The 64,537-nt window shown below is 50.0% G+C and overlaps 5 protein-coding genes across 16 annotated transcripts in view; 2 read left to right on the forward strand and 3 right to left on the reverse strand.

Annotated features, from left to right (window-relative positions):
- Positions 1-30,353: 30,353 nt before the first annotated feature.
- On the forward strand, positions 30,354-41,884 carry PRSS36 (serine protease 36; the record flags this gene model as incomplete). Of its 3 annotated transcripts, none has more annotated exons than XM_080680686.1 (15): positions 30,354-30,390; positions 30,674-30,709; positions 30,914-30,949; positions 31,185-31,347; positions 31,650-31,930; positions 34,058-34,224; positions 38,208-38,457; positions 38,564-38,693; positions 39,045-39,301; positions 39,378-39,541; positions 39,896-40,133; positions 40,236-40,377; positions 40,644-40,909; positions 40,987-41,108; positions 41,374-41,884. In XM_080680686.1, the coding sequence occupies 15 exons, from the start codon at positions 30,354-30,356 to the stop codon at positions 41,650-41,652; spliced, it is 2,568 nt and encodes an 855-aa protein (XP_080536812.1). In that variant the 3' UTR covers positions 41,653-41,884. The 3 variants fall into 3 exon arrangements, with proteins under 3 accessions (XP_080536812.1, XP_080536813.1, XP_080536814.1); XM_080680687.1 differs by having other exon boundaries at positions 39,378-39,526; XM_080680688.1 differs by lacking the exon at positions 40,987-41,108 and having other exon boundaries at positions 40,644-40,722; positions 41,374-41,798.
- Positions 37,658-38,197, reverse strand: LOC308254460 (non-histone chromosomal protein HMG-17-like; the record flags this gene model as incomplete). The annotated part of the gene is made up of 2 exons (XM_080680567.1): positions 37,658-37,953; positions 38,188-38,197. 2 exons carry the CDS (start codon positions 38,195-38,197, stop codon positions 37,661-37,663), a joined length of 303 nt encoding a protein of 100 aa, XP_080536693.1. The 3' UTR covers positions 37,658-37,660.
- Positions 41,885-43,613: 1,729 nt separating the features above from the next.
- Positions 43,614-48,010, forward strand: PRSS8 (serine protease 8). The gene is made up of 5 exons (XM_080680700.1): positions 43,614-44,378; positions 45,961-46,123; positions 46,413-46,684; positions 46,770-46,936; positions 47,050-48,010. Exons 1-5 carry the CDS (start codon positions 44,294-44,296, stop codon positions 47,353-47,355), a joined length of 993 nt encoding a protein of 330 aa, XP_080536826.1. The 5' UTR covers positions 43,614-44,293; the 3' UTR covers positions 47,356-48,010.
- A 75-nt stretch (positions 48,011-48,085) lies between these two features.
- KAT8 (lysine acetyltransferase 8) lies at positions 48,086-57,849 on the reverse strand. 3 transcript variants are annotated; one of them, XR_013961232.1, is made up of 11 exons: positions 57,439-57,704; positions 56,072-56,146; positions 55,818-55,993; positions 52,045-52,098; positions 51,794-51,958; positions 50,964-51,053; positions 49,279-49,419; positions 49,091-49,184; positions 48,842-48,992; positions 48,511-48,717; positions 48,086-48,255 (listed from the first exon to the last, which is right to left on the reverse strand). XR_013961232.1 is itself a non-coding variant. In XM_080680691.1 (11 exons), exons 1-11 carry the CDS (start codon positions 57,647-57,649, stop codon positions 48,191-48,193), a joined length of 1,377 nt encoding a protein of 458 aa, XP_080536817.1. In that variant the 5' UTR covers positions 57,650-57,849; the 3' UTR covers positions 48,086-48,190. The 3 variants fall into 3 exon arrangements, 2 of the variants coding, with proteins under 2 accessions (XP_080536817.1, XP_080536816.1); XM_080680691.1 differs by having other exon boundaries at positions 48,511-48,665; positions 57,439-57,849; XM_080680690.1 differs by having other exon boundaries at positions 48,511-48,713; positions 57,439-57,793.
- A 2,649-nt stretch (positions 57,850-60,498) lies between these two features.
- BCKDK (branched chain keto acid dehydrogenase kinase) overlaps positions 60,499-64,537 on the reverse strand; it is a 4,834-nt gene continuing 795 nt past the window's right edge. For 3 of the 8 annotated variants that reach the window (XM_080680697.1, XM_080680695.1, XM_080680698.1), the window contains exons 2-12: positions 64,004-64,370; positions 63,810-63,878; positions 63,604-63,714; positions 63,255-63,302; positions 63,055-63,174; positions 62,880-62,978; positions 62,607-62,680; positions 62,148-62,276; positions 61,967-62,056; positions 61,259-61,417; positions 60,499-61,165 (exon numbers count right to left, since the gene is read on the reverse strand). In XM_080680697.1, the coding sequence (XP_080536823.1) occupies positions 61,021-61,165; positions 61,259-61,417; positions 61,967-62,056; positions 62,148-62,276; positions 62,607-62,680; positions 62,880-62,978; positions 63,055-63,174; positions 63,255-63,302; positions 63,604-63,714; positions 63,810-63,878; positions 64,004-64,198 (1,239 nt within the window). In that variant the 5' untranslated portion in view covers positions 64,199-64,370 and the 3' untranslated portion in view covers positions 60,499-61,020. Of the gene's footprint in view, positions 61,166-61,258; positions 61,418-61,966; positions 62,057-62,147; positions 62,277-62,606; positions 62,681-62,879; positions 62,979-63,054; positions 63,175-63,254; positions 63,303-63,603; positions 63,715-63,809; positions 63,879-64,003; positions 64,371-64,526 lie in introns of all 8 variants that reach the window. The other 5 variants (XM_080680693.1, XM_080680699.1, XM_080680694.1 and 2 more) reach the window with 4 other exon arrangements.

The raw sequence follows: 64,537 nt of genomic DNA on the forward strand, positions 1-64,537 counted from the left end.
ATAAACATTTTTAAAAAAAATGAAAATAAAGAAAAATGAACCCAAACATAGACTTGCAAGACATGGCCTGTATGAGATGAAAAAGACCTCAAGAAAAGAGTCTAAAAGTAAAGACACAGGCATGGTGTATTTTAGTCCACTGGGAAAAAAATACCATAGCAGCTCTGTTCAACATAATTGTTATTTGCTACTTTTTCTATGCCAATGTAACAGTGGGGAATTATAACCCACCACCACCACCATTCTTTTGACCTTGTTTCTGTAAATGCTGACTTTGACTGATATGTAGCTTATAGATAATCAGCATGTTTGTATAAGAATCCTAGGAATGAACTTCAGAAGATACAGATTCCGACCCCCAGTCATCCCAGTGCCAGGAGATTTGCTGAATTTTAACCATAGAACCCAGATGATGTAGAACCAAGATGACTCACACCAGACCATCACTTGACCAGTTTCAACATCCTTATCAGAATAGACTGTGCTGGCCAGCAGGTAGAGAACTTTTCAACCCCCTCCTCTTGATTTCTTTGTTCTGCTTTGCTTCTCCCTACTTATAAAAACCTCTACCTGCACTAAGATGTGGAGATGGGCTTTGTGACAAGAGTCCCCCATCTCCTCAGGTGCCTGGCACTCAAATAAACCTCTTTCCTTTTTCTCTAGCATCTGTCTCACAAGTTTAGTTTTCGTGGCGGCAGGCAGCCGAATTTGGGTTCCAGTTACAACAATAGAGAAAACCTTCTAGACCAAGACCAAAATTGTATAAAAATTTGCTGATAATTATATCAAAATATATTTTTTATAATATATTTTTTATTGATTTTTTACAGAGAGGAAGGGAGAGGGATAGAGAGTTAGAAACATCAATGGGAGAGAAACATCGATCAGCTGCCTCCTGCACACCTCCTACTGGGGATGTGCCCGCAACCAAGGTACATGCCCTTGACCGGAATCAAACCTGGGACCTTTCAGTCCGCAGGCCGACGCTCTATCCACTGAGCCAAACCAGTTAGGGCTATCAAAATATATTTAAATTTAATAGAATTACAGGGTCACAATTCACAAGGGTTTGCGTATTTCAGAACTTTCTTTTACTGGTGCAAGACAACAAGTAGTATTTACACTGAAATGGTTAAAATAATCTCTCTTGATGAGCTTTCCTGAATCTTCAAATTCATTTCTGAAACTCTTATTCAGTGGTGTTCTCTAAGGAACATAAGTATTTACTATGTAATAAGCATCTACACCCAAGAACCACAGAGTAATTGGAATTGATCAGAAAAACCTCAGGATAATTTAGGATACCTTTGTTCCAGCTTGGTCTAAGCAATTATTACCAAAATCAAATAGATGTGCAGTACCTGCTTTACCTAGTAATTCTCAATCGTATAGACTTTTATTTTAACCTCTAAAATTTCTGAGGAATAAAATCTTTAACTTTCTTTAAATACATTTTTATTGATTTCAGAGAGGAAGGGAGAGGGAGAAAAAGATAGAAACATCAATGATGAGAGAGAATCATTGATCGGCTGCCTCCTGCAGGCCCCCCACTGGGGATCGAGCCCACAACCTGGGCATGTGCCCTTGACCAGAATCAAACCCGGGACCCTTCAGTCCACAGGCCAATGCTCTATCCACTGAGCCAAACCAGCTAGGGCAAAATCTTTAACTTTTAACCTCCGTACCCTGAAAACATAACTCTCAAAAAGAGACCAGAGGGAGCCCTGGCCGGGTAGCTCAGTTGGTTAGAGCATTGTCCAATACCCCAAGGTTGTGGAGTTCGATCCGGTCTGGACACATACAAGAATCAATCAATGAATGCATAAATAAATGGAACAGCAAATCAACCTCCCTCTTTCTCTCTCTAAAATAAAAATTTAAAAAGAGAGAGAGAGACCAGATGGAAAATAGATGCAAGCCTAAAGACAAAACATATTCTGACCAGACAGTGTTGCTCAGTGGTTGAGCACTGACCTATGAACCAGGAGGTCACAGTTCCATTCCTGTCAGGGCACATGCCCGGTTTCCGGGCTCAATTCCCAATCGGGGTCAGGAGGCAACTAATCAATGATTCAATCTCATCATTGATATTTCTATCTCTCTCTTCCTCTCTGAAGTCAATAAAAACATATTTTTAAAAATATATAAAGATTGCCAAAACCGGTTTGGCTCAGTGGATAGAGTGTCAGCCTGTGGACTGAGGGGTCCCAGGTTCGATTCCGGTCGGCGGCACGTAACTTGGTTGCGGGCACATCCCCAGTAGGAGGTGTGCAAGAGGCAGCTGATCGATGTTTCTCTCTCATCCATGTTTCTAGCTCTCTATCCCTCTTCCTTCCTCTCTGTAAAAAATCAATAAAATATTAAAAAATATATATATACATATATAAAGATAAAACATGTTCTGATGTCAAAAAGTGGATGAAACCGGCATGCTCTTCCTCTTTCTTGAGCACCCCTCACCTTTCCCAGCTCTTCTTCCGCGGGGTGTGTTTCTTTGCCTTTCTTTCTCCTAAGCTCCAAGGGCCCTCCTTTTGCCTCTGTAACTTGTTTCCTGCGCCCACACAGCCCAGCTGGCTCACGTCTTCCAGGGATCACTTCTTCTACCTCTGCGCCTTTCTAAACTTTTGCCTATAAAAAAAAAAAAAGTGGATGAAACCTAGAAAATCTTTACATAAAGATGGTAAAATAAAATAATATACATTTCCCTCCACCAACAAAAGGAAATGAACAACAAAGAAACTTCCAATAACAGGGAGCCTATGATTTTATAAATGGGATCATAGAAAAATAGGTCCCAACAGCAGTAAGTGTCTGGTGTGCTGGGAGAACCCCTGGGAACTGCACACCTGGAGTCTGGTTAGGATACATGGACTTCAGGATGAGGTAAAGAGTAGAAGAGCAAGAAGGGAATGGCAGGAAGGAACTGCTGTGCTGTTTCAATAGAGGCACTGGCTGTCTACTCTGCTTATAAACTACTAGAGGCCCAGCGCATGAAATCATGCACTAGTAGGGTCCCTATGCCTAGCCTGCGATCAAGGCCATTTTCCGCCACTCGCTAGTCCCCGGTCCTGCCCCGCCGCCACCCACCCCAGTTCCCCATTTGCCATCCAGCAATTGGAGCCTGCAGGCGGGGGCGGGAGGGAGGGACCGAGAGGTGGTCAATGCACCTCATAGTGACTGGTCGAGCAGTTGTTCTGGTCATTACGCCGTTATGGTTGCTGGACTTTTATTATATGGGATATTAGTGTTCTTGAGGCCCAAAATGGGGTGGGCAAAGATGCTCTTCAATGTCTGAACAGAGTGGCTCAGTTGGTTGAACATCGTTCTGTGCACCTAAAGGTTGCTGGTTCGAGTCCTGGTCAGGGCACATAGCTGGGTTTTGGATTCGATCCCTGATTGGGGCACATACAAAAGGTAACCAATCAATGTTTCTCTCTCACATCTCTCTCTCTTCCTCTCTCCCTTCCTCTCTCTAAGCATGTCCTTGCGTAAAGATTTTTTAAAAATGCTTCCCAATGAGTAAAATATAAAGCTCTGGATATTACTGTAATTCAAAAAGATACTTTAGTAGGAGGAATCACAGTACCTGATATCAAATTACATTACAAGGTCATAGTAATCAAGACATCATGGCCCTAGCTGGTTTGGCTCAGTGGATAGAGCATTGGCCTGCGGAATGAAGAGTTCCGAGTTTGATTCCAGCCAAGGGCACATCCTGAGTTGCGGACTTGATCCCCAGTAAGGGACGTGCAAGAAACAGCTCAATGATTCTCTCTCATCATTGATGTTTCTATCTCTCTCTCCCTCTTCCTTCCTCTCTGAAATCAATAAAAATATATATTTTTTAAAAACAGTGACTTAAAAAAAAAGAAGACAGCATGGTATTGGCATACAGATCAATGGGATAAAACAGAGAGCCCAGAAATAAACCCACACCTTCATAGTCAATTAATATTTGACAAAAGAGGCAAAAACATACAATGGAGTAAAGACAGACTATTCAATAGATAGTGATGGGAAAATTGGACAGATACGTGCAAAAAAAATGAAACTAGACCACCTTCTTATACAATACTCAAGAATAAACTCAAAATGAATTAAAGATTTCAATGTAAGACTCAAAACTATAAAAATACTAGAAGAAATCATTGGCAGTAAAACCTCTGACATTTCTCATAGCAATATTTTTTTCTGATATATCATCTCAGGCAAGGGAAACAAAATAAAAATATAAACAAATGGAACTACATCAAACTAAAAAGTTTTTGTACAGCAAAGAAAACCATCGACAAAATGAAAAGACAATCCACTGAATGGGAGAACACATTTGCCAATGATACATCTGATAAGGGGTTAATATTCAAAATTTATAAAGAACTCATACAGCTCAACACCAAAAAGACAACTGAATTACAAAATGAGCAAAGGACCTGAATAGACACTTCTCCAAAGAGGACATACAGATGACCAATTGCATCAAAGAAATGCAAATTAAAACCACAATGAGATATCACTTCCCTCCTGCCAGAATGGCTGTCATCAATAAACCAACAACCAAGTGTTTATGAGGATGAGGAGAAAAGGGAACCCCTGTGCACGCAGACTGTGCAGCCACTGTGGAAAACAGTATGGAGTTATCTCAAAAATGAAACTGTCTTATGATCCAGGGACTCCACTTCTGGGAATGTATCTGAAGAAACCCAAAACACTAATTAGAAAGAATATATGCACCTCTATGTTCAATGAAGTGTTATTTACAATAGCCAAGATTTGGAAGCAGCCCAAGTGTCCATCAGTAGATAAAAAAAAGTGTGGCCCAGTGTTTAGAGTGTCAACCTTTGAACCAGAGGGTCTTGGGTTTGAGTCCCCGCCAAGGGCACGTACCTAGGTTGCAGGTTCCACCTATGTGTTTCTCTCACATCAATGTTTCTCCTCTCTCTCTCTCTCTCTCTCTCTCTCTCTCTCTCCCCCCTCCCTCCCTTCCTCCCCCTTCCCTTCCCTTCCACTCTCTCTAAAAATCAATGGGAAAAATATCCTCACTCCTTGGGTGAGGATTTAAAACAAATTTTTTTAAAAGCTGTGGTACATTTACACAATGGAATACTACTCAGGAGGAGGAGGAGGAGGAGGAGGAGGAGGAGGAGGAGGAGGAGGAGGAGAAGGGGGGAGGAGGAGGAGGAGGAGGAGGAGGAGGAGGAGGAGGAGGAGGAGGAGGAAGGAGAAGGAGAAGAAGAAAGAAGAAGAAGAAGAAGAAGAAGAAGAAGAAGAAGAAGAAGAAGAAGAAGAAGAAGAAGAAGAAGAAGAAGAGGAAGAAGAGGAAGAAGAGGAAGAAGAGGAAGAAGAGGAAGAAGAGGAAGAAGAGGAAGAAGAGGAAGAAGAGGAGGAGGAGGAGAGATGGAAGAAAGGGAGGAAGGGAGGGAGGGAGGGAGGAAGGGAGGGAGGGAGAGGGAGGGAGGGAGGAAGAAGAAAAAGACAATCTTACCCTTTGTGACAGCATGGATGGACCTGGAGAGTATTATGCTCAGTAAAATAAGCCAGACAGAGAAAGATAAATACCATATGATTTCACTTATATGTGGAATCTAATGAACAAACAACATAAAAACAGACTCATAGATAAAGAACAGATTGACAGGGGTCAGATGGGAGGGAGGTTGCAGGGCTGGTGAAAAAGGAGAAGGGAATAAGAAGAAAAACAACTCATAGACACAACAGTATGGCGATTGCCAGAGGGAAAGGGGGGAGGTAGAAGAGAGTAGAGGGGAGATAAATAGTGATAGAAAAAGACTTGACTTGGAGTGGTGAGCACACAATACAATACACAGATGACATATCATAGAATTGTACACCCGAAACCCATATAACTTTATTAACCAATGTTACCCCAATAAATTCAATAAAAAGGAAAAAATAAAATAATATACTTTTTATACAGTCATCCCCTCCCCCTTTTTTTTAATCCTCACCAGAGGATATTTTTTCCATTGATCCGTGGAGAGAGCAGAAGGGATCCCTGAATGGAGCTGGGGATCAAACCTGCAACCCAGGTACGTGCCCTTGACCAGGAATCAAACTGGAGACCCTTCGGTGCTCTGGCCCACTCTCTAACCACTGAGCAACCGGCCAGGGCAGTCATCCCTTCTTATCCACAGTTTTGTTTTTCACAGTTTGTTACTGCAATCAACTGTAGTCTGAAAATGTTAGCTAGAAAATTCCAGAAATAAACAATTCATAAGTTTTTTTATTTTTTAATTGATTTCAGAGAGGGAGAGAGAGAGAAAAACATCAATGATGAGAGCAAATCATTGATCAACTGCCGCCTTCACCCCCCACACTGGAGATCGAGCTCACAACCAGGGTGTGTGCCCTGACAAGGAATCAAACCTCGACCTCCTAGTTCATAGGTCAATGCTCAATCACTGAGCCACACCAGGCAGCCGAATTCACAAGTTTTAAGTTGCGCACGGCTCTGAGCAGCATGATGAAATCTCACGACGTCTCCAGCCCTCCGGCTCTGTCCTGCGCAGGCGGTGAGTCACCCTCTGTCCAGCCTACCTGAGCTACATGCGCTCCTCGCCCTTTAGTCACTTGGTAGCTGTCTGTTATCAAAGACGCCACATCCACATGACCTTTGTCACAGTGTATTGTTATTAGTGTTCTATTTCATTATTATTGTTGTCCATCTCTTACTGTGCTGATTTATAATTTAAGCTTTACCACAAATATGCATGTATAGGAAAACACATAGTACATTCAGGATTCGATATCACCTGAGGTTTCAGGCATCCACTGGGGGTCTTGGAATGTATCCCCACAGATAAGGAAGGACAATGTACATGTCATAAAAAAAAATATTTGGGGAAAACATGTATATGTATGAAAAGAAAGGAAAGGAAGGAAGGAAGAAGAAAAAGCTTTCATTTAGGTAAGTTACATCTATGTATAGTTATCATATTACAATTAAAACTAGTAATTTTTTTAAAATATATTTTATTGATATTTCACAGAGAGGAAGGGAGAGGGATAGAGAGCCAGAAACATCGATGAGAGAGAAACATTGATCAGCTGCCTCCTGCACACCTCCCACTGAGGATGTGCCCGCAACCAAGGTACATGCCCCTGACCGGAATCGAACCCGGGACCCCTCAGTCCGCAGGCCGACGCTCTATCCACTGAGCCAAACCGGTTTCGGCAAAACTAGTAATTTTTTAAAAAATATATTTTATTGATTTTTTACAGAGAGGAAGGGAGAGAGAGAGAGAGTTAGAAACATCGATGAGAGAGAAACATCAATCAGCTGCCTCCTGCACACCCCCTACTGGGGATGTGCCTACAACCAAGGTATGTGCCTTTGACCGGAATCTAACCTGGGACCTTTCAGTCTGGAGGCTGACGCTCTATCCACTGAGCCAAACCGGTTTTGGCAAAACTAGTAATTTTTTGCTTTCCTCCATTTCTGTCATTTGTGACCTGTTTCTTTGTCTCAATAAATCTTTATTGTTCAGATTATTACAGTTGTTCCTCTTTTTCCCCCCATAGCTCCCCTCCACCTGGTTCCCACCCCACCCTCTGCCCTTATCCCCGCCCCACTGTCCTCATGCATAGGTGTACGATTTTTGTCCAGTCTCTTCCCGCACCCCCCACACCCCTTCCCACCTGAGAATTGTCAGTCCACTCCCTTTCTATGCCCCTGATTCTATTATATTCACCAGATTATTCTGTTCATCAGATTTTTTATTCACTTGATTTTTAGATTCACTTGTTGATAGATATGTATTTGTTGTTCATAATTTTTATCTTTACCTTTTTCTTCTTCTTCTTCTTCTTAAAGAATACCTTTCAGCATTTCATATAATACTGGTTTGGTGGTGATGAACTCTTTTAGCTTTTTCTTATCTGTGAAGCTCTTTATGTGACCTTCAATTCTGAATGATAGCTTTGCTGGGTAGAGTAATCTTGGTTGTAGGTTCTTGCTGTTCATCACTTTAAATATTTCTTGCCACTCCCGTCTGGCCTGCATAGTTTCTGCTGAGAAATCAGCTGACAATCCTATGGGTACTCCCTTGTAGGTAACTAACTGTATTTCTCTTTTTTTTTTTATATATATTATTGATTTTTTACAGAGAGGAAGGAAGAGGAACAGATAGTCAGAAACATCGATCAGCTGCCTCTTGCACACCTCCCACTGGGGATGTGCCCGCAACCAAGTCACATGCCCTTGACCGGAATCGAACCCGGGACCCCCCAGTCCACAGGCCGACGCTCCATCCACTGAGCCAAACCGGTTTTGGCCTAACTGTATTTCTCTTGCTGCTTTTAATATTCTCTCTTTGTCTTTTGCTCTTGGCATTTTATTTTATTTTATTTTATTTTATTTTATTTTATTTTATTTTATTTTAAAGATTTATTTTAGAGAGAGAGTAAGGGAGAGAGAGAGAAATATCAATTAGTTGCATCCTGATCAGGGACCAAACCCACAACCTGGGTATTTGTTCTGACAGGGAATTGAACCTGCAACCTTTTTTTTTTTTTAAATATATTTTATTGATATTTTATAGAGAGGAAGGGAGAGGGATAGAGAGTTAGAAACATCGATGAGAGAGAAACATCGATCAGTTGCCTCTTGCACACCTCCTACTGGGGATGTGCCCGCAACCAAGTTACATGCCCTTGACCGGAATCGAACCCGGGACCTTTCAGTCTGCAGGCTGACGCTCTATCCACTGAGCCAAACTGGTTTTGGCTGCTCTTGGCATTTTAATTATGATGTGTCTTGGTGTGGTCCTCTTTGGATTCCTCTTGTTTGGGGTTCTGTGGGCTTCCTGGACTTGTAAGTCTATTTCTTTCACCAGGTGGGGGAAGTTTTCTGTCATTATTTCTTCAAATAGGTTTTCAGTATCTTGCTCTCTCTCTTCTTCTGGCACCCCCATAATTCGGATGTTGGTACACTTGAAGTTGTCCCAGAGGCTTCTTACACTATCTTCATATTTTGGGATTCTTTTTTCTTTTTGCTTTTCCGGTTGGGTGTTTTTTGCTTCTTTGTATTTCAAATCTTTGACTTAATTCTTGTGATCCTCTAGTCTGCTGTTGGATCTCTGTATATTATTCTTTATTTCAGTCAGTGTATGCTTAATTTCTAGTTGGTCCTTTTTGATATCTTCGAGGGTCTCGCTAAATTTATTGGCCTTTTCTAGAAAATTCTTGAAAAACCTTATAACCGTGGTTTTGAACTCTATATCCAGTCATTTGCTTTCCTCCATTTCTGTCATTTGTGACCTGTTTCTTTGTCTCCACATTTTGGCTGCTTCCCTGTGTTGATAGAGTGGCTTTGTGTGCTAGGTGTCCTATAGGGCCCAGTGGCTCAGCCTCCCCAGTTACCTGAGGTGGACACTCTTGGTGCACCCCTTTGTGGGCTATGTGCACAGTCTTGTTGTAGTTAAGCCTTGATTGTTGTTGGTATCACTGGGAGGCATTGACCTCCAGGCCAATTGGTTGTGAGGATCAGCTGTGTCTACGCTGGGAGAACTTCTGTGCTGGAGACACCCTTATGGGGCAAGACTTGCTTCAGTGGGGCTTTGGTGCTCACTGAGTCTGCCCCCTGAGTGTGTCCCTTATGAATCTGAGGAGTTATAATCTGGATGGTCCCACTCTGACCCCTGGGTACACTTGCTCTTGGATCTCCAAGGAGGTGCAAATTTAGCCTCCACCTGAGGCCACCCAGCAGGAGCTATGGAGAGATCTGCAGATTCCTCTTCTTTGTTTGAGGTTTGGAGGTGTCCAGATGAGGCCCAGCTGTGAAGCAATGCAAGCTGCTCTGGGGCCTTGGGCCTTCTTTTGGCAGTTCTGGGGCTCTCTGACCCAGCTGCAGTTTGTTAAGTAATTTTAGATTGTAAAGGGCCAGGCCATTCATATGCAAAAGCCTCTGCGCACAGCTTGGGTAGGGCGGGGTTTCAGGGAATCAACAGGGTGGAGCAAACAGCTATAGCTGATCCTCAGCCCTGCCCTAAGAGGCTCTCCGGTCTCAGTGTCCCTCAGTAATTGATGCAAGCACCTCTGAGAGAAAGCCGCCCTTGAGTTCCGCCCAATGCCAGACAGTCCAGTTTCTCCCCGTATGAGTCTGGGTCCCCAGGGTCTCGCCCAGAACTGGAGTTCAGAGCATTCAGGAGCTTGTGTCTCCCTCCCGACTGAAAAAGACAACTGCATACTCAGTTGCCAGCCCTTTCTGCTCCATACCTCTGCACTTTACTTCCGCACCTCCTCTGAGTCTCAGTGTGCTTTTCTCTTTCCTTCTAGTTGTAGAATTTCCACTCAGCCAGCCTTCCTGTGGTTCTGGATGATGTCCATTTTGTCTTTTAGTTGTAGTTTTGAAGTGGTTGTGTGAGGCAGCAATTTCAGGTGTTTACCTATGCCGCCATCTTGGTTTCTCCCAAAACTAGTAATTTTTTTAAAGCACACAAGCACAGCCCAGCCAGTGTGGCTCAATGGTTGAGTGTCAACCTATGAAACAGAAGGTCAGGGTTCGATTCCCCAGTCAGGGCACATGCCTGGGTTGCAGGCTCAGTCCCCAGCAGGGGGCATGCAGGAGGCAGCCAATCAATGATTCTCTCCCAACATTGATGTTTCTATCTCTCTTCCTCTCTCTTCCTCTCTAAAATCAATAAAAATATATTTTAAAAATAAATAAATAAGACACACAAGCACACATTTCATTAGCCATCGGAGCAATAACATCAGCACATGCTATGTAGTCTCTGGAAAACTCCAGAGAATGAAAAAGGCAAATGACCTCTTAATATCCTATCTAATAAAAGAGTAATATGCAAATTAACCATCACTCCGCTACACCCACAAGCCATGCCCACCAGCCACGCCCACAAGCCAATCAGGAGTGAATATGCAAATAAACCCAACCAAGATGGCTACAGCCACAGAGAGCAGGAGGGAGGCTTGGGTTTCCCTGGCAATGGAGGAAGCCAAGCTTTCCACCTGCCCTTGCCGGCCTAGGCCTCCACTCAAGGCTACAAAGTTTCAATGATAGAAGATACATAAACCCAAACAGAAATGGCGGCAGCCACGGAGCTGGAAAGAGCAGGAGGCTAGGGTTGCCCCGGGCGATAGAGGAAGCCAAACTTTCCACACACCCTGGCCAGCCCAGGCCTTGCTTAAGGCTACAAAGTTTCAATTATAGAAGATACATAAATCCCCCCAAAAATGGCTGCCACCACGGAGCAAGCAGAAGGCTTGGCTCCGCTCCAGGCTACAAAGTTTCAATTGTAGAAGATAAATAAACCCCAGATACCAGGACCTCTGCTTGGGTCACCAGGGGGCATGGCCGGCCTGAAAACCACCACAGGCCCCTTGCCCAGGCCGCCTCACATGCCAAGGGAACCCCCACCCTGATCTGGGACACCCTTCAGGGCAAACCAACTGGCCCCCACCCATGCACCAGACCTCTATCCTATCTAATAAAAGAGTAATATGCAGATTGACCATCACTCCAACACACAAGATGGCTACCCCCATGTGGTCAAAGATCCTGCCCCCATTGGACACAAGATGGCCACCACAAGATGACCAGCAGGGGAGGGTAGTTGGGAGGGACCAGGCCTGCAAGGGAGGGCAGTTGGGGGCGATCAAGCCTGCAGGGGAGGGCAGTTAGGGGTGGCCAAGCCAGCAGAGGAGGGAAGTTGGGGGCAACCAGGCCTGCAGGGAAAGACAGTTGGGAGGGACCCAGGCCTGCAGGGGAGTGCAGTTAGGGGTGACCAGGCCTGCAGCGGAGGGCAGTTTGGGGGGACCCAGGCCTGCAAGGGAGAGCAGTTGGGGGGGACCAGGCCTGCAGGGGAGGGCAGTTAGGGGTGACCAGGCCTGCAGGGGAGGGCAGTTAGGGGCAAACAGGCTGGCAGAGGAGCAGTTAGGCATCAATCAGGCTGGCAGGGGAGTGGTTAGGGGGTGATCAGGCTGGCAGGCAGAAATGGTTAGGGGCAATCAGGAAGGCAGGCAGGCGAGCAGTTGGGAGCCAGCAGTCCTGGATTGTGAGAGGGATGTCCGACTGCTTGTTTAAAGCAGTAGGGCGGGGTTTCAGGGAATCAACAGGGTGGAGCAAACAGCTATAGCTGATCCCCTTGAGGGGTCCCAGATTGGAGAGGGTGCAGGCTGGGCTGAGGGACACCCCTCCCCCCCATGCATGAATTTTGTGCACCGGGCCTCTAGTTATTATGAAAACTAGAGGCCCGGTGCATGAAATTCATGCATGTGGGGGTCCCTCAACCCACCCTGCACCCTCTCCAATCTGGGACCCCTCAGGGATTGGACCTAAACTGGCAGTTGGACATCCCTCTCACAATCCGGGACCTCTGGCTCCTAACTGCTCACCTGCCTGCCTGCCCTAACCACTCTGCCTGCCGGCCTTATCCCCCTAACTGCTCTCCCCTGCTGGCCTGAAACCCCTAACTGCCCTCCCCTGCAGGCCAAGTCACCCTTAACGGCCCTCCCCTGTTGGCCTGGTCACCCCTAACTGCCCTCCCCTGCAAGCCTGATCCCCCTAACTGCCCTCCCCTGCTGGCCAAGTCACCCCTAACTGCCCTCCCCTGCAGGCCTGATCCCCCTAACTGCCCTCCCCTGCCAGCCTGGTCGCCCCTAACTGCCTCTGCCTCGGCCCCCGCCACCATGGTTTTGTCCAGAAGGACGTCTGGATGGTTATCCAGAAGACATCTGGTCTAATTAGCATATTAGCCTTTTATTAGTATAGATAGTTTTAATATTGCAGATCCTCTAAATGAGTTTGGGAACCCACCGAGGTCCCCAGGCCTCACTTTGAGAACTGCTGAGTGAGATTGTTATGCTGTGGTAATAAACAACCCAAAATCTCAGTAGCTTAGTACCATGGTCGGCAAACTGCGGCCCGTGAGCCACATGCGGCTCTTTGGCCCCTTGAGTGTGGCTCTTCCACAAAATACCATGGCCTAGGCGAGTCTATTTTGAAGAAGTGGCGTTAGAAGAAGTTTAAGTTTAAAAAATTTGGCTCTCAAAAGAAATTTCAATCATTGTACTGTAGATATTTGGCTCTGTTGACTAATGAGTTTGCCGACCACTGGCCTAGCACATGGGTTTACTTCTTACTTGGACTTCATGTCCCCTGAGGGCTGACTGAGGGGTGGCTCTGCATCACTTATTCTCGGGCCAGGCTGGAACACGGCTGGTTCTTAAGTCAAGGGGAAAAGCAAGTGCGAGAATGTCTCAGAATGAAAGCTGCAGCCTACTAGCTGTACATGTTGCTGCACTCACAGCTCTTGGCTGGAACTGGTCAGATGGCTCTTCCTTACCACCAGGGGGCCGGGAAGTACCATCCTGCCTACAGTATGTGAAAATGAGCCTTTCTCCTTGAAGAGATTTTTCTTCCTGATATGGGAAAAATGCCTTTCTTAGAAGCCCCAGCAGACTTTCCCTGGATCAGAATTTGACCAATTGCTGCTAAAGAGAAGTAGTGTTAACCCAAGAGGCTCAGACCCATACCACACACCCCCTGGGCAGGGGTTGGGGGCCCTTCATCCATCAACATATTGCTGCCCACCCAATGGCTGAAGAAAATTGGGGCCTAGTTAGCAAGAAAGAAGGAAAGAAATGGCTTCACAACTTTTCCCTCTTGCTTTTGGTTTGGTCTGCTCTCACACCAGTAATCACAAATAGTTTATTTAAAAAAGCAAAAAACATATTTAGGGCGTATCTCTTAAAAGGGAGATTTCCTTTAAAGCAACACTTGCCTAAGAGATATCAAGACTAAATATTGTGAGAAACCAAGATGGCGGCATAGGTAAACACCTAAACTGCTGCCTCGCACAACAATTTCAAAACTACAACTAAAAGACAGAACGAACACCATCCAGAACCACAGGAAAGCTGGCTGAGTGGAAATTCTACAACTAGAAGGAAAGAGAAAAGCTCACAGAGAATTGGAGGTACGGCAAAGAGGCTTTGTGCGCGCAGAGAGGAAGGGCGGCTGAGAGCCTGGCTGACTTTCTCTGGCGGAAGGGGGAAGGAAGCCTCCGACCGCACTGAACCCCAGTTCTGACTGCACTGAACCCCAGTTCCGGGCGAAGCCCTGGGGACCCACGCTCTTACGGGGGGAGTCTGGACTCTCGGGCGGAGACTCGAGCTGGGAAAGGCAGAAGTCTGAAGGCGCACGCGGGCCAGTGCGCACAAAGGCTGCGGAGGTTGCCACAGGCTTTCCCTAGTGGAAGGGAGTCAGAGGATCCTGACTGCACTGAGCCCCAGTTCTGACTGCAGTGAACCCCAGTTCCAGGCGAGCCCCTGGGGACCCACGCTCTTGTGGGGGGAGTCTGGACTCTTGGGCGGAGACTCGGGAGCCGGGGAAGGCGGAGGACTGAAAGTGCGCACGCGCGCGCGTGCCAGTGTGCACAAAGGCTGTGGAGGTTGCCACAGGCTTTCCCTAGTGGAAGGGAGTCAGAGGCTCCTGACGGCACTGAGCCCCAGTTCTGACTGCAGTGAACCCCAGTTCCAGGCGAGCCCCTGGGGACCCACGCTCTTGTGGGGGGAGTCTGGACTCTCAGGCGGAGACTCGAGCTGGGGAAGGCGGAGGACTGAAAGCGCACATGCGCGCAAGGGCAAGGCTGACAGGAAGCCAAGACTGAGACTCCACCCCATCCAAGCTGAGCACAGAGGCTATTGCAACTTGGCAAGTCTAATCCTATAAGGCTGTCTCCAGCACCGAACTTCTCCCAGCATAGACACAGCTGATCCTTACAGCCAACTGGCCCGGAGGTCAATTCTTCCCAGTGATACCAACAACAATAAAGACTTAATTACAACAAGGCTGTACACACAGTCTACAAAGGGGTGCACCAAGAGTGTCTACCTCAGGTTAACTGGGGAAGCAGACCCACTGGGCCATATTGGAAACCTAGCACAAATATCTACCTTACCAACTCAGGGAATCAGTGAAAATGCGGGGTCAAAGAATCAGATCACAAACGAAAAAAATGGAGGAAAACAAACGACTGGATATAGAATTCAAAACCACGGTTATAAGACTTTTTAAGAATATCCTAGAAAAGGCCGATAAATATAACGAGACCCTCAAAGATATGAAAAAGGACCAACTAGAAATTAAACATACACTGACTGAAATAAAAAATATTATACAGAGACCCAGAAACAGAACAGAGGATCACAAGAATCAAGTCAAAGAATTGAAATACAAAGAAGCAAAAAACACTCAACCGAAAAAGCAAAAAGCAAAAAAAAAAAAAAAATCCAAAAAGTTGAAGATAATGTAAGAAGACTCTGGGACAACTTCAAGCGTACCAACATCAGAATTATGGGGGTGCCAGAAGAAGAGAGAGAGCAAGATACTGAAAACCTATTTGAAGAAATAATGACAGAAAACTTCCCCCACCTGGTGAAAGAAATAGACTTACAAGTCCAGGAAGCCCACAGAACCCCAAACAAAAGGAATCCAAAGAGGACCACACCAAGACACATCATAATTAAAATGCCAAGAGCAAAAGACAAAGAGAGAATATTAAAAGCAGCAAGAGAAAAACTGTTAGTCACCTACAAGGGAGCACCCATACGACTGTCAGCTGACTTCTCAACAGAAACTATGCAGGCCAGACGGGAGTGGCAAGAAATTTTCAATGTGATGAATAGCAAGAACCTACAACCAAGATTACTCTACCCAGCAAAGCTATCATTCAGAATTGAAGGGAAGAAAAAGAGCTTCACAGATAAGAAAAAGCTAAAGGAGTTCATCACCACCAAACCAGTATTATATGAAATGCTGAAAGGTATTCTTAAAGAAGAGGAAGAAGAAAAAAGTAAAGAGAAAAATTATGAACAACAAATACATATCTATCAACAAGTGAACCTAAAAATCAAGTGAATTAAAAACCTGAGGAACAGAATAATCTGGTGAATATAATAGAATCAGGGGCATAGAAAGGGAGTGGACTGATAATTCTCAGGGGGAAAGGGGTATGGGGGGTTCATGAAGAGAATGGACAAAAATCATACACCTATGGATGAGGACAGTGGGGGGGAGGTAAGGGCAGAAGGTGGGGTGGGAAATGGGTGGAGGGGAGCTATGGGGGGAAAAAGGAGAAATAATTGTAATAATCTGAATAAAGATTTATTAAAAAAAAAAGACTAAATATTGTATTTCTTCACAACTAGTTCTAAACGGCTGAAGCTAATAAACAGGTGTGGACTTTGGGCGATTCCTGGGTGCCAGACCCTTACTAGACCTAACTCCTTCCTGACTAAGAAGCAATGGGACTTGTCTTAACCAATTGGGTCAGACCCATGAATTCATTCCATTCTATCCAAAGTGTTAGTTTTTAATTATTCATTAGCATATTACCATGAAAACCCCCTCCTAGTACTCAAAGCTCTCTTGACTTCTCCCTCTCGGCATCCCTTCCGGTGACTCTCTCCTGCACTAGTGAGTGCCCTTGCCTGGCAAGCACATTCAGCCTTTTTCTCTTTTAAACTTTTAATTTCATTTATTATTATTATTATTACTTAGAGAGAGAGGGGAAGCGAAAGGGAGAGAGAAACATCAATGATCAGCTGCCTCCTCATGCCACCTGGCATGTGCCCTGACCAGGAATGGAACCAGCAACCTTTCAGTGCATGGGACGATGCTCAACCAACTGAGCTACCCAGACAGGGCTCTTTTTTAAACTTCGCTGATCTTTTTTTAAATTCATTGCTAATCCCTTTAGAATGATCACATTTTAGCTTTTTAAAATAGGTTTAAATGGGAATTTGGTCTACAATTTGACTATCTAGGAAAAGGGTCATTAAACTTTTTCTGTAAAGGGCAGATAATAAATGTTTTAGGCTTTGTAAAGGTCGCTGTTGCAAGTAATCAACTCTGACTTTATAGCACAAAGGCAGCCATAGACAATACGTAAATGAATGGGAGTGACTGTGTTCCAATAAAACTTTGTTTACAAAAACAGGCTGACGGTTTGGTTTGGCCCCAGGGGGGCATAATTTGCAAACTCCTGAATTAGAATTAAAGCCACTAAACTATGGTGTATTATAAAAATCAACCTAAAAGCAAGGTAGAAATCAAGTTGGAGAACCCTAGCTGTATTCATATCTCCCAAGATGTAGCCCTCTGCAGAATGGTTCCTAGCAAAAAAGGATCAGAAAGCCACACAGTTTTTCTATGAGCTAATGGGGGCTAAGTACAAGTTGGTCTGTCATACCCCAGAGTAAACTGACCTAACCAAGACAGTAGCCTTCAGTGATCAGAATTTTTTTTCAAATATATTTTTAGTGATTTCAGAGAGGAAGGGAGAGTGAGAGATAGAAATGATGAGAAAGAATCATTGATCGGCTGCCTCCTGCATGTCCCCTACTGGGGATCAAGCCTACAACCTGGGCATGTGCCCTTGACCAGAATTGAACCTGGGACCCTTCAGTCCACAGGCCAGCACTCTATCCACTCGCAGGCCTATGCTCTATCCACTGAGCCAAACCAGCTAGGGCTAGGGATCAGAAATTTAAGACCATTTATAGAAAAGGATTATTTGTTTAGTTTTGTCCTTAAACTGGTCAAATAATCTAGAATGGTGGCTAGCCCCCCTCAGGACCTTCTGGGGTGATAGAAATGTTCTGTATCTGTGCTGTCCAGCATGGTAGCCACTAGCACGTGGGGAACTGAGCATTTGAAATGTGGTTAGTGAGACTAAGGAACTGAATTTAAATTCTATTTAATTTTAACTGTATTTTAGTAGCCACATGTGGTTAGCTACCCCTATAGTGGACACTAGAGGTCTAGAAGTCAGCACATGTAGCTCTAGTCCATGGGGAACTTTTAGGATTCAATGAGGAATCCTCAATACCCTTATAATAATGCACCTATTTTTCATTAAGCTAGTCTGAACACAGCTACCGACAGCTTCCCTCTTCACACACTCTGGTTTAGATGTTTAGAATTCAGAAAAATTCTAAACGAGCTGCAGGAGAAATATCTGTGACAAGAAAAAACATTCTGCGACATCCTCAGTGGGATCACAGTGGACAGAAGAGTGAGCGAAAGAGGCGAGAGATGGCCCAGTTATAATGACAGCTGGGGCCAGTGCGCAGAAGCCCTCAGGCTGCCTTCCTGCGTGTGTGAGGCCTGGACTCAAGCTCCAGGCATCTGTAGCCACCACCACATCCTGAATCTGCCGGAACTTTCAGGACTGTCGCCTGTACCTAATCGAGAATAATAAGTATTTCTTCCTTGCGGACTGCGCACTATCCTAGAACTGCCTTCACCTTTTCCCACCCCCTTACCTGTAGTCTGCGTAAGTTCTTTCAAAACAACTTACATCAGCCGAAACCGGTTTGGCTCAGTGGATAGAGCGTCGGCCTGCGGACTGAAGGGTCCCGGGTTCGATTCCGGTCAAGGGCACGTACCTTGGTTGCGGGCACGTACCTTGGTTGCGGGCACATCCCCAGTAGGGGGTGTGCAGGAGGCAGCTGATCGATGTTTCTCTCTCATCCATGTTTCTAGCTCTCTATCCCTCTCCCTTCCTCTCTGTAATATATCAATAAAAAAATATAAATATATATATATATATATATATATATATATATATATATATTAAAAAAACAACAACAACAAAAAAAACAACTTACATCTTCCTTCCCCAAAACTATGTATAAAAGTGCTCATTGAGGAACAAAAGTCGCTATAGCTGGTGATTTCCACCTGCACTGCTGTGTAGGGCACATCGGACACAAGTGTTTGGAGTTCAAGTCGCAGCCAGGAGCAGTTTTTGCTGTTGTCGATTGAATTTTTCCACTTCCCACAGGAAAGCTTAGATATGCCAACAACAGCAATTGCAAAAAGTGATGTCATGCTCAGAAAAGAGGCTTGTGTACATAAGAGTGTAATGGAAGAAGTGAATGTAATTATTGTGACAGAAAACTTACAAAAAAGAATGATGATCTGTGGCCTCCCCCTGACAGGGTTGGCTGACAGGAGCTTGAAATTGTAATTGCAGATGAACACATTTCTTTTACTACATCAAAAATAAGTTACCTTGCCCGGCTGGTGTGGCTCAGTGATGAGTGTTGACTCATGAACCAGGTCACTGTTCAATTCCTGGTCAGGGCACATGCCTGGGTTGCAGGCTCAATCCCCAGCAGGGGACATGCAGGAGGCAGCCAATCAATGATTCTCTCTCCTCCTTGATGTTTCTATCTCCCTTCCTCCCTTTCTCTCTCTTAAATCAATAAAAACATATTTTTTTAAAAATAAGTTATCAGCCGAAACCGGTTTGGCTCAGTGGATAGAGCGTCGGCTTGCGGACTGAAAGGTCCCAGGTTCGATTCCGGTCAAGGGCACGTACCTTGGTTGCGGGCACAACCCCAGTAAGGGGTGTGCAGGAGGCAGCTGATCGATGTTTCTCTCTCATCGATGTTTCTAACTCTCTATCCCTCTCCCTTCCTCTCTGTATAAAATCAATAAAATATATAAAAAATAAAAATAAAAAATAAATAAATAAACGAGGACATTTAAAAAAATAAAAAATAAAAAATAAGTTATCAGCCAAAATCGGTTTGGCTCAGTGGATAGAGCGTCGGCCTGCGGACTGAGGGGTCCCGGGTTCGATTCCGGTCAAGGGCATGTACCTTGGCTGCGGGCACATCCCCAGTGGGAGGTGTGCAGCAGGCGGCTGATCGATGTTTCTCTCTCATCGATGTTTCTAGCTCTCTATTCCTCTCCCTTCCTCTCTGTAAAATATCAATAAAATATATTTTTTTTAAAAAATAAGTTATCATATTGCTGTAAACCAGTCAAAGGATCCTCGTATTCTGCTATTTGGTACAGGACCTGAAATGTTTCATTTTCAGTCTTATTGGATTACACTTCAAGATGAAACCAGTCTAAATTCTGAGTGTTTGTAAGCTGCTTTATATTTAATTAAGGGATCGATCGGTAAGGGAGGGTTTATCTGGCATTTAAATATTGGGGTTTTTATGAATCTGAAGCAAATAATTTCTTTGTATACAAACTGAAAATGAGAAAATACATAAACAAGCTTAATGGTTATCTTCACTTGTGTCCAAGTGGGTTGGAAAGTCCCCACACGCATTAAATTCTATAAATAAAAGCCACCTTTCATGGAAACGTTGCTCTACTAAAACTTATCAAAGCCGGAAAAAAATGCTGGTCAACTGCAGGGCACGCTTGTCTTCTCCACCGGGGCCTGCTGCCCAGGACTGCATGCCCCAGGGCCTGCCCTTTCTGGCTAGCAGATGGCTCCATCAGCCCCTTCTTTCAGAAAAGGTTTTGGTCGAGAAAGTTTTGTTTAACGTCTGCTATGGTATGAGGACCTGCGGTCCCACCATGCCCCCAGGGAGGGCCTTACTGCCTCCAACCACTTCTCAAACACTTGCCCGCACTCCCATCCTCTCCTGGAACCCCCGACACCCCTAAGGGCTGCACAGGCTCGGTTCTCCTGTCCAGTGTGTGTGAAAAAGCCCCACGGCTAAGAGGCAGAGTCTGTGTCTCCCAGGCCCCAAACCAGGTCTTCCCCTCTGTTTCTAGGAACCAGCCTCCACGTGGCGCGTAGCGCATCTCACTGAACTGAGGTTCTCTTGAAGGAGGGCTGCTCACTTGAGACCGAAGTGCTGCGTCCCACGACAGTTTCTGGCTCCAGTAGGCTTCAGTTGCTTGGGGCCTGTGTTGCGGGAAAGGATGGTGGTGACTGTGCCAGCATGTCCCTGGAGACCAGGTGATAAGAGGTAGGGGATGGGGGTGTCTGGCACAGTGAAATGGAAGGAGGAGCTGTTATTCTTCCTGCCACAAGGGGGAGTGCCAGTGCCAAGATCTTGATCATACCCATTAATTAGCTTCTACTACAGATTATAGTCAATATGACCTCAACTTTTATCAAAGGTCTTTCAAATATGCCCATTCAGAGGGTCACTACATTCGGTAACATGGAGTGTGCATGTTAGACCCCACTTCAAGTTATCTGGAGCACATTTCAGAAAGTCTTGTTCTTCCAGAGAATATACAGTAACATCAAGACGACATATGGCCAAGGGAATAGGGTTAGCAAATTTAGCAAATGGAAATACAGGATGCCCAATTAAATCTGAATTTCAAATAAACACAAATAAATTTTCAGAGTAAGTATTCCCCAAATATTTCATGGTACATAGTTATACCAAAAATATACACTGAGTGGCCAGATTATTATGATCTCTGAGCGCATAATAATCTGGCCACTCAGTGTGTATATATATTAGAGGCCCGGTGCATGAATTCGTGCATCGGTGGGGTCCGGCCAGCCTGGCCAGGGGGAGGGGACATGGGCAGTTGGCCAGCCTGCCTGCTGGTCGAACTCCTGGTCAAGGGGACAATTTGCATATTAGCCTTTTATTATATAGGATATACACTGAGTGGCCAGATTATTATGCATTCAGAAATCATAAAAATCTGGCCACTCAGTGTATTAGTTGATTATTGGAAATTCAGATTTAACTAAACATCGTCCATTTTACCTGGCGAACTTACCCGGGGTTAGATGTGCTTTAAAAGTTGTCCAAGCTGAAGTGCCTGCAGCCTTGCTCTATGCTGGCACCTGTGCTGGCATATGGCCCTGCCCACAGATCTGCCCAGAACAGCCCTGCCCAGAAGTGGAATGACTTTGGTTTCTGGGCATCCTCTTTCCACAAGGAGATGCAGTACCTCCCGGCTCAGCTGGTTCAGCACCTTCAAAAGCTCAGCCAAGAGAAACAATATTTTTAAAAGATTATCTGAGGAATGTCTTTTTTCTAGGCCAGTGATAATCCACCTTTTTAGTGAAAAGGCCAATTCAGGAAAAAGTAGCCTGTTACCAAATTTGTAAAAAAGAAAGTATCTTTTTTATCAGGAATGTCATATCAACAACTTCTGTTTAGGCATGCTTTTATTGTTTCTCCAGTTGCTAAAGGGTTTCATTATTTTGCCTAGACTTTCAGAAACTACAGAACATGCATGCCCTGGTGTATCTGATGTAATGCTCTACCGTTGACCAAGGTTTGTGGTCTAGGGAAGCATTTTTGGAGCTGGTTCAGTTAGCTTTTCCTTAACTGACCCTGGGATCCACTTCACTGCAAAATGTGTTTTGTCTCTTTTTATTCCAGTATAAAGATCATACAGTAACGGGCATACAGTATACTAATCGCAACAGTACCTCTCAATCCAATTTTGCATTTCTATACACCTGGGTAGCGACCACCTCGATCAAGATGTGGAACTTTCCTGCACTCGGCAAATTCATTTGTGCTCTTTACCGGACAACACTTCCACCAAAGGCAACCACTACCCTGCATCTATCACCAGTGATTAGTTTTGTTTGTTCCTACATTTCATATGATTGAAAACATACAGTATGACATGTGTTCATTGAACATAATTTCTGTGAGATTCATCCATGTTGCACATATCAGTGATTCATCTTTTTCATTGCTGCCTAGTATTCCCTCATAATTTATTTGTCAAATTACCTAGCCCTAATAGTCTGGCTCAGTGGAGAGAGCACTGGCCTGCAGACAGAAGGGTCCCGGGTTCGATTCCAGTCAAAACCATGTACCTTGGTGCGAGCTTGATCCCCGGTGGGGGGCGCGCAGGAGGCAGCTGATTGGTGTTTCTCTTTCATCCATGTTTCTGACTCTCTATCCCTCTCCCTTCCTCTCTGTAAAATCAATAAAAATATATTTTTAAAATTACCTGGACATTTATGTCATTTGGGGGTTTGGCTCTTGTGAATAAAGCTGCTAGGGCACTGCTATGCTCATGCCTTTGAGTGCACTCATTTCTCTTGCATCTAGTCACAGAAGTATGAATATGTTACGGGGAGACCCCCGGTGGGCTCGAGCTGCCTGTCGCTGTGTCCACTAACGAAGGCGGGGTTGAATCACATAAGGCGTTTATTGGGAAGGCCAGCCAGCCAAGAAGACAGGGCGCTTCAAGCATCAAATTCTCTTACAGCAAGGTGCAGGGAACAGGGTTATAAAGGGGAAGGGGCTGGGGTGAGGCTGGGAACGGAGTGCAGCTACGCGCAGCCCTGGGGGTCCGCAGACGTCAGCTATTGTCCTCTAGTCCTCAGGGGATGAGATGATAAGATGAGATGATGTTTTGACTCCTGGTGGGTCAGTCTGAGCCTGCTTATCAGTTCTGCTTCCTGGATTCACAGCTGAGTCACCTCCTCAATCACTTCGCACAGGCCTTGAAAAGGAAACTTAAGAAAAACCTAACCCCCTATTCACATATGAGAAACTTAACCCCCTACTCACATAAGTATATGTGTTCTAAGATTGAAAATAATATGATTATTTTTCAGCTTAGTTCAGGTGCTCTATCTATCAGATTGTAAGTCCCCCTATCAATTGTTGGGTCACAATGTAGGTACATGTTTAGCTTTAGTCAATACTGCTGAACAGCCCAGCCAGAGTGGCTCAGTTAGTTGAGCATCATCCCATGCACCAAAAGGTTGCTGGTTCCATCCCCCATCAAGGCACATGCTTAGGAGTATATAGAAGACAACCAATCAAAACATCCATGTTTATCTCTCTCTCTCTCTCTCTCTCTCCTCCCCCCCCCCCGCCCCACCTTCCTCTCTCTAAGCATGTGCTCAGGTGAGGATTAAAAAAATATAGCCCTAGCCCAGTGGTTGGCAAATCGCTGCTCATGAGCCACATGCGGCTCTTTGGCCCCCTGAGTGTGGCTCTTCCACAAAATACCACAGCCTGGGCAAGTCTATTTTGAAGAAGTAGCGTTAGAAGAAGTTTAAGTTTAAAAAATTTGGCTCTCAAAAGAAATTTCAATCGTTGTACTGTTGATATTTGGCTCTGTTGACTAATGAGTTTGCCGACCACTGCCCTAGCCAGTTTGGCTCAGTGGATGGAGCTTCGGCCTGCAGACTGAAGGGTCCGGAGTTCAATTCCAGTCAAGGGCATATGCCCGGGTTGTGGGCTCAATCCCCAGTCGGGGCATGCAGGAGGTAGCCAATCAATGATTCTCTCATCATTGTTGTTTCTATCTCTCTATCCCTCTCCTTTCCTATTTGAAATATATACACACACACACACACACACACACACACACACACACACACACACATACATACTGCCTGGCCGGTGTGGCTTAGTGGTTTCAGCATCGACCCCTGGACCAAGAAACCAAGAAGTCACTGGTTCAATTCCCTGTCAGGGCACATACCTGGGTTGTGGGCTCCATCCCCAGTAGGAGGCATGCAGAAGGCAGCCAATCCATGTTTCTATCACTCTATCCCTCACCTTTCCTCTCTCTCTAAAAATCAATAAAAACATATTTTTTAAAAATACTGCCAAACAATTTTCTACCCACCCTCCCCACCCCACAGCAATATATGAGAATTTCAGGTGTTCCACATTTTCATCAACATGTGGTGTTGTCAGCTTTCTGAATTTTAATCATTCTAGTGGGTATGTGGTGGTATTTCTTGGTGACTTAAATTTCCATTTCTCTCATCCTGGCCAGTGTGGCTCAGTGGTTTGGAGTGTCCTGTACATCGAAAGGTTGCAGGTTTGATTCCTGGTCAGGGCACATACCTAAGTTATGGGTTCAATCCTTGTCAGTGCGAGACAGCCGATCGATGTTTCTCTCTCTCTCTCTCTCTCTCTCTCTCTCTCTCTCTCTCTCTCTTCCCCTCTGTCTAAAATCAATAAACATATCCCCTGGTGAAGATTTTTTTAATTCCATTTTTCTCAGGTGATGTTGCCCTACTTTTCATATGGGTATTGGCAATTGGGCAACCTCTTCCTGTTAAAGCACCTGTTAAAGTCTGTGTAGCTCACCTCTGAAGATGATCCCCAATGAAGCATGGATGCCTCCTAGGATTCATGGCCTTGTAGTCCCTTACTGCATTGAATCTGGGCTATAGAATGCTGCAGAAATGGCGCTGTGCCACTTGAGGCCTAAGCTTCAGAAGGCATGGCAGCTTCTGCTTTGGAGCACTCTGGAGTTCTGAGCCACCAGTAAGAAGTCTCTTTACTTATTTATTTACTTACTTAACTTATTTTATTGATTTCAGAGAGGAAAGGAGAGGGAGACATAGAAACATCAATTATGAGAATCATTGATTGGCTGCCTCCTGCATGTCCCCCACTAGGGATTGAGCCCACAACCCTGGCACGTGCCCTTGACTGGAATCAAACCCAGGACCCTTTAGTCCGCAGGCCGACGCTCTATCCACTGAGCCAAACTGGCTAGAGGGCACCAGTAAGAAGTCTCTACCCTGCTGGAGAGACGTGTGTTGGAGAAGTCACCGAGAGGACAGGAGCACCAGTTGGCCTTAGAGCTGGACGCAGGCAACCGGAGGCTCCTCACTCCCTCCCCTGTCCCTGGAATGTACGTCCTGCCCACCAGCTCCACAGTGGGAGCAGTTTTGAAGGATGCAGACTTGAGAGAGCAATGTGTTGTTAAGACCATCTGGACTGTATATGTGACTAAACCCAGTTCAAGCCTCTGTATAAACATATATATACTAGCAACCCGGTGCACGAAATTCGTGCACATTAAAAGGGGATTAATTAGAGGAAATAATTTAATATTGCTATTTGCCCTTTCTCTATAATAGAAGTGTCAGAGATGAAAGAAAATTAGTAAAATGTATATGAAAACCTTCCTCCTGTCAGAGTCTGGGGCTCACCATGGGACCCAGAGTCAAGTCCCGCCCACCCACATGCACCTCAAAATTGCATGAGACCCAGACCCAGCTCCCCCCCCACCCCCCGCATTGGGCTAGATCCAGACCCGGCCAGTCCCACCCTTGTCAAGCCCTGCTGGGCAGGGGGCATAGCCTCAGGTCCCCTGGCCCTGAGCCAAGACAGGGGTCATGGCCTGAGGTCCCCCAGCCCAGACCGGGGCGGGGGCCATGCCTTGAGGTCCTCCGTCAAGCCCCACTGGGCGAAGGCGTAGCCTCAGGTCCCCCAGCCCAGCACCAGGAGGGAGGCACAGCCTCAGGTCCCCCGTCAAGCCCTACTGGGTGGGGGTGTGGCCTGAGTTCCCCTGACCTAGCACTGGGGGTGCACCTTGAGGTCCCCCGTCAAGCCCCGCTGGGTGGGGGGCACGGCCTGAGGTCCCCTGTCAAGCCCAGCCAGGCAGGGGGACGCAACCTCATGTCCCCTGGCCCGGTGCTGGGGCAGGGGGCGGGGCCTGAGGTCCCCTGTCAAGCCCTGCTGGGTGGGGGGTTCAGTCTAAGGTCCCCCCGCCTGGTGCTGGGGTGGGGGGCATGGCCTGAAGTCCCCTGGCCTGGCGCTGGGGCGGTGGGAGCAGCCTGAGGCCCAGCACCAGGATGGGAAGCACACCTTGAGGTCCCCTGTCAAGCCCTGCCAGGTTGGGGGGAGCAGCCTGAGATCCCCTGTCAAGCCCTGCCGGGTGGGGTATATAGCCTGAGGTCCCCTGTCAAGCCCCAAGGGGGCGGGGGAGGGCGTAGCCTCAGGTCCCTGCCGATTGCTCATTAAGGCTCCTTATGGGAACTTGGCCTCAGCTGTGGGTGCAGCCATCTTTGTGATGGAGTGATGGTCAATTCGCATATTCCCTCTTTATTAGATAGGATATATATATATATATACATATATATATATATATATATATATATATATATATATATATATACACATATATTTATTGATTTCGGAGAGGAAGGGAGAGAGAGAGATAGAAACATCAATTATGAGAGAGAATCATTGATCGGCTGCCTCCTGCACGCCCCCTACTGGGGATCCAGCCCGAAACCCTGGCACGTGCCCTTGACCAAAATCAAACTAACGACCCTTCTGTCCGCAGGCTGACGCTCTATCCACTGAGCCAAACCAGTTGGGCCCTCTGTATAAACTTTTCAGATTTGGGTGAATGGGACAGAGAGCTGCTCCTTTCAGTCACCCAAGTCCAGCCTTGTATGTAAGCTCCCTGGCTTGTTAAGCCTGCCACCACCCTGTGGAGTGGTCTGCCTCTCTCTTCAGCCTCTCTTTGCGCTCTGTGCATGGAGGCCAATTTGCAAACCAGCACCATGTGGAGTGGCCACATGGAGAGAGCCCATTTTTTGTTTTGGTCAGCGAGAAAGATGCGAAGACAGGAAAGGGACAGAGCGATGCAATGTTGATGCATCTGAAGACGGAGGAAAGGGGCCATGCGCCCAGGAATAAACGCAGCCCCTGGAAGCTGGAAAAGGCAAGGAAGTGAATTCTCCCTTAGAGCCCCCAGGAAGCAACACAGCCCTAAGGACCCCATAATGTTAGCCCAGCAAGACAAGTGTCAGACTCACACCCTCAGAATTGTAAGATAACCAATGTGTGTTGTTTTAAGCCACTAAGTGTGTGATACTTTGTTGGGTCAGCCATAGAAAACTAATATATTGCCCCTTCCACTAGTCAGACTGGCAGAGAACTGTGTATCCAGGTGTTGTGTCTCTTACCCAGAGGCATGCCCATATCATTATGTTATTGGCTGTGGTTGGCTTGTGGTGTTATTGCCTGGCACTGAGCAGCACTATAAAATTCAGCCTATGAAACTCTGCTGCTTTGCCATGCCCCGTGTTGAAGATTTCATTACACCAAGTGTCCTCTTTGTGAGTTCCTGGAAGAGAGAGAGAGAGACTCCTGCTTGGGTTTCTCTCTCTGCGTTGGCAGTTCAGAAGCTTAGAGCGGTGATTCTTAAACAAGGCACCTTAGGTTGGAGGAACTATCAGAATTACCTGGGCCGCTCTTCAAACTGGCACTGTTCCAAGGTAGAAAAGACAGGGAGCATGTGTAGTAGGGTGCTTAAAGCAAGACATGCATGCCATGAAGACCCTCGCTAGGCGCGAACTGCTTGTTCCAATTCAGTTAGTTCCCAAACATTTCAGTCTCAGGACCTCCTGACACTTAAAAATGATGGAGAAATCCAACGAGCTTTTGCTTATGTGGGTTATATCTTTCAATATTTATTGCATTTTAAATTAAAACTGAGAAATATTTGCCCTGGCCAATGTGGCTCAGTTGGTTGAGTGTCAGCCCATGAACCGAAAGGTCGCCGGTTCGATTCCAATCAGGGCACATGCCTGGGTTTCAGGCTCAATGGGCATGCAGGGGGCAGCTGATCAATGTTTCTTTCCATTGATGTTTCTCTCGCTCTTTCCCTCTCACACCCTCTCTCTCTAAAACCAATAAAAACATATTTTTTAAGAAAAGAAAAAAAGCCTGGGAGCGGGCAGGAGTGGGATGGAGGGAGTCAATGGGGGGATTAGGAGGGATATTTGTAATACTTTCAACAATAAACATAATTTTTTAAAAAGAAAAAATGATAAATAACTTAAAATATTTATTAAATTATTTAAAAGTAATAAATCTGGCCCTAACCGGTTTGGCTCAGTGGATAGAGCATCAGCCTGCGGACTGAAAGGTCCCAGGTTCGATTCTGGTCAAGGGCATGTACCTTGGTTGCGGGCACATCCCCAGTAGGAGGTGTGCAGGAGGCAGCTGATTGATGTTTCTCTCTCATCGCTGTTTCGAACTCTCTATCCCTCTCCCTTCCTCTGTAAAAAATCAATAAAATATATTTTTTTAAAAATAAAATAAAAGTAATAAATCTGTTATGTTAATGAAAACCTGCATATGTTTCTCATCTCTGCTTCTGCACCCAGCCCTTTGGGATATTACACATCAAGTAGCCTTTGAAAACCCACATGGCACACTGACATCATGACAATAGTTTTGGCTTTGGGCACCCCTTGAAAGGGTCTTGGGGACCCCGCCAGGAATTCCCAGACTATATTTGAAAACTGCTGCTCTAAGACAATCATTCTTTTTTTTTTTTTTTCTTTTTTTTTCAGAGAGAGAGAAAGTGGGAGAGAGAAACATTGATTTGTTGCTCCACTTATTGAAGTAGGGAGAGACTGGGAACTAAAAATCCCCATCTTGTTCTTCTCCTACCCTCTAATCGCCTACCAGATCCTTCCATGTCTGAAACCTACCAGAAGCAAGGGAGTCCATGATGTGGCCCATAAGGGTCACTCTCTGGGGGAACAGATCGGTGTGGAGAAGGGTGGAGAATAAAAATAGAGGTGAGGGCCTGGACGGTGTGGCTCAGTGGTCCCTTGTTGACCCATGAACCAAGAGGTCATGGGTTGGATTCCAGTCAGGGCACATGCAGATTGACAAAGGTTGCATTCCATTGCAGGCACAGCTGCTGGCTGGCCCTCGCAGCGCTCTCTCTTTCTTGGTTCCAGTAACTTCTCCCTCTCTGTCTCTTCAGGCAGGCCTCTCCATTATTGCTAGCCCCGGGTTGCTTCACCATCCTTTGCTGGTTCCCGTTAACCCTGCCTACACCTTTGTAAATAGTTCCTTCATTAAACTCTCCTCAGTTTCTTTTTGAGATTCCATATGTGTGGTGTGTTTTTTTAAAGATTTTTTAAAATTGATTTTTAGATAGAAAGGGGGAGGGAGAGAGAGAAACATGGATGGGCTGCCTCCTGAATGTCCCCTACTGGGGACCGAACCGGCAACCTTTCGGTGCACAGGAGGACACCCAACCGAGCCACACTGGCAAAGGCGCCATATGTTTAAGGGGGCTTGTATTGACATAAGCTGAGGGGTTGAGTGACTTTCTCAAGGTCACTCTCACAAAGAGGAAGTGAGAGAACCCCTGAGAGTATTACTTCTGACACAGAGGAAGGTGGAGTCTTTTTCCAGCCTTGCCAACCTGCCCAGCCCCGTCCTGGAATCTTGTGCCCTGCCCAACCTGCCGGAATCTGTGATCCTTTTGTTGGGATGGGATTGTATTCCCCAGGGCTCCCTTCCCGGACCTGGCCCACAACTTCAGTAACCAGAGCTGTGTGAGAAGAAAAGCCCAAGCCACTAGGGTAACCACACCCCAAACAGAGGTGAGGTCTCAGGTGAGTCAAGCCAATGAGGGGCCACCTTTCCTGTCCCAAAGGCCACTGCTCACCCATAGCCCTGCCTCACCAGCCCTGGCCTCCCAGCCCCTGGCTATCCTTTCTTGCCTTTGCCCACAGGCTTCTCCACTCTTCCCTCCCCCACCCAACAGGTGTCCTGTAACTAGGACATCTGCCTGCCACCCCCACCCTGGGCCTCCAGAGATGTGAGATGGGACAGGGCTCTGGGCTGGGCCTTCAAGCTCCCTACTTCCCCCTTCCAACCCCAGGTCCTCTCAGATTCCCAGAGATGGGCTCTGGCCAGGGAGGGTGGGGTTGCTCCTGAGACCATTAGGAGTCACGGGCCGGCCGCCTAAACAGTGACAGAGCTGTGGCAGGGAGCAGACCTTCACCCATCTCTGTGCCTCCAGTTGACTCAAATGTGCCATGTTCCAGCACCTGCTTCTCCCACTCGTGACCCTCGGTAACCTTGGGAGACAGAGGATGGCTGCAAGGGGCCTGGGGCCTAGCATCTAAGGAGCTGGAAAGCAGGACGCCTGAGCTCTGCCCGGGGAGTCTGGGGTAGGAAGAAGGGGAGGGGGCCATCTGAAGACGGAGGGAGTGAGATGTCAAGAGGGAGAAACTGTGCGAGAGGCGGGAGCGAGGAGGCCTGGCTGCAGTGGGAGAGGGAGTAGATGTAAAGCCAGGAGTCAGGAGGGCAGGCTGTGAGTGAGGTCTCCAGCCGCTCCCTGCTTCCCTCTTTCCAGCCATCAGCCCCATCCCAGGAGCTTCCCAGGATCCAGGTAAGGCCGTTGAACTGGGGAAAGTCAGGTGCAAAGGCAAAAAGATGAGGGCTGGCATGGGTGCTGGGGCCGGGGGTGCTGAAAGGGCAGGGAATTGGGGAAGAGGAAGAGTGGGTGGGGGTGGAGAAGGAAGTACTGGAGGACTGGGCAGCGTCAGGGGCTGCAATCATCAGTATCTTCCTCTCTTTACCCTCTGACTCCCAGCTCCAAGTCCTGCTCAGGAAGAACCTCAAGATCTGGGTGAGGAAGGGATGGGAGGGGGAGGGGTGGTCTCAGGTCTGAAAGGAGGTTGAGGCCGGCTAGGCAATGAGGGAGGTGGAAAGGACCAGAAACCTACAAGTGTCCAGGTCCTCTTTGTTCTTTGTTCAGGGCGGCAAACTGGAGTGGGGCGAGGAACGGAACTTTATCCTAAGTTACCTGGGCCTCCGGGGTGGGGGACAGGGACGGGATATGACCTCACGGTACCCCACTGCAGACTGCGGTCGCCCTGAGTCCTCTACCAGAATCGTGGGGGGCTCAGACGCGCAGCCGGGCAGCTGGCCGTGGCAGGTGAGCCTGCACCACAGCGGGGCCCACATCTGCGGGGGCTCCCTCATCGCCCCCTCCTGGGTCCTCTCCGCCGCTCACTGTTTCGTGAAGTGAGTATTCACCCATGTCCAGCTCCCCTCCTTCAAAAGCCAAACTGCCCGCAGCTTGACCCCGTGTACACAGCTAATTTGGAGACTAGATGCTCTCCCCGCCCCCGCCCTTCCCCGCCCTACCCCGGCGCTAGGTGCTCTGCGGGGTGTCCTGGCTCTGAGTGTGTTGATGCTACTAAATATCCAAGTCAGAATGACATCGTCCCCATGCCGTCGCCCCTGCTTTTCCCACCTTCTCGCAAGTCCTGAGCCCCCACCCGCATTGGGTCGACCTAACCCCTCACGCCTCGACTTTGGCGCAGCAACGGGACCTTGGAGCCCGCGGCCGAGTGGTCGGTACTGCTGGGCGTGCACTCCCAGGACGGGCCCCTGGACGCCGCGCACGTCCGCGCAGTGACGGCCATCCTGGTGCCAGACAACTACAGCAGCGTGGAGCTGGGCGCCGACCTGGCCCTGCTGCGCCTGGCCGCGCCCGCCAGTCTGGGCCCCGCCGTGCGCCCCGTCTGCCTGCCCCGCGCCTCGCACCACTTCGCGCACGGCACGACCTGCTGGGCCACCGGCTGGGGGGACGTGCAGGAGGCGGGTGAGTAAGGAGGTTGGGTGGGGGCGGGCGGTTACTGGAGAGGTGGAGGTCCTCAGAGCGGGACCTCGCGGGCGTGTCCAAAAAGCTGGGCCTCCGGGGTGGATGATTGGAGCACCTAGGAAGTGGGTGTGGAGGGGCGGGCCCTCGGGAGGGAGGGCCGCGGGGCGGGGTTGCAAGGCACAGGTTAGCAGTCCGTCTTTCTTTTATTCAACAGATATTTTTTGAGCACCTCCTTGTGCCTGGCACTGTGATAGGCACTAGAAATATGCTAATGAACATAAGCAAAAATTCCTGCCTCCTCCCTTTACATTCTAGTGGGTAGACATAATGCTTTTTTAGCTAAATAAGCAAACACTTATGTTAGAAGGTAAATCCTCATCTCAAGAAAGTTATCTTTTCATGGTAGCGAGGCCCCCACAATAATTCCACGTCTATGATCAGACCTGTGCAATGCCAAGGCCTTTAGAGAGGACACTTGGGAAGGAGATGCAACAGCCTCTGCTTGCAGGGGCCCCATGGGGCAGGAGGTGACAGGAAGGGTCAATCTGAGCACCTAAGAAGTCTGTGTGGATGGACCGGGCCATCTGACAATGGGCACCCAGAGCGGGAGGTTTCCGGGGAGGTTTTGTGAAGTCAGGGCGTAAGTTGGCATTTCAGGAAGGTGGGGCGATATGGAGGCCATCCTGGAAATGCAAGTGAGGCATCGTCGATGGAGAAGGGTCAGGCTGCCAGGCAAGTGGAGTGGGCAGAGGCAGCAGAGGCTGCAAAAGCTGGTGGGGCTGGCTTGGATGGCGTGCTCCGACCTATGAACCAAGAGGTCATGGTTCAAATGTAGGTCAGGGTACATACCCGGGTTGCAGGCTTGATCCCCAGTAGGGGGCATGCAGGAGGCAACTGATCAATGATTCTCTCTCTCCCACTACTTTCCTCTCTGAAATAAATGAAAATATATTAAAAAAAAAAAAAAAAAGCTGGTGGGGCTGGGCCATGAAGGCCTTAAGGTCAGACTGAGAGCCAGAGTACTCCTCCAGCTCCAGGGATAGCCAGGACAATCCCTAAACTTCCCTGGTTGACCCTTAAGTACACCTCAGCCATCACCTCACGTCTTGGGATTCTAGATGGGGAGGGAAGGAGCTCTGTCCACACTCTCACCCACTTTTGCTGGATCCTGAGACATCTCCATTGAAAGCGGGTTCACCTGAGGAAAGGACGGAGCCCTCAGGGTTAGACAGTGGGATCCATTTGGTTGTCCTTGGTAAGATCAGAGCAGAACTTTAAAAACATTTCTCTGCCCTAACCGGTTTGGCTCAGTGGATAGAGCGTCGGCCTGTGGACTCAAAGGTCCCAAGTTCAATTCCAGTCAAGGGCATGTACCTTGGTTGCGGGCACATCCCCAGTGGGGGGTGTGCAGGAGGCAGCTGATTGATGTTTCTTTCTCATAGATGTTTCTAACTCTCTCTCTCTCTCCCTTCCTCTCTGTAAAAAATCAATAAAATATATTTTTTTAAAAATAAAAATAAATAAAAACATTTCTCTGGCAGCAACACGTGAAGGGCGGGTTGGGGAACAGGTCAGTGAGGAGGCCAGGCTAATCATCCAGGCTCAAGGTTATGCCTCCTGAACTAGGGGAGTTGCAGTGAAAATGCCAAGAGGTGACAAATGACAGGTTTTCTGGGCTTGAGAACTTATTGAAGGGGAAGTTGAGACAGGGATCAGGGATGACACCCTGGCTCCATGCTTGGCAACATGGTACATGACGCATCTAGGGTATATGGCATCCTTGTTGAAAAGGGTACCTTCTCAGGACTGACACAACCATGTCAGGGCTCAGAGCTTAGCGATTTTAGCCCTTACATCCATCCTTCGTTGGCTGGGTACCTTGGTGCAGTATGAAACCATCCATGGCAGCTCTCACTGGGTGCTTATGGGGTCACTCTGGAGATGAGGATTTAGGAAGAAGGGTGGAGAGGAGCAGGAGACGGTGACTGGTTTTGGATGTGGTGGGTGGAGGTACTGAGCATCTGATAGAGAGGTCCAGGACGCAGCTGGAGGGGACAAAGTTGAGCAGTGGGGAACAGGGGACTCTATACCTGCCTCACAGCATTTGTTCTCTCGTTCTGTCCGCAGACCCCCTGCCTCTGCCCTGGGTGCTGCAAGAAGTGGAGCTAAGGCTGCTGGGAGAAGCTGCCTGTCAGTGTCTCTACAGCCGGCCTGGCCCCTTCAACCTCACTTTTCAGCTATTGCCAGGCATGCTGTGTGCTGGCTACCCAGAGGGCCGCAAGGACACCTGCCAGGTGAGGGGAGGTCCCTGCATCTGCCTGACAAGGCCAGGCAGAGCTGTAACCAATAGAAAGCAGTGTGAGAAACAGACAAGTGCCATCTCTCTCACATCTCTGAGCCTTATCTGCAAAAAGAGGACAAGATGCCAATAGATGGGGTTCATGTGAAGATTATAACTAGACAGAACTTGGGGCTCAATGGTGGGCACTGTTATTTATGGCAGTACGTGCAGTGGTTATGTGCCAGACTCTAGAGTGAGTTTAATTTTATTTAGTGTCTACCATACCAGGCAGACTCACTCCAGAGTCTTGCACATAACCACCACATATTAGCTGTGTAACCTTGGCCAAGTTATTTAAATATCTTTTTATTGATTTTAGAGAGGGAGAGGGAGAAACATCAATAATAAAAGAGAATCATTGATTGACTGCCTCCTGCACACCCCTCCACTGGGGACCCAACCCGAAACCCAGGCATGTGCCCTGACCAGGAATCAAACTGTGACCTCCTGGTTCATAGGTTGATGCTCAACCACTGATACACACCCATCGGGCACCTTGGCCAAGTTACTTAACCTCATGTCCAGACTTTCTCATTCGGAAGACAGAGATGATAGTGTTCCCTACCTCATAGGGTGGTTAGGATGATTAAATTAATTTGTACATGTAAGAGCACTTAGAACAGTATGTGGTTTTTAATAAGAGCTAAATAACTATTAGCTACTAATATTATTATAATCCCACTTCCCAGCTCTCACTGGGTGCTTGATGGGGCCACTCCTGAGATGAGGATGTAGAATAACAGAGCATAGCATCTATTAGTATATACTCAATCAATAGTTACCTTTAAAAATGAATTAATCCTTCACAGAAGGGAATTTTCCAGATCACCTTCTGAAGGCCAAAATATAGTATATTATAACTATTTTCCCCACAAACCTTGCTCAAATCACACACATTTTAAGGGTACTCAGCCTGGGTGGTGGTAATGGGGATTCAAACTAGATGGTCTTCAGGGTTCCTCCCAATTATGAAGTTCTGTGACCTACGGACATAATCCTCTGCCTTCTTGAACAGGATTGCAAACAATTCAAATCCCTCTAGGCAGCGCTGTCCAACAGAGCTTCCGATGGTGATGGAAATATTCTATATCTGCACTGTCCAGGGTAGTAGTCACTAGCCACATTGTCTACTGAACATTTGAAAAACATCTGAAATATGATGGGTGTAACTGAGGAATTAAATCTTTAACTTTATTTTTAATATATTTTTATTGATTTCAGAGAGGAAGGGAGAGGGATAGATAGAAACATCAATGATGAGAAAGAATAATTGATTGGCTGCCTCCTGCACAACCCTCACTGGGGATCGAACTTGCAACCCAGGCCTGTGCCCTGACCTGGAATTGAACCATGACCTCCTGGTTCACAGGTCAACACTCAACCACTGAGCCACACTGGCTGAGTTTAATTTTATTTAGTGTCTACCATACTGGACAGCACAGTTCTAGAGGATTCTGAGCCTTCTTTGTGAACCTGTTCAGGTCACATAAATACCTGATCTGGACTATAGAGATGTCATAGGGACAATTCCTCTAAGCATGAAATAGCCCACAACCCCTGTTTTAGTGTCTGTTCATTGTAGTTCTTCCTTCTATCTCTTCCTGCTGCTTTTAGATTTCCTATTTTTAACAGCCTCCTAAATGCTGGCACCTCTGATTCACTTTAACAATTGAGTGATCTTAGAAACCCAAAACAGCATTTATTTGAACTATTCATTGAACAAGAATCATTTGGCTCTGAGTGTCTCCCTGAAGGCCTGAAGGTCTCTCTGGCATGGCCTTTGTTGCATTCATTTGTCACTCTTGGCTTGGCTGTTCCTCATCAGCCTTTCTGCTTTACAAGTCCTTCTTTTTTTTTTTTTTCCCAAGCCAAATTGTATCCAGCTTTATTAAAGACTAGAGGCCCGATGCACGAAGATTCATGCAAGAATAGGCCTTCCTTCCCCTGGCTGCCGGCACCGCCTTTGCTCCAGCTGGAGCCGCCTTTCTGCCTTCGCTCCGGCCCAGAGCCACCTTCCACCTCTCGCCTTGTTGCATCAATTTGCATATTCCCTCCTTATTGGCTGTGGGCGCCACCATCTTTGTCGCAGAGTTATGATCAATTTGCATATTCCATCTTAATTAGATAGGACTAGTAGCCCATTGTGCAATATTGCGCACAGTAGGCCACCCGCCACTTCTGCAGGAGCCGGCGGGAACCGCAGCATGCCACCGGGAGCCGTGCTGCTTCTACAGAAGCCATGCAGCTTCTGTGGGAGGGTGCCAGGAGGGAGCTGAGCTGCTTTCTGGGCTGCGGAGGCTGCGGGCCGACCCCCTTGTCCCCCAGAGGCCCTCCGCGGCTGGGGTGTCGCCGCAGCGAGGAAGCAAGAGCCCCTACCAGGCCACTCGCCCCCACTGCCCAGAGGCCCTCCGTCGCCACGGCAACGAAGCAAGCATTCTGCCAGGCCACTCACGCTACCCACTCTCAGCGGCAGCCCCCCCAGGACTGGGGGACTCCTGCAAGGCTGAGGGGACTGGGTGCCACCACCTTGTGGCTATGGGTGCCGCCATCTTTGTGATGGAGTGACAGTTAATTTGCATATTACCCTTTTATTAGATAGGCTACTTTTCATAAACAATCATGGAATTTCAGGCAGGACATGGGCAGACAATTGTTAACAGTATACAACAACTTTCAAACTCCCTTCTTCAATGAACTACCAAAATCAGAAAGCCACTGTAAAACCCAATGAAGTCTTCATCTGATGCTCTGAACAGGGAAAGTTTAGAGTGAGGGTTGACATTTCACATTAAGCATGTTGTTTAACAACTTTTCACAAGCCGACCCTGACTTTCAGGAAATGAAATGAAAATGGCAGAGAATATCAATCTGTAGATCCACAATCTAAAAAGGAACTGCTGCTCTTTTGAGAAATGCCATCTCAATGGTGACACTGGAAAGTCCAGATTGCCCAACATACTGGAAATCAATTTTTTGGGTCAGGTCCCAATAGGTCTCTGGGCTTAAGACAGCCAAAATCTATGCATAAAGTGGAGAGGGAGGATAGGACATAAGAAGGAATTTTAGTTTTCCCACATGACAGGTGTTTGTGCCAAGATGGCTAATGTGTGTCAACATCAAGAGATTCCTCCTCCCAGGAACCAAAAGGAAGTTTCTCAAAACTAGAAGGGAAAGGTATTTCCCCCCCATGTCAGTCCAGCTTTGGAGACATTCTATTAGTACTATATGTCCTTCCCCCAAAAATAACAATGACGTGTTCTGTGTGCTAACAACATAGCTTTAAAAAAAAAGGTAAAACACAATTCTGCTTTTTTATAAAACTTGATAAAAAATAGTATTTCAAACTGTTCAGTCACCAGAAATACACAGTTATCAAAAATGCACACACTTCACTTGGCATCTCCAGCACCTTCAGCTTTCTGCGCCTGGTCTGTTTGGGCATCTCCATTTTCTGCAGGATTATTCCCATCTTTGCCAGCATCAGCTTTCCCCTTTTTCCCTTTCGGTACCTTCTCTCCCTCCTTTGGAGGGGCCTTTTTAGGCTTGGGCTCTAGCTTTCCAGGAGCAGGGTTAACTGGTAACTTGGCGGATCTTCTCTGTGGTTCGTCCTTCACCTTGGCTTTATCTCCTTTAGCATCCCCTTCAGCCTTTCTCGGGCATGATAGCCATGGTGGCGGGACATCTGAATGGGAGGCAGGAATGCAGCAGCGCGCGGGCCTTGCTCGGTCCGGGGGTCGATCTCGTCTCCTCCTCCAAGTCTTTTTTCTGCTTAGAGTTGTAGGGAATACAGAAGCTGACTCAACCAAGGCAGTTTCCCAGGAGAAGGTGGCTGTTTGCTGGTCCAACCAGAAGAGGTGTAGAACCTTTGGAAGGTGGCCCAATATAAACTGGTGGGTCCCTGGGCTGATCCCCTGACACAGAGTCATCTATCATCAGGGAGACTCGGGGGGACCCCTGGTCTGTGAGGAACGAGGACGGTGGTTCCTGGCGGGAATCACCAGCTTTGGCTTTGGCTGTGGAAGAAGGAACCGCCCTGGAGTCTTCACTGCTGTGGCTCCCTACGAGGCATGGATCCAGGAAAAGGTGATGGGCTCAGAACCTGGGCCTGCCTTTCCCACCCAGTCCCGGGGGCCCCAATCAGGCCCCCTGGAGCCCATGGATGAGAACTGCACCATCGCCCTGCCAGGTGAGGGGGGAGGACCCCTGGATGTCCATTGAACATGGGAGATTTGACTTGGGTGGGAAGTGCTGGGGTTCAAGAGGCCCGCTGACCCAGGCCTCTCATCCCTCAGAGTGTGGGAAGGCCCCGAGGCCAGGGGCCTGGCCCTGGGAGGCTCAGGTGATAGTGCCGGGATACAGACCCTGCCATGGGGCACTGGTGTCTGAAAGCTGGATCTTGGCACCTGCCAGCTGCTTTCTGGAGTGAGTGAAAACCCACGTTTCAGCCAGATTCCTGCCCCTCCCTGCATCGGCCTGAGACACTACCTAGCCCCATTCCTGAGTGGGGGGTTGCGGGGAACCTCAGTCTGGAGTGCGGGAGGGGGAGTTCCCCTTGGGAGGTGTAGGATCCAACTCACAAAGTGGGGTCCTGGTCTATCGGGAGCGAGTAGAGGGGTTAGTATAAGTTCGATCCGGGTTATGGAGTCTGAGTGCACAGTGCTCAGGCGGGGGATACAAAATCCTCGCCTAGAAATGGAGCCTTGATCAGGGGTGAGAGGTTTCGCGCCCAGTGTGCGGAATCCAGCCCACGTCCCCAGTCTCCCCACCCCGCAGCCCCAGCAGCTCAGACCGCCCGCCCCGCGACCTGAACAGCTGGCGTGTGCTGCTGCCCTCGCGGCCGCGCGCGGAGCAGGTGGCGCGCCTCGTGCCGCACGGGAACGCTTCCTGGGACGACGCGGCGGACCTGGCGCTGCTGCAGCTGCGCGCGCCCGTGAACCTGAGCGCCGCACCGCGGCCGGTGTGCCTGCCTCATCCGGAACACTATTTCCTGCCCGGGAGCCGCTGCCGCCTGGCTCGCTGGGGCCGCGGCGGTGAGCAGGGGCGCATGGTGGAGTGGCGCGAGGCCCTACTGCGCTGCGCGCGGACTCCTTCCTTTTTCTCTCCCAGGGCCCGCGCCCGGCCCGAATGTGCTGCTTGAGGCCGAGCTGTTGAGCAGCTGGTGGTGTCACTGCTTGTACGGCCGCCAGGGGGCGACAGTGCCGCCGCCGGGAGACCCGCCGCACGCGCTCTGCCCCGCCTACCAGGAGGAGGAGGAGGCCGGCCGCTGCTGGGTTAGCGGCGGGGGCGGGGCCTGCGTGACTCGGAGAGGCTGGGGGGGTGAGGGGCGGAGCCTGAGAAAGACTGGGAAGGAGGCTGAGCACTCCCGGGGGACCGGGTTAAGGCGGGGCCAGACACGCTGGGGGCGGAGCCTGGCCCTGGAGGAACTTGGGGAGAGTCCTGAGGCGAGCTCTGGGCTCCGTCGAGCTTTGTCGCTACCCCTGGATTTAAAGAGATGATTGACTACAGATTATTAATGGAACCTGGCCTGGAGGAAAGCCCTTTGATATCCTCTCATCAACTCTCTCGTACACACACACGCGCACGCACACACGCAGAGGTTGGTAACTTACACTCTCTTGCTGCAGAACGACTCCAGTTGGAGCCTTTTGTGCCGGGAGGAGGGGACCTGGTTCCTGGCTGGAATCAGAGACTCCTCCGGTGGCTGCCTGCGTCCCAGAGCCTTCTACCCTCTTCAGACCCACGGCCCATGGATCAGCCATGTGACTCGGGGAGCCTACCTAGAGGACCAGCTGACCTGGGACTGGGGCCCTGAGGGGGAGGAGACTGAGACACAAACTTGTCCTTCCCACACAGAACATGGTGGTGAGGAAGGAGGCATTGGGGCTTGGTTCTTGGGGGTGCTTGGCAGAGGCTTCAGGGGTCAGCTGTGAGACCTCCACTTAGGTGGTCACCTCCTCTCCCTAGCCTGTGGCCTGCGGCCAGAGCCGGCACCAATGGGGCTCCTGTGGCCTTGGCTGGCTGAGGTCCATGTGGCTGGTGATCGAATCTGCACGGGGATCCTCGTGGCCCCAGGCTGGGTCCTGGCAGCCACTCATTGTGTCCTCAGGTGGGTCTCACCCATCTCCTGGGCAATGGGAAATTGGGAGATGGGCCAAGGATTCTTGCAATTGTGGGATATTCCCCCTTTAGGGCTCTTAGAGCACAGAAAAACCTCTGTGAAGGGTTTTGAGACAGAAGGGAGATTTGGAAGGAGTTAGTGGAATAACTTTGGAGATTCATTCCACCTTTTCCCCTAGGCTGGGGAAGACTTTACCAGTAGGGGGATGAGGGTGGAGGGTGGGCAGGAGGTAACAATGTGCCTTGTTCCAACAGGCCAGGCTCTACAACAGTGCCTTACATTGAAGTGTACCTGGGCCGGACTGGGGCCAGCCCCCTCCCACAAGGCCACCAGGTGTCCCGGTCGGTCATCAGCATCCGCCTGCCCCGGCACCTGGGACTTCGGCCCCCTCTGGCCCTCCTAGAGCTGAGCTCCCGGGTGGAGCCCTCCCCTTCAGCCTTGTCTATCTGCCTTCACCCAGGGGGTATCCCCCTGGGAAGCAGCTGCTGGGTGCTGGGCTGGAAGGACCCCCAGGACCGAGGTGAGAGCCCTGGGTCCTGGGGGTGAGAAGTGACTAGAAGCCAGCATCCTTGGGACAACCTTCTTTCCTCTCTCTAGTCCCTGTGGCTGCTGCTGTCTCCATCTTGACACCACGGCTCTGTCACTGCCTCTATGAGGGCATTCTGCCCCCTGGGACGCTCTGTGTCCTGTATGCAGAGGGGCAGGAAGACAGGTGTGAGGTACAGGGGCCTGGGTGTCCTGCTCCAGGGAGGGGGCAGGCAGTGCTGGGCAGCTAGACCCTGGAGAGAGAGCAGGTTAAAATTCTTGGGTGCTGGGCCTGAAATGGGTAGAAGTAGTGTTTCCTGGTTGGACCTTGGAGAGCGACCAGGGCTCTGGATGCCTAAGGATGGAGACAAGCAGAACTTTGGGCTGGACCCTAGGAGAAGATGCAGGGGACCAGGAGGAAGGGTAAGAGACCTTTGGGCCTTGGCTTTTACTCCACAGGTGACCTCCGCACCTCCGCTCCTGTGCCAGAGTGAGGGAGGCTCCTGGGTCCTTGTGGGCATGGCTGTTAGAGGGAGCCGGGAGCTGTTTGCCACCATTGGCCCTGAAGAGGCCTGGATCTCCCAGATAGTGGGAGAGGCTCATTTCTTGCCCCCCAGTGGCTCCCCCTACTGGCCCCCTGAAGGCAGCTACCTCTGTCCTCTGGACATGGCTGGGGCCTCAGGCTCCCCTCCTGCTGCTCTGTTCCTGCTGCTACTGACCCCCCTGATTCAGGGCTGAGGGGTCTGGCTCCCCGGACCACCTCCCCTTCTCCTTCCCCACCCCCTCCAGCCCTCTACTTCCTTCCCAGTGGCGTTGGAATGTGACTTAACCGGCTTTCAATCCCTTTGCCAGAACCTCCAGAGCTCCCCACCCACCTAGACTGCAATGGCTTCAGATAATTGGGCCTCAGTGCCTGGATATTTTGTGCTCTGGAATCCTTGGGGGCAGCATGAGCCGGCAATAAAGGTGTAAATAAAGACACGTGGCCCTGTGGCATTGCTGAGGGCAGGCTGGGGGGCTAGAGGGAAGCCCAAGGGATTAGGGCCCCTCCCTCCTGGGCTTCCGTGAGTCAGGCCTTGGGCTCCCAGGAAATGTGTCCCTGATAACGTGGCAGCTGTCCCTCATTCCTGCCCCAGGGTGGGGGAGGTTGGGCAGCCAGCTGGGTGTGTGTCACCTCCCCAGTGGAATCGGCATCCCCAACACCTGCTGGACACCTCAGCCCTAGCTCTGACCCTGCTGCCCCTCCCCCCAGAGTAAGAAGGACTCGGGGTGAGGGTCACAGAAGGAAGGGTCCAGGAGTCTGGGAGTCCAGGGTCTGTCTACAATATCCTATACTCACAGAGAGCCACCCCCATCTACACACCCTGATGAATGATGTCCCAAAACAGTCACCTCCAGTGTCCCCAGGACCCACATGACATTTATACCCTTCAAGGGTCCACAACTGTCACATCCTGCCCAGTGCCCTCGGGGGTGTACGTCCCTATGGAGATTCAAGGGAATATTCTATTTGGGACCTGGCAGCTAAAGATAAGCCTGGCCTTTAAGGACCTCTGCCCATCTCCTCAGACTCCCAAGGGAAACTCCCAGCTGCCCTTTAGGTGTCCCCTCCCCCATCCTCTGCCTGGGGTTTAAGGCCCATCACCATCCTTGTATATACATCCCTCCACCTCGCCCACCACTTCTTGGTTCACCTCCCTGCATTAGTTCAGGCATGTTCCCTGCTAACTACTAAGTCATGGCGCAGCTAGGGTTTGAGGGATAAGCCCACGAAGTGATCCCTATGTAGTGGGGACACAGATGGACACCCCTGGCTGGGGATCAGGAAAGGGCCATAGAGGTGACGTTTGAGCACAGAAAAAGAGCAGATGGGGACCTGGGGAAGGGAAGTGCTTGCGGTGGAAGCCAGATGATGAAGGTAGTAGAGGGGCCACCTCTGGGGCTGGAGTCAGATCTCTGGTTGAGTAGGCAGAGGATGGGGGAGGAGACACCTAAAGGGCAGCTGGGAGTTCCCCTTGGGAGTCTGAGGAGATGGGCAGAGGTCCTTAAAGGCCAGGCTTATCTTTAGCTGCCAGGTCCCAAATAGAATATTCCCTTGAATCTCCATAGGGACATACATCCCCACTTGCTCCCCATACTCAGTCACCCATATGCCATTCCCCACAAACATTTTTTAAAATATATTTTTATTGATTTCAGAGAGGAAGGGAGAGGGAGAGAGAGAGAGAAATATCAATGATGAGAGAGAATCATCGATCGGCTGCCTCCTGCACGCCCCACACTGGGGATTGAGCCCACAACCCAGGCATGTGCCCTTGACTGGAATCAAACCTGGGACCCTTCAGTCTGCAGGGTGACGCTCTAGCCACTAAGCCAAACCGGCTAGGGCTGCCTTGTGAACACTTTTCCATAACCTCTTTAGGTCTCAGTTCTGAAGGCACTTCCTTGAGGAGTCCTTGATGCCAGCCTATATCAAGCTCCTGGAAACAGCTCCCGGTCCCCCATTCTCCCTTCTTTATCACAGTTGCTGGTTTGAAATTATTCTATAATTGCTTGTGATTATTTGTGTCCTCTGTCACCCCTACTTCAGAGTGATTTCAGGGAAGGCAGGGATGGTGTGTTTTGTCTCCTGTGCCTGGAACAGAGTAGGCACTCGGTAAATATTTGTGAGATGATTGGCACTGCCAGACACGCTCACCACACACAGATGAGGCTGCGGGCTCTACAGAAGGGACTGAACCGGCCCCAGCCTGGGCAAACCCAGGCTCTTAGGCTCAGATACGGGGGCCTAAGAAGGGAAGGGAAGGGGGTAGGAGCACCTCTGGCCCCAGGATAACAAGGCTGAGCCAAGCCCTGGGAGGCATAACTGGTTTGGGAGATCTGAAAGACCTGGGCCGACGGCACTGGGTGGCCCTCCAGGGAGCTGGGCCATTGGACATTCCATTCCATCCCTGCCTGGGGCTGCTCTCCGGGGGTCAGCCGCCCCCAAGCGCGCTAGTTTCTGCGCAGGCACACACTCACCTGGGGGTCTGCGAGGATTAGGGACGTCAGCGGCGCAGAAGCTGGCAGAGCTGAGCTGGGAGGGCGGGGCCAAGGGAGGGGCGGGCAGGTAAGTGCTTTTCTCCCAGGAGCTGCCACCTGAGGCTTTCTGCGTAGCCGGGCAGTGCCGGAGACGTGTCCGCTCTGAGGGCTGGATTGCCGTCGTCCCCTTTGTGCCTGCTCCCTGCCCTGGAAGCTAGCCTGGGAAACCTGCTCCGCTCTTCCCCGCGCGGGTTCCAGCATCCCTTCCCTCTGGACACCGGAATCTTGCCTTCGAAACCAGTCCTAGGTCCCTTCCCTTGGGTGTCTGGTGTCTCCCCAGGGGCCCTCACCCTGGGTCATGGCCCAGAGGGCAGGCCTGGGGCCTAGGCGGCTGGAGGCCGCTGCCATTCTGCTTTTGCTTGGATTATTCCGGTCCGGGCTGGGTGAGTTGTACGGGCAGAGGGCATGGGAAGGGGTTTTCCTGGGCTCAAGAACCCCCGCACCCTAGCTCTTGGCTTCTCTCTCCCCCTCCGGCTTGGACTTCCTGGGGGGTGGGCAGCTCTCCTGAGAAGTGGCAGGTGCTAAGAAGTCTGGGAACCCGGGTCTTTCCGGCTTACCCCTCCCTCGTTCTCTTGCCTTCCAGGAGCCGAGGGGGCCGGGGCGAAGGTGAGGCTTTTGAGGGGCGGGGGAAAGAGGAAGAAGAGGGGACACAGACTCAGATTCCCATGGCGTGTTTAATGAGTGCCTGACCTCTCTCTGCCAGGCTGTCTCACCCACCGTAATGTCTTAAGTCCCACAATAGCTCTGTGAGAAGGGGATTGTAGCCCGAGTTCTACAGATAAAGAAGCCGAAGTGCAGAGAAGTGGTTTGCCCAAAGGCACACAGCCAGTACGTGGCACAGCCAGTAAGAGCTGGAGTTTAAATTCCTAACGTGGATTGTTTTGAGGGAAACAAACCAAAGGTCTCCTTCCGTCAAAGGCAGGTCACCAGACTCTGAGTCCTGGCTTCACCACTCACTGCTGTGCGCTTGGCTTACTGCTCACCTCTCAAATGAAGTTGATTACGTTTATCTCCTGGGGCTGTATGAGGAGTCCTGAAGATAAAGGCAGTGAAAGCCCCTAAAGTCCCTAAATAGTAGCGATTGTCATTATTCTGAGAGGAGGAGCCTGGCTGGGCAGTTTTCTCTGCTCCTGGGAAGGTGACTTTGTGAAGGGCAGTTGGGTCTTGTTCCAAACTGCTAGCCTCAGTGGGGGTGGGACGGCCTTCACACTGTGGGAGCCCAACTGTTCTGTTCCTTTGTTCAGTACCCGCACCCACAGCTCCATCTTTGCGCCCAGCCCCACGCAGCGCATGGGGACTTGGGGCTCTGCTCGGGTCCCTGCCCGTGGGGAGTGCCGGGTTGTGTGGTGAAGCACACGAGCAGTGGTGACTGGGCAGTATCGGGGAAGCACATCCCTGGGAGCTCTGGTGCATTGCCTGACTCAGGCAGCAGGTCAGGGCAGGCCAAGGAGGGGCTGCCATAGGCAAATGGAAATTTGCTGAACAAAGTAGGGCTGAGGAAAGGAATTCTAGGTAGTGACCTTGATGAACCAAGATCCAGAGGTGAATAAGTGCTCGACCCCATGTCTATTACAGGAAGTATCCAGATGGATGGCACTGTCATGGGAGGTCTGGGATGTATCTTAAGGGCAGTGTGAAACCAGGGAAAGATTTAAGAGGGTGTCACCTAGCCAGTTCTCTCATTTATAAAGGTCTTCAGACTTATAAGGGGTGGATTGGATAGGAGGAAGGGAGGGAGGGAGGGAGGCTGTAAGAGACCTGAATGAGGAGGGTCAAGGTGGCAAAACTGACCGTGCCTGGTAAGTAGTGGGATGGGGTCAAAGGGGTGGCCAGCTTTTGTGAACTCACTTCCCAGGCTCCAAACCAGATCTTCTGGGCTTTATTGGGAGTATCGGGCTAAAGACAAGGTATGGAGGCCCCAGAAGGGCCTGACCCCCTCCCCTTCCTCCCTCCCTCCCTGGGCAGCCTTTTGCGGTGTGGCCTCCCAAGCACGCATCACAGGTGGTAACAGTGCAACCCCTGGCCAGTGGCCCTGGCAGGTCAGCATCCTCTATGATGGCATTCACGTGTGTGGCGGTTCTCTCGTGTCTGAGCAGTGGGTACTGTCGGCTGCCCACTGCTTTCCAAGGTACCAACTGGGTTGGGGGCAAGGTGGGGATGCCAAAAGTAGGCTGGAGGTCAAAGTTCAGGGATCAATTTAGATAAGAGGTTGGGGTTCTTGGATTGGGTCTAGGGTTATCAATGAAGTCTGAAAGATAAGTCAGGAATGAAGGTCAGAGGTCACAAGTCACAGGATAAAACTAGGGCACAGTTTGGGATATAAAAAGTCTTGCTGGGATCACAATCTGGGGTTGGATGCCACAGGGATCAAGGAGCCAGGTCTCCTGGGTCCCAGCCTTTGTCCTCCCTGCATGCAGGGAGCACCGCAAGGAAGACTACGAAGTAAAGCTAGGGGCCCACCAGCTGGACTCCTACACCCCTGCGGCCGAGGTTCGCACCGTGGCACAGGTCCTTTCCCACCCCAGTTACCGCCATGAGGGCTCCCAGGGGGACATCGCACTCGTCCGTCTCAGCAACCCCATCACCTTCTCCCGCTACATCCGGCCCATCTGCCTCCCAGCAGCCAATGCCTCCTTCCCCAATGGCCTCCAATGCACTGTCACTGGATGGGGCCATGTGGCCCCCTCAGGTGAGGTGGGCACTGATGCCTAGAGGCATGGAGGGAGCCTGACTCAGGGTAGGAGGCCCTGGCTAAGCATCTTTTGCTCCCACAGTGAGCCTCCAGGCCCCCAGGATACTCCAGCAACTTGAGGTGCCACTGATCAGTCGTGAGACATGTAACTGCTTGTACAACATCAATGCCAAGCCTAATGAGCCCCACTCTATCCAGCAGGACATGGTTTGTGCTGGCTATGTAGAGGGGGGCAAGGATGCCTGCCAGGTAAATGCAAGGGGTCCAGTGGGACAAATGAATCTTGGGAAATGAGGGCTGGCATGGGTGACTGGAGGCCTGGGGCCTGGTCCTGACAGCTGTTGTATGGCTTTTCTCCTCAGGGTGACTCTGGGGGTCCACTCTCCTGCCCTGTTGGGGGCCTCTGGTACCTGGCAGGCATTGTGAGCTGGGGTGATGCCTGTGGGGCCCCCAACAGGCCTGGTGTGTACACTCTGACCTCCAGCTATGCCTCCTGGATTCACCACCATGTAGCGGAGCTCCAGCCTCAGGTGGTGTCCCACCTCCAGGAGTCCCAGCCCGACATCAACCTCTGCAGCAACCATGTGGCCTTCAACTCTGCTCCAGGCCAGGGTCTGTTGGGGCTTACCCTTTTGCTATCACTAGCCCTGACCCTGGGCCTCCTCTAGCCATGATGGGAGCACTGAACTACTCACCCTGGGAGTTGACCCTGTTTCTAGAACTGCCCTATTGTATACAAGAACAGACGCCTATTCCCAGGAATGGACCTGGCCCCTCCTTGACAGTTTGGCCTGAGGCTTTAGTCACTCCTTCCTCCCAGGACCCTGTGGGAGCTCAGGGTACCATCATGACCTTTGAGCCTACACTCCTGGGTTTGTTCTTTGGGACCAGAGCCAGGAATTTTACTGCCTGTGGTACTGGCTAGAACCTCTGGCCACCTGCTATCCACAAGCCTATTGGTTGGGCTCCTATGGAGCTCCCAAGGAGCCTTAGCTAAGAAAATGGGCCCTGGCTCTTACGTTTCTGGAAGACTGGGCAGCTGCCCAGCTGACTGCTGCTGAAGGGCTGGCTCCCGTGCCCGATATGCTCTGCCTGATGAGCCCCATCACTTTGCCCTCCTGTTGTCTTCTGGGCTGGAGTTGCCTCTGAGCAGCATGTTTCCAAGGACAGAAAAGGCCCCAATCTTGCCCCAATGGCTGCCAAGCCCCCACTGTGCCCTGATTTCTGGACTCCGGAGGACTGAGCCCCCACCGGAACTGGGCTTGAGCTTGGATCTGGGGTAGAGGGTAGAAGGAGCAAGAAGCAATAAAATGTTTTGAGCATAACTGGCTGTGTGTGTGACATGCCATGAAGAACATCAGTTCTTGGCCTCTTCCTCCCGCCTCCAAAGTCCGGAGCCACCGGCAGAACTTACTTTATTTTAAAAAATGATGAAACAGGCTGTACATATTTACAGGCGAGGGGGCAAGGAGGCACAGGTCCAGCAACAGGGGCACAGGCCACTCACTTCTTGGAAAGTTTGACTTGCTTGTGCTTGGGAGGTGCCCACTTGAGGCAAACAGAGTCCACTGTGGGGAGAAGAGACATGAAAGGCAGGGTTGGACCTCTGGGCCTAGGCCAGGTTTCACCAGGTGAGAACAAGGGCAGACTTGATCCTGGGGAGGGGGCAGGGAAGCCCAGACATGAGTAGCCTGCCCCAGGCTTTGGTCCTGGAAGCTGGTCAGACTGGTTTAGGATCATGTGACAGCAAAAGGAGGCTATGGCTCCCAGTTGTCCTTACAACCTACCCCCCGACCACACACACCCAGGAGCCCCCCACCTACCTGTTATGGGTGGTTTCTTATACTGAGCACTTTTGAGGTGCTCCTCTACTAGCTTGGGTGTGACACAGATGACATGCTGGCCTTTCCAGTACTTGACCATGTTGAGGGACTGTAAGGTGCTGATGATGTCATTCTGGGTGATGCTGGTCATCTGGCTGCAGAAAGGGATTGGAGCAGATGCTGGGAGAGTTCCCTTGTGGGGGCTGGCTGGGACAGCAAAAGGGGGACAAGGAGACAGGATCATGGCCAATCTTAGGAGAACCCTTCCCTCTTGGAGAACTCCAGGAAGCCTCCCTCATGAGATGACAGGGGTGGGGTCCAGGGCCCTCACCTAAGGTCCTTGATGGACAGCGTGCCACGGAAGTCTCGCAGAATCTCCAGCAGGACCCAAGACCAGTAGCTGCGGTAGCTGAGCTTGCCCAGGTCGGACAGTGGCTTCTCAGGGGAGCCTACTGTGCTCTCTAGCTTGGATAGCTCATAACCTGGCAGTGGGAGACAGAAGGTCCTAAAAACCCACCCCACCCTGGTACTCTACCTCCACCACAGGGGCCCCTTTCGGGACAGAACGGGAGCCACTCACTGAAAGCAATGAGGAACTTTCCGTAGCCGCGGCGCTGGTAGGGAGGCAGGGTCAGGATGCAGGCCACATTGTTCCCATCTGGAGACTCCTTCTCCTGCAGGGGCGAGGTCAGGACTCTGGGGGAGCTCGGCCCCTGCTCCAGTTCACACTCACTGCCCGCCCTCAACCTCGGCTTCCCGACCCAGTACCTTTGAGAAGTAGCCGACAATGTGGGCCCCCTGCCTGTCCACCTCAGTCAAGATATAAAAGACAAAGGGCTCCACGTCGAAGTACAATGTTTTGTGGTCCAGGAAAAGCTTGGCCAGAAGACACAGGTTCTGACAGTAAATCTGAGGGGTAGGAGAGGCAGAAGACTCAGGAAGCAAGTACAATGAACCCATTGAGGCCTGGACAAGGAGCTGCCACCCTGCTCTGCAAATGCCAGGCTCCACAGAACAGCCAGTGCCAGGCCAGTAACACTTCACCCACATCAAGTAATTCTTCCACCCACCTGAGGAGACAGTGCCTCCTCACCAGAACAGTAAGTAGCACAGGATTTCCGCAGGTAAGTGGGCATATGCAGTTCAAGCCTGTGTTGTTCAAGGCTATGTCCCCAGCACCGAGCACAAGGCTAAGCATGAAGCCGAGTGCTTGTTAAATATTTGCTGAGTGGAGGACCTCAAGCCTGACTTTGAAGCCTGCAGTCTGCCCACTTGGCCATGCTCTTTGCTGAGCCTCACCTGCTGCAGGCCCAGACACCCACCCGGCCAGAGACCAACATCAAGAGGAACAATGGGACCTTCAGGTTGGCTTCCTGGCACAGATCAAGGGTCCCTCTGGTGTATGACGCCTTTTATATCCACTCTCATTTGACCCAACAACTGTGTAAGCCCAGCATGGCTAGTCCCATTTACTTAAAAGAAAACTGAGGCTCTGGGAGGGCAAGTGCTTGTCTGAGACCTCAAAGCTGGCAGAGGGTAGAGCCAACAGGAATACCCATGTCTCCTGTAGAGCCCTTTCCGCCACTCCCCCTGTTGCTGCTCAAGAAGGCTGAGCAGGGGACAAGGCTCTGTGGATATTCCTTCCCCCAGCAATTATCACAAGGCTGACTGAGCCACCACAGGTCACCAGTAATAACGAAGGCCCATTACTAAGCACCTACTTGGTGCCAGGTATTGTACTAAGTATGTGACATTGCTATCTCAGTTATTCCAACAGCCCTATTAGGTAAATATGATCATGACTCCTGCTGTATAGATGAGGAAACAGGAACAAACAACGTTAAGTAATTTGTCTAAGGTCAGCTAGGAAGTGACGGGGTCATTTGAAGCCAGGAGCCACTCGAAGTGTGTCTTCATTAACTGTCCTTCCACGGGAAATGGGGACATTTGGTGCAACCTTCCCAGACTGACCAGGCAAAGGCCAGGTTCTCAACAGGAAAGCAGATCCCAATGCCCGACCCTGCCCCATTCAAGTCCGTTCACCAAGAACAAGGAACTGGGCCAGGAGAGCCACAGAGCTCTTGGACAGGAAACCTTACACAAAGCAGTTCCCTCCTGGGGAAAACCAAACACCTTTTCTTCAGGCAGAAAGAGAAAGCCTTCTACAAACAGCCTCAGGCATGACAATCTTCACTTCAAACCTCAACTACCCCATCAGCAGGAAAGTCTGTAGGGAGAGAACGAACACCAGTCCCCAAGGCTGGCACGGCAGGCCCCACATGTTTACCATGCACCAGCCACAGGCCAAGTGCCAGGCCACGTGTGATCCCTCAGGCCTCTTCCTGGCGGGGCTGCTCACCCTAAGGCTGGCCTCTATCCTGATGACAGTGAAGGGTCCAGAGATGCCAGTACTCCCACCTCCCCTCACCCACCACCGTGACCACCCAGCTCACCTTGTGGTCTTTGCCATCCACCTCATACACAGAGATGTTGCTCTTGCGGTAGATCTCCTTTCCTGGGGGCTGTCGCCACTGACACTGGCCCTGGGGTTGGAAGGGAAGAGGGAGGCTTGAGACCCTGACGTTTCCTGCCAGGTGTCCTGCATTCTGCCCCATGTGGCTTGCAGCAAATCTCTGCTTCTCTGCTTCCCTATATGTAGATCCTTGGCTCAACACTTCACCCACATCAACTAATTCTCCCACCCACCTGAGGAGACAGCGCCTATTTTACAGATGAAGAACCCAAGGCACACAGGGGCTATGAAATGGCTTGAGCAACACACAGCTGGATGGCTTGAATCCAGGTTGGCCTGGCTCTAGAGGACTCTGAAGGGCCCTGATCCCTGGCAGTGGTGTTTTCTAAACTGCCTACATTTGCCTCAGATTCCACTCTTTGGGAAACATGCTGCTGCATGAATAATGAGATGACCCCCCCCCCCCCCCCGGCAGCTCGCGTGTACCAATGCCTCCCATCTGTCACACCTTCCAGTCCCATCGCTCGGGGGCTATGCTTGCTTCTGCTTTTGCACTGAGGAACCTGGCACTGAGCTGGCTTTGATACACGTGCTGAAGGGCAAGGGATCCAAGGAAGGTGTAAGGGCAGGGATTACTGTCCCCATTCCACAGAAGAGGAAACTGAGGTCTGGGGAGGGGCAAGTTGGCCTAAGTCACTCCATCAAAGACACAGCCAGGCAGGAATCGGGTCTCTCCCCCCACGGGCAGCTTCTCCCTGTCCTCTGCTCTGAACTTGTGGCTCTCCCAGTGCTATGGTGTCAGCGCCTCACCAGGTGGAAGCGGTAGCTCTTCTCATACTTCATGTACTTGAGGCAGTACTCGCAGAGCCAGAGCTTGGGCTGTTTCCCATAGTCTTCAGGGAACGGTGAGAAGTACCAGGCATCGATTTCGTAGTTCCCGATGTGGATCTTGTCCACATACTTCACCTTGGTGATCTGTGAAGGGCAGTGGATGGCTTGGTTAGAGCAAGCAGAGCAGGGGAGAGGGAGAGCCCACTGTCAGGACCCCTGCTCCTGCTTACCGCCTCGTGTTCTTTCTCCAAGGCCGCTGTTGTAGGGTCCATCTCTGCATAGGTCTGGGCAAGGAAAGAGCAGTGGACAGAGATGAATAGAAGGGAATCTCAGACTGTCCATCCCCTATCCCAGAACCCAGTGCTTCCCTCCTGTCTTCCCGACCTCACATCCTGAACGATAATAACCATATGAATAGCCAACATGTTCTTCTACCTGGTTCTGAAGCTTATTTGTCCACGCTCCTCTCCCATCTGCCCACCCACCCATATATCGCAGACATCCCTGACACCTGAGTTGAGACCTTTGGCCAGATGAACAGGGCTAGGACCAGGAGCCCTGGGTAGTCCTGAGGCTGGTAAGAGCTTCAGCTTTGCAGCGGGATCAGTCCAGCTCAGCCAGAGTTGTGAGAGATGAAATAATGATCTTGTCTTCCCTGCTCACAGCAGGAACTGTTGCTGACTCCCCAGTGTGCCTGGACCTCTTTCCTGAACACCTGAGGAGCTGCCTGCCCATGGGACTGCTCGCAGAGGTCCCTCCCTCAGGCGTATCAGATTCCAAGTGTCCAGAAGGGAACTCATTCTTTCCTCCATGCAAACCTGTTCCCCTCCTGGATTTCCCATTACACTGGGAGCATCACTCTCAGTCCAAATGTCTGAGACCAATAAGGGGCCCATTTTAAGACTCCTCCCTATCTCAGTCTGGCATTCAATTAACAGCTAAGTCCTGCCAACTTTGCCTCCTTGAAATCTCTGGGATTGGTCCCTCTCTGGTATTCTCCTCTCTGTCCTATGCCAGATAGCCACTGCCACCATCTCAGGTCTGGACAACTGACTAGGGCTCCTGAGATCCCCAGCCTCCAGCCTCAGCCTCTTCAAATCTCCACTGCTCTCAACCCTTCTTTTTCCAGCCTTTGCACATAAAGTTCCTTCCACCTCGAATGCCCTTCCTTATCCTATTGCTGCCAGAAAATGCTTACTCAACCCAGGAGAGGGTGAGCCAGGTGACACATGATACAGCAGAACTCCGTGAGCTACCATGTGTAGTTATGTTTACTGTGCTCTTTCCTGTCCCTCAAAGCCCAGCATCCTTTCCATGCCCTCCAGGAGGCCGGACTGGATTCGCCCAATGCAGAATATACCCTGTCCTTTCTCAGTCAGGGACACAGGGATCTACAACAATAACCTCTAACTGCCCTACTTGGCTCCCCCTATTTTCCAAGTTCTTAGAAAGCAGAGACTAAGAATCATGTTACACTCACAGCACATCCTGTTCCTAGGCCAGACTCTGTAGGAGGAACCAAGTACAGCCTGAAAATGGAGTGGGGACCCAAGAAGGCCTATGACCTATACCAGAGTAGACAGCAGCCTTGCCCTGAAGGTGAGAAGGGAGAAAAGGAGCCAATGTTTTACTCAGAAGGCCCTTCCACAAAGCAGTTGGGCTATATAGCCGCATATCTACAGCACTCACTTCTATTTCAGAGAAGTAAACAGGCAGGGAAAGGTGAGGTCACTTGCCCTGGGGGATGAACTAGCTGCCATTATTCCAAGTGCCAAGCACTTCACAGGCATTATTTCATTTAGTCCTCACAATAAGCCTGAGACAAGATTGCTCATTATCCGCACTGCACAAAAGAGGAAACTGAGGCACAGAGAGGTGAGGTCACTTGCCCATCACAGAAAAGGTACTCAGCACAGTTGGCCATAGGCCCCTGGTCCAACTCCTGAGTCTAATCCCTGCAAAGATGGGAGAAGAAAGATTTCCTCATTTTCTTCCTCAAATGTCTCCTTAAAACACATTTCCCAGCTCTCACAAAGTACAATCCTCTTCTGCAAATCATTAAAGAACTACAAAAACACTGCTTTTCTTAAATGCTGCAATTTATTTAGAATTAAACATTAACTAGGTTCTGAAGAATCTTACTGCCTGTGAATGCGATGATTATCCATTCTTTGATTTTATCACCTGGCCCATTGTCATCTGCCTGGCTGAGTGCCAGTGTAGAGGTACATCTTAGAGACTTAACTGGCCAGCGCAAATTGGCTGAGGAACTGAGAAACTCAGACCTGTGCTGTCCAATAGTGTAGCCACTAGCCACATGTGGCTACTTCAATTGAAATTCATCACATAAAGTTTAATTCTTAGTACACTAAACACATTTCAAGTTCCCAATAGCCCCATGTGGTTACTCTATTGGACAGTACAGATACAAAACTTTTCCATTTATCACAGAAAGTTCAATTGGACAGTGCTGCCTTAGATCATTTCAATTTTTATTTAATTTTTATCACAAACCACAGTAGGAAGTGCAGTGAGCACTGTAAATAAGTTGATGTTTACACATACCCATACATGTATTTGTATGTGAAATAAAAACTTCTCAAAATAATACTTACCTTTAATAAAGTGCAGTGCACTCTGATATTTTCTCTTTTATCCTATTTCTTTCTTCCATTTAAAAAATTTAAATGCTGGTCACAGCCCAATGAACTAATTTGGTAATCTACTAACAGTTGTGCCCCACAGTTAGCAAAACATTGCTGCAAAGCACACAGGCACTTAGAAGAAATCACATTAATCAAAACTAATGTCTGTGTGTCCTGAGAGCTCAATAAGTCCAGTTCTCTTTCATTCCCCACTTTACAAATCAAGAAACTGAGGCTCAGAGTGGGAGAAAAGTAGCCTCCCAGGGGCAGGCTTGGTTGATGGAAAGAACCCAGGTTTTGGAAACAAGTGGCCTATTTCTAGGATGTGTCAAAGTCATGGTTAAAGATTTGTGCCCTGAAGTTGGACAGTGGCAAATCTAATTCCCGGCTGGGCTCCTAAACCTATTGGTACCTCTCTTATAAATGGGGATAATAATGCTTACCTCACGGGGTTGTGAAACTTCAGTGAGATCATGTATTCAAACACTTAGCCTAAAACTTTGGGTCACAAGCCAATAAATGTCTATCATTATTGTTCTAATTCCAGCCTACCCTTTTACTAGCTGTGTGACCTTAGGTATGTTAGCTAACCTCTCTGAGCCTATTTCCCCATTTACAAAAAATATATACAGGGTGGGGCAAAAGTAGGTTTACAGTGGTGAGTACATGAAACAGTTTATTCTTTTAATTATTGTATTATTTTCCATACAAACAACTGTAAACCTACCTTTGCCCCATTCTGTGTGTGTGTGTGTGTGTGTGTGTGTGTGTGTGTGTATAAAAGGCAAATATGCAAAGTATCCCCTCCGGGGTTCCACCAGGAGACTGATCGCTCACTATGACGTGTGCTGACGACCAGGGGGCAGCGTGGAGCAAAGGAAGGCCCCAGCCAGCTTGGGAAAGAAGGCCCCGATTGGCCCTGATCACCAGCCAGGCCTAGGGACCCTACCCGTGCACGAATTTCATGCACTGGGCCCAGCAGGGTTCTGGGCAGTAGCAAGTGCCCAATATCATTCATTCTTTTCCCAATGTCATTCATTCTTTTCCTTCCCTTTGGACTTCAAGTCGGTTTGTCTAATGTGGAACAACAGAAGATAAAAGACACTATCTGTGCAGGAGGCCTGAATTCGTCCCAGCTGTGCCATTGGCTAGCTGTGAGACTGTAGCCAAGCCCCTGCCCTCTCTGAACCTCAGTTTTCTCATCTGGGAAGAGTACATGAGAAGAGATAGGTAAGTCTCTGACACACTGTAGGAGCTTAAGAAACGGGAGCTGTTGTGGTTTTGGAACTGGGACCCAAAGGAGTTGGCAGAGGCGGCAGAGCCTCTGGGGGCCCTGGGGAAGGGGAGAGAGCCCGGACCTTCTGCACATGGTTGATCTCATCATGCTTGCGCTTTTGGTTGCGAGTGATCTTGCGCTCAGGCTGCTCAGCCAGCTCGCTCAGGTACTTCTCCGAGTTCTTCTGCACGGCATCCTTCACAGTCTTGGTCAGTGCCAGCCGGTTCTTGTCTACCCATTCGTCTAGTCGCCGGTTAACTGTGAGGATGCGCCATGAGGGTGCTGCCCTTCCACCCTTCTCCCCCCACCCAAGCCCAGATACCCCAGGTCACTCACAGCCCACATAGTGCACATAGAATTCCTCTCGGCCCTCCTGATCATTCACTCGAGACTGGATCACTTCAGCAGAATCTGGGAAGGAAAAAAGCTAGTGTCATCAGGAAGGCAGAGCCCGGACACTTAGAGCTGTTTCCAGTTTCACATGGAAGCTAACCTCACCTGTCCACATCTGCCATTCAGTTCAATCGCTGCCTGTGAGGTACACCAGGTCAGGACTGTTATTCTTATTTTGCATTTGAGAAAACTGAGGCTTACCCAGGCTCACAGATTTGAAAAGCGGTAAGAGCTAATACTTAACTGATCTTAAGCCTGACTCCAAATTTAATGCTTGGTTTACTATATTCAGTTGTTATTCAGAGGTCATGAGGGCTGGTTCTGGAGTCAGACAGACTGGGTTTACATATAACTCCAGCTCCCCATCCATTTCTCTGCTATTTTAACTGAACAAATTATTTTGACTTCCTGGGCATCAGTTTCTTAATCTGTAAAACAGAGATAAATAGTGCTCACCTCTGAGGGTGAGTTGATGGCTCTAAAGCTTTTAGTACAGTGACTGACAACTAGCAGACCATTCAGTAAATGAGGAAGGCAACCACTGCGTGTCTGGCCCTATGCTTTGTTGTTGCTAGATACTGAGGACATGGCAATGAATCACAAGCAGTCCTGCCCTCCAGAAGTTCCCACTTTGATGGGGAGGATACCCACAGAAAATGACAACAATGTTACATACGCAGTGGCTGAGGTATGAACAGGGCAGAAACACACAGAAGGGAATGACTCACTTTGCCTGAAGGGAACCAGGAATAGCATCACAGGGGAATACGGTGTTAAAAGGATGAGTAGGAGCTGGGCAGGTGCGCAAGGAGAAAGGGAAGGGCATTCCAAGCAGAGGGAACAGGAGGCAAAAGGTCTTCAAAGGGTATAGTGTGGATTTGTCTGGCAATGACCTTTGCTAGGGGTGGCTAGAAACCAGAGGACCAAGGATGCATGCCATTCAACGGAATTATGAAGGAAAGGGAAGGGACGGAGGGGGAGAGGAGAAGGTCGTTTTTGAGTTCTGGGAGGTCCTCTCCGCTGGTGGCTATAGGGGACAGGTGGTAGGGGAAGTCGCAGAGACAGGAGACCCGTGAGGAAGCAAAGTTAAGAAAAGGGGATGAAACCTAAGGTTAGGCAAGGAAGTGGGATGGGAACTCTCTATACACAAGAATTTGGTGATGGCCTCACTGGTGGGGTTGGTAGGATGGCCCGAAACTCCGCGTTCTTTCCCCACGCCTGCCCCTACCACGCCCAGACCTTCCGAGAACCACCCCCGGCCCCGACCCCGCCCTGCAAACACCGCCCCTGGCCCTGGACTCCGCCCTCACGCCAGGTGCTGTCCGGCCGCCGGCACAGGTAAGTCTCTCCGATCTCCACGGTGACTTCCGGCTCGCCGCGCGCCGGGGTCGGCGGAGAGATGCGGCCCGGGGATGGGGCGGCCCCCTCAACCGCCGCATTCTCCCCGGTCCCGGGCTCGCCCTCCCCCGCGACCCCTGAAGTCGCTGCCGCAACAGCTGCAGCCGCCCCCGGGGCCGCCATCGCTGTGGTGGAAATGACGCAAGATCCCCGCGCCGCGGCTCCGGGTCGGCGCGCGGCGGAGGGTGGAGTCTGTTACGTAGCTGCAGCTCATTGGTCCGCGTGGCCGTCTCCGGGCGCCGGGACCCGCTGCTGTTCACCCTGGAGTTCCTTCCTTTCGGATGGAAGTGTGTCTGCGCCCTGGCGCTGGAGAGGCCTTTCCCGGTGTGATGAGTCAGCTCGATCTTTTTAAAGGCCCTGGTGCCTGAGGAAGCCAAGACGTGCCAACTCTCAGGGCGCGCTGTTCTCGTTTTAACCGGCGATCCGAGTTTAGGGCTGGAGGCCTTTAACACCCACTCCTGCACCGCCACTTCCGCCAGCCTTATACCGATCACCCCTTTTTTGAAGATGGAAGAAACGGCCTTGCTTGTTCAGGATGGATAAAGGAGTAGGGGGTGGGAGAGCTGGAAGAGTGTGTCCAGGGACAGCCAAAAAATCCCTCTCACAGAATCAAGCCTTTCTAAAGAATGGGCCAGGCCCCCAAAACCAGACGTTCTTGGAACAGAAACTAGTCAGAGGTAGTGGACATAATGGAGAGGTGTTGGGCTTAGCGAGCGAGGAATCCTGGGTTCTGACCCTACTCTGGGTAAGTTGTTCAAGTGTTCATTCTCAGAGTGTTGGTAAGGATTAAACTATATATAACTGTACAAACCATATAACTAAATAAAGGTTAACCAGTGGTCGGCAAACTCATTAGTCAACAGAGCCAAATATCAACAGTATAACAATTGAAATTTCTTTTGAGAGCCAAATTTTTTAAATTTAAACTTCTAACGCCACTTCTTCAAAATAGACTCGCCCAGGCCGTGGTATTTTGTGGAAGAGCCACACTCAAGGGGCCAAAGAGCCGCATGTGGCTCACGAGCCGCAGTTTGCCGACCACGGGTAGACCATGTATTCATCTACCTCATATATATAAAGTAAGTGCATTGCACAACGCCAGACAGGGTAGGTGCTCAATAAACATTCCTCTTGGCCACTCTGAATTTTCAGTTTATAATTTGGCTATTGGACTTAGAACGAATTTAAGAGTGGTGACATGCTTGGGGCCAGAGAATGGGACTCAGGTTACAGATCAAGAAATAGGTATTTGTGGGGGTTGGCAGTGTAAATGCTGGTAACTTGGCTTTAGGGAAATGGAGTTTGGGGGAGGGCAATGAATGCCAAGTGTCTGGCAGCATTAAAAAAAAAAAAAACAGGAGAAAGGAAATAAAAAGTTAAAATGGTAATGTCTTCTCCCACTCTCCAACCCTCTCCCTCATCTTCAACCTTGTTATTCTATCTACCCAGGGTTCTGGTGCCTCACTTTTGACTTCCCCTGACATCTTCAATTAGGGATGCTATCCCTTCTAGTTAAGGATTACCATAAGCTTTGTAAATCCCTGATCAGGGTCACTCCACCAACCTCCTCACTGTTCTCCCGCCTAGCCACCAACCACTAGTGGTTCTTCTAATGTGCAAAGCTGACTTTTCTCCAAAACCTATATAGAAGTTTCACCCAGATCCGTGGAGTCTCTCTTCGTTGCTTATGTGTGCCAAATTACATTCTGTGTGCTTTCAAAATACAGCACCAAAGGTTCTTATTTGACAGACTGCCCCTCTGGCTAAGAGAAGTGTTTTGCCTGAGCTAGCTGAGAATTATTTCAAGTACCTCCCGACACAGACGTTAACCAGTGTCTGTGGAGCTTAGCTCTCTTGCCTCCAACTCTGGCAGAACTTACTGGCTCTGGACTTCTACTTGAGATCACATCCTTTCCTGGCCTCCTGCTCTTCCCTTTCATGCTTCCCCGACTCCCTTCTGGGAGTGTTTTCTCAACAAATCACTTGGATGCAAATCTCCTTCTCAGGTTATGCTTCTAGGGAATCCAACCTGATATGATACATATTTTCCTAGCTTAAAACACATCCATGGACTCCTGCTGCCTCAGGGTAAAACCCCTGCTTAGCTGTACAGCAGGGGTGGGGAACCTTTTTTCTGCCAAAGGCCATTAGGATACTTATAACATCATTTGCAGGCCATACAAAATTATCAACTTAAAAATCAGCCTGCACTCGACCAGCGTGGCTCAGTGGTTAAGTGTCCACCTATGAACCAGAAGGTCACAGTTCGATTTCCGGTCAGGGCATATGCCAGGTTCCGGCTTGATCCCCAGTGTAGGCCTGCAAGAGGCAGCCAATTGATGATTCTCTCATTAATGTTTCTCTCTCTCTTCTTCTTCTCCTTTCCTTTCTGAAATCAATAAAAATATATATTTTTAAATTAGCCTGCTATATTTGCTCAAACATCTAATTAACTCACCCCTAAGTGGTCTGGCAAGGCCAGACCAAATGATGTGGGCTTTATACGGCCCATGCCAGACATTCCCCACCGCTGCTGTACAGTCAAAGTCCTGCAGCTGACTGCTGCCACCTGCCTTTCCTGCCTCGCCCCCTGAACTGCAGCCAGCAGATTTTCAGCCTGGCAAGTCACTGGTTTCCTGTGCTCCCTCCATCAGCAGTCCCACCAAGCCTTTCTCCGTCCCTGGCAAATGGGCAGGGGGGACTCCCCTGCTCTATGGGACCCTTTCCTTTCAATCTCCCTACCAGGGCCCCATGGTCCTCTGGAGCCTGCCAGGGCACAATCTTGTGTGTGCCTTTCCTTGGCAGCAACAGGCACAGGTGGTGGACAGTATTTTTAACCTTACTTGGGCTCAGGAATCAGGTGGCTCAGGAGGTTGCCCAGTCTGGTGACCTTCATCTCCAGAACCTGTGACTGCCAGGAAGGCAAAAGTCAGAAATGAAGCCTGAAGCTGGGCCAACCTGGGCCTTCGATATTGTCTGAGAAGCAGAAACATTTGTTAAATGAAATGAATGAAAGTTCTTTGTACAAACTGCCAGTCACCCCCAGTCCCACCAAGTCAAAGTGCAAGAGACTTGGGGCAAATTCTGTCAGGATAGTTAAGAGACTGGACATGAACTAGGTTGAACCCAATGGCCCAGGGAACCTGAATGGGATCAGAAACAAGCTCACCTGCCCTCCCCACATGGGGCCCAAGAGGGGGCATTCAAAATGTGAACTTTAATAACAGCAGGTCAAAATGGAGTTCCCCAGGAACAAGAATGATCAAGCTGGTGCTGGGGTCCCCACTTCCTCCCCTCCAAGGCCTGGAGGCAGGAAAACAGTGGACCCTGTTGAGGAGGAGGGGTGTCCGGCTCCATATAAGTCCATCTGCTTGGCATCATAAGACCCAAGATGCAGCAGGGTGTGGAGCACAGTGGCACCCTGTCGGGCCCAGAAGGTCCTGGCAGGGTGTGTGGCCCAGGCTGGGCAGGCGAGCAGGCCAAGGGCTGTAGGGTCAGATGCGGAAGCTTTCCTCCCGACCATCAATGTGACGGAGCCGCAGATAGACATCCGTGCCAATGCCCTGCAGGGACTGCAGCCGAAGGGAACCACCAAGGTACTCCGCATAAGCCCGTGAAGTGGGCAGCCCGAAGCCAAAGCTGGGGGAGAAGGGAGGGGATAGGACAGGAGCTTCAGAGGCTTGAGTCTCCAGGGCCCCCGCACCCTTCCATCATGGCCAAGTGGGGGCTCACCCATGCATGGGTCCTGTCTGGACACCACTGTGCATGTCCAGGTGACCGAAGAGTGGGTTGATCCGGGGGTCCTGGGTGCTGGACTCAGCTGTAGTGAAGTGGTAGTCCATAACCCGATCCAGGTCTTTGTGAGCGATTCCCCCTCCCCGGTCTGAAATCCTGGCAGGATGTGGATAATATGAGCTTGCCTCAGCTTGGTGGGGGGCTCACTACCTCTCATGCAGACAGTGCCATCTTGTCTTTTAGCCAAAGGTGGAATGTGGTCCTCCTAGAGCCTTGGGCCTTGTTTTTTGTAAGCTACATTTCTCTATCCTCACCTCTGCCTGGGCCACTGACTGCTTATACCTTCTCACAGGATTTGACCTTTTCAGCCCAGCATTATAGACTGTTTACTCATGACTCCTTCCCCATTCTAGGCCCCTCACTTGCTAACAAAGACAAGGCCCTAGGGCAAGCATGTCAAACTTGCCCGCATGCCTTGTTTGCATGCCTTGTTTACTTGGCCCGGTTAGCCTTTGAGTTTGACATGCTTGCCCTAGGGCCTGCACCTGGCCCCGGACTCATTCTTATCCAGCTCATGGCAATCTCAGGACCAGAGAGCATCTTGTGACCAAGTCTCAGAGTGGCAGGTACTGGTTTGAGGTCATACAGCAAGTCAAAAACAGTGCCGGAACAACCCCTGTCCACCCTAACCCACTCGGGGCAAACCTGATGACGAGATCAATATCGTTGTTGGCGATAGTGATAACCACATCTGGGACATTGTAGGGAGTGTCTAGGTGACTCTCCATCGTGGCTCTATACAGGGGGAAAGACCAGTAGTGGGTGGTGGTATCCCAGCCTCACCCCAGTCCCTATCTGTCGTCTTTCAACATACCAGCCAGCCCACCTCATGGCATTCTTGAGCAGCTCAGGCAGGATGTAGTCCAGTGGCATAGGGATGAAGGGGAATCGAGCAGCCACATGTCCATTGATGCGGACGCGGGGGGCATTGCCATACTTGTGCTCACATAGGCGTCTGTGTGTAGGAGCAAGAGTTCAGACCTAGACCAGTGGTTCTCAACTGGAGATGCTTCTTCCATGCCCCCCAGGGAAATTTTGCAATTTCTAAAGACATTTTTGTTTGTTACACTGGACATCAAGTGAGTAGAGGCCAAGGATCTTTCTAAACATCCTAGCAAGCACAGGACAGCCCCTCACAAGACAGAATTATCTGACCCAAATTGCTAATAGTGCCACAGTTGAGAAACCCTGTGGTAGACCATGCCCAGGCAAGGGCTCAGACCCAAGCCTTCCCTGCCCAAAGACACCCCTCCACCCCCCACCTCTTTAGCTGCTCTAGCCTCACCTGGCAAAGTCCACCCACTTTTCAATAATCTTCTTTGGCGAGAGACGAGTGCAGATTATGCCGACAAAGTCAGGCTGTCAGGAGAAAGAAGGTCAGGACTAGCAGCTGACCTGCACCTTGGCCACCAAATGCTTGCAACCTCTGGACTGCTGAAGTAGCCCCAAGCCCCTCCCCAGGCCCTCGGCTCAGGTCCCCAGTCCAAGGGGGCCCCTGGCTTAGTCCCATCTGCCTCACTTGACATTCCCAGGTGGATCTCAGGTCCCAGCGCCCCACCTTGTCCTCATGCAGTGCCAGATGATGTGTGGCCAACATGCGGATCCCAAGCCTGGAAGTCAGTGTCTTGTCCAAGAAGTAGCGAACAAGCTTCTCATCCTGTAAACAGTGGGGCCTCAATAATGCTGTTCCCTTCCCAGGCCCCCCAACAGGCCACCACTGTGCTGCCCCTGACCTCTATGTGCTTCCGGCTCTCACGTAGGCCCTCAGCTAGGAGGGTCACCACATCTTTGTGGTCGTCCAGCAGCTGACGCACCAGCTGGCAGTACTGGGCTTCATCTGTCTGGTCCTTGATCTGCAGGCCACAGAGTCATGAGTATGGATGGCCCAGCCCTGACCTCTCAACCCCTCACCCTGCCCAGGCCCAGCCCTCACCGGAGGGAAGTCTGTCAGCTTCTGGAAGGCACGGATATACAGCTCGTGCTACAAGGAAAAAGTGTAATTCACAAGGATGCTGTGAGCACTGGGTAGGGAACAACTACCTATGCCTACCCAAGGGGACTGCCATCACCCCAATTCAAGAGGTTCAAACCCCCATCATGGCCTTTCAAGCCTCCATGAATATGCAGGCTTGGGTCTGAGTCCTCTTTGACCCTGAAATCTTTTGGCTGGCAAATCTCTGCCTCTCTGGTCCCATCTCCCCATTTGCCCCTTGGGTGGTAGGCACACTGATCTAAGACCCCCCTCCATTAGGGAAACCCATGCTCCCTAGAGGCCACCTTACCACGTGCAGTATGGTGGGGTTGCAGCCAATGATGAAAGGAAGGCTGCGGAAGCCCTTGATGCGGTGAGCGATCCTCACTGGCAACTCTTGCTGCAAGTACCGGGCACTTTTCTAGTAGAAAAAAAGGAGGAAAAGCAGGGCTGGGGTCTGAGTGGCTGGGCCAGAACTCCAGGAACCAAGAGAAAAATAAGGGGCAGAAATCTTACCAGAAGGTGGCTGCCATCCTGAGAGCGGCCTGAATAGAGCATCATGGTCGGTGTGAGGCGGACTGAGGGCTGGAGGAGGGGCAGATGGGGCTTGAGCACTGGATGTGCAACACTTCATCCCCACATTAGCCCCGCCCCTTCCCTGGACACACACTCCACCTGGGGACCTGGACCCCGCTGTCCCAACTGCGCACCTTCTCTGCGGCCACGTCAATGGCGGACTGGTTGTAAAAGGAGGTGACAGTCTTGGAGCGCTCCCTCGCCATCTCCACGTGGTGAGTATCGGTGGCCGATGTGGAGAGGGCCCTGAGCAAGAGTGCAGGCCCGAGGAAGGGCCGGAATGGAGGCCCCACCCGGGGGCCACTTCCCAGCACCGACGCCAGTATCATCGTCCTGCTCCTTTGTCGGACTGAGCGGCCACTAGTGCTAAGGACCAGATAGATGGAGGCGACCCCAAAAAGGGGCAAGGTGTGGGTAGGCAGGGGCTCTTCTTTTGACTTCAGGGGCGAGGGCTGTTGGAGGATGCTGACAAGCTCAGCCCCAGGGAGCAGCTCCCATCTACTGGGACGAGGAAAGGAGAGTTGTAAGGATCCGAATCCAGACGACCCGCACCATCTCTTCACGTAGGCACTGGTATCCTCAGACTTGGGCAATCTCCTTCACCCTAACCCTACCCCTACCCCCTCAACCACCTCCCCAAACACACATAGGCCGAACCTGGACCTTGC

Source organism: Plecotus auritus, assembly GCF_963455305.1.
Source record: "Plecotus auritus genome assembly, chromosome: 7".
NCBI lineage: Eukaryota > Metazoa > Chordata > Mammalia > Chiroptera > Vespertilionidae > Plecotus > Plecotus auritus.

Excerpts from the sequence above, each read along its gene's own strand:
- PRSS8 (XM_080680700.1), top strand. The coding sequence starts at position 44,294 with ATGGCCCAGAGGGCAGGCCTGGGGCCTAGGCGGCTGGAGGCCGCTGCC. Across the intron at positions 46,685-46,769 it reads GGGCCATGTGGCCCCCTCAG|TGAGCCTCCAGGCCCCCAGG; the intron begins GTGAGGTGGGCA and ends TTGCTCCCACAG. Across the intron at positions 46,937-47,049 it reads GGGGCAAGGATGCCTGCCAG|GGTGACTCTGGGGGTCCACT; the intron begins GTAAATGCAAGG and ends TTTTCTCCTCAG.
- KAT8 (XM_080680690.1), bottom strand. The coding sequence starts at position 57,649 with ATGGCGGCCCCGGGGGCGGCTGCAGCTGTTGCGGCAGCGACTTCAGGG. Across the intron at positions 51,054-51,793 it reads AGAGCTACCGCTTCCACCTG|GGCCAGTGTCAGTGGCGACA; the intron begins GTGAGGCGCTGA and ends TTCCAACCCCAG. Across the intron at positions 48,993-49,090 it reads AAAGTTCCTCATTGCTTTCA|GTTATGAGCTATCCAAGCTA; the intron begins GTGAGTGGCTCC and ends TCCCACTGCCAG.